We start from the raw sequence: 72,089 nt of genomic DNA, 5'->3' as shown, positions 1-72,089 counted from the left end.
TACACTGCTGCAGGTAAGTACCCCACTTGGCCAGTGTGACTGGCCTTTTGCATCCAGTCTCATACCCACTCCAAGATGGGATAGGTGGTTATTACCTTTATCAAGGCCATTGCAGTGATAGATTCTGAAGCCAGCAAGCCGTGATACAAGGCAGCCAATTATTTTTTTCTTTTTTAATTTTTAATAAGGTATTATTGATATACACTCTTATGAAAGTTTCACATGAAAAAACCATGTGGTTACTACACTCCGCCATATTATCAAGTTCCCACCCATACCCCAATGTAGTCACTGCCCATCAGTGTAGTAAGATGCTACAGATTCACTATTTGCCTTCCCTGTGCTACACTGTTTTCCCCATGATCCCTCATACCATGTGTACTAAACATAATACCCCTCAATCCCCTTCTCCCTCCCTCCCCACCCACCCTCCCACACCCCTCCACTTTGATAACCACCATTTCCTTCATGGAGTCTCTGAGGCTGCTGCTATTTTGTGCCTTCAGTTTTGCTTTATTGTTATAATCCACCAATGAGTGAAATCATTTTGCACTTGTCTTTCTCCGCCTGGCTTATTTCACTGAGCATAATACCCCCTAGCTCCATCCATGTTGTTGCAAATGGTGGGATTTGTTTCTTTCTTATGGCTGAATAGTATTCCATTGTGTATATGTACCACCTCTTCTTTATCCATTCATCTACTGATGGACACTTAGGTTGCTTCCATTTCTTGGCTATTGTAAAAAGTGCTGCGATGAACACAGGGGTGCATGTGTCTTTTTGAATCTGAGAAGTTGTATTCTTTGGGTAAATTCCAGTGAGTGGGATTCCCGGTAAAATGGTATTTCTATTTTTAGTTTTTTGAGGAATCTCCATATTGCTTTCCACAATGGTTGAACTAGCTTACATTCCCACCAGCAGTGTAGGAGGGATCCCCTTTCTCCACATCCTCGCCAGCATCTGTTGTTCTTAGTCCTTTCGATGCTGGCCATCCTTACTGGTGTGAGGTGATACCTCATTGTAGTTTTAATTTGCATTTCCCTGATGATTAGGGATGTGGAGCATCTCTTCATGTGTCTGTTGGCCATCTGAATTTCTTCTTTGGAGAACTGTCTCTTCATATCCTCTGCCCATTTGTTAATCAGGTTATTTGCTTTTTGGGTGTTGAGGCGTGTAAGTTCTTTATATATTTTGGATGTTAACCCCTTGTCTGATATGTCATTTACAAATATATTCTCCCATACTGTAGAATGCCTTTTTGTTCTATTGATGGTGTCCTTTCCTGTACAGAAACTCTTTAGTTTGATGTAGTCCCATGAGTTCATTTTTGCTTTTGTTTCTCTTCCTCTAGGAGATGCATTCAGGAAGTTGCTAATGCTTATATTCAGGAGACTATTGCCTATGTTGTCTTATAAGAGTTTTATGATTTCATGACTTACATTCAGGTCTTTGATTCAAGTTTACTTTCATGTATGGGGTTGAACAATAATCCAGTTTCATTCTCTTGCATGTAGCTGTCCAGTTTTGCCAACACCAGCTGTTGAAGAGGGCAGCCAGTTGTTTTTCTATCAAAGTGTATCATATCTCTGCCCCTTTTCAGAGTTGTGACCAGAATCCAACAGGTTGGCAAGTTCGTTCAAGCTGCTGCCAGAGACCCCAGCAATAACCGTCTTCAGCCACATGAACATCCAGCTCACAGGGCCTTGATGGGTCTATCACACTCAAGGCCTGCACGACCATGACTGCCCATTTTGCTGTAGTAAAGGTAGATGCACATGTCTTATCCCAATGCCAACTGACACCCTTTCATAAAAATCGGTATAAGGGCTTCAGAATTTGTGCCAAGTGTGGGATAAACACTCTCCAGTAGCCTAGAAGACCCAAACACTCCTGTAGCAATGCTACAGTTGTAGGGGTAGGAAAGGCCTGGTCTTTATCTATAACTGCTTCTGGTATAACTCTGTTCTTACCCGACCAGACAACCCCAAAGAATTTGACAGACAAACCAGGTCCCTGAATCTTGGTACTGTTCATAGCCCATCCTTTCTCCTGTAGATGTTGCAGCAGTCTAGGTGTTGCACCTTCTAGATCTGAAAGAGAATCAGATGTGAGCATGATATCATCAATATAATGGTGTGGCCGCACCGTTGGTGGTTTCTCCCATGTAACCAAGTCCTGGGCTGCAAGTCCATAACAGGTGGTGGGGCTGTGGAGGTATCCCTGTGGAAGGACAGTGAAAGTCCATTGTCATCCTTCCCACGTGAAGGCAAACTGTTCCTGACTTTCCTGCTCAATGTCAGTGGAAAAGAAGGCATTAGCAAGATCTACCATGTAATGGTATATTCTAGTTCATGGCTGAGGGTATCCATCAGGCCTGCAAGAGGGGACAGCAGCATGCATAGGGGTATGACTTTATTCAGTTCTCTGTAATCCAGTCATACGCCAGGAGCCATCTGGCTTTTCTAATGGCTACACCGGGGAATTGAAAGGACTATGCATGGGCTTTATAATACCCACCTTTTCCAGCTCCTGGAGAGTTTCTCCAATCTCTTTATGCCCTCCAGGCAGTTTGTATTGTTTGGTATTAGTCACCCACTGAGGAACAGGCAAAGCTATGGGCGGGTGCCTAGCATGTCCCCTCAGAACTGCCTTCACCACACGTACTCTCAGTCTGAACTCACCTGCAATGGTCTGCAACCATAGACCCTGCAGGATATCAATCTGCCAAATATACTGAGGGATGGGAGATATATACACAGTATACTCTTTTGAGGGGTAGACGCCCTATTCCCAAAGGGATTTGGGCATGTTTCACTCTGTTAGCCTTACCCCGGGACCCATCTATGATAGTGGGGGTCCCGCGGAACCACTCAGGGTTACCATGAATCAGTGAACATTCAGCCTGTGTCCACCAGAGCCAGGACACGTTGTATGTTCACTGGGGACAAATGGATAGCTATTCCAACATGTGGCCTCCAGTGCCCCCCTGGTCCCTCAGGGCAGATACCTCGACCTTCCCCTCAGTCAAACTGTGTTCCCCAATCATCTTCCTGTGTGGGCTTGAGTGAGATTGGCTCACTCTCCAGAAGGAAGTCTTGCAAACACACAGGTCGGACTTGTGGCTCTGTCTCTGACCTCTGCCTCTTTGGTCTTAAGGCTGGAACTCCTGCTCTAATTTCAGTTGTTGCCATAGCTCTAGTAAGATCCTATTTGAGTTCCCATCTAATTTCCTTCCATCTGCTCCTGCCCGTATTAAATCAGCCCACGTCGGGATGCCAGGAAAGCTGGCAATATTAGAAATGAAATGAAATCAAGTGAAAGCAAAGCAGGCATCTGAAAATTTTTGCTTTTTCCCTTGTGCATTTGAAGACCTCAAGTATTATTCCACTGACTTATTGAACATTCCATAATGACATAACCCGGCAGCTCTCTTAACCCACACCTCAGATCCCTGCTCAAATTTAAGCAAAGAGAAAGAGTGGATGTGGTGCTTTTGTTTGTTAGTTTCCTGTGTAGAGCCTTCTGTTATGGGGCTGGGATGTATTGAAGCAGGGCCCAAGCAGAGCAGTAAGAAGGGCATGTCCAGAAGGGAACCTGTTTGCAGTGGGCTGTGGTGTGGTTCATCTGTGATGGTAGCAAGAGCATAAACTGCACTGAAGAGGTGGAGAGAGGAAGCTGCACACTTCCTTTGCATCTAAAGCAGGAGAGGATGGGGTATGTGAACGTGAGGAGTCGCAGTCAGATCTGCAGAAAATCTAGCTGAGGCTGGGGAATATTTGTCTTCTAGCCTTGGCTTTTCTTGTGCTGGACACTTGGCCCTTGGGGACCAATAGAATAGTCCTGCACGTAGTACTGTATTTTGCAATATGGAGTGTTCCTAGCAGGAAGTCACTTTTTGAAAAGACCTCTTCCTCTCCTTTTGTTGGTGCCAATCATAGGTTTAAGTTTGGGTTTATTTTTCTCTTCAATGGCACTCAAGTGTTTGCTAATTCCTAATTGACTGGTATATATGGCTGCAGACTGACAAAAAGCTGTCTCATCAGTCTTTCACTATCAAAAGCAGTCTCTTCTTTGCCGTAAATGATGAAACACCTATAGGGGATACAGAAGAGTCATTAATGAAGGTATTACAATCCCGGAAGAAGGGCATCAGCACTGGGCTATGGAGCCAGAGGAGGGAGGCAGCCTCAGACAAAAATGCCATCAGTTTGTCAGCCTTCAAAAACAAGCAAGGAGACTTTAGCAAGGAAAGTGCACTTAGCTACATAACATCTTATTTCTCTGGATATCTGGAAGGTGCAAAATCAGCATGATTACAATTCATTAAACAACTTCTTTCAAACTTACAAGGAGGAGATGAGCCTGTGGGGCATTTGCAAAACAACACAGAGAACACTTCTCTTCCACTTGGATCCAGCATTTCAACTGATAAAAATAAATGGGGAAAACTCTGTTCCAGAAGATTTCTTAGATGAGGTAATTCAAGAAAAAATTGATAAGGTTAAAAAGAAGGCAAAAACTGTCATGCTTCTACATTCCAAACTTCAGGGTCACAAATTAAAATACCAAACCTTTGCAACAAAACTGGACACTGCCCAATTACAGGAAAACAACCCACCAGAGACTCACAGTGTAGTGAAGAGGCTGCAGAGTATGAAGGTGGTCATCAAGGGCCCAAAGGGCACACAGAAAAGGCAACTCAAGAGAAGTGAGAAAGAAAAGCATCACGAGGGAACAGAGAGCCCAAACATCCAGAGGCCCCTGAGGAAGTTGAAGCTTCCTTTCTCCCCAGAAAAGCATCCCCATTCATCGTGGACAGAAAGTTGAGGAGGCTGAATCTTTTTCTCCCTAGGTGGATTCCCAGCATCAGCATCCCGAGTCCCCTGAAGAGCTAGAACCACTCCCATTTCAGCAGGAGGCTTCCTCTCAGCCTCAAGAGCCCCCATGTGACACATGAAATTCTGGGTGGCTCACATCAACCTCCAGAGGCCCCTGAGGAAGTTGAAGCTTTCTCCCAGAAAAGTGGCCCCATTCATCAGGGACATAAAGTTGAGGAGGCTGAATCTTTTTCTCCCCAGGTGGATTCCCAGGATCAGCCTCCAGAGCCCCCAGAGATGGATGAGAACTACAAAGACCTGCAGGCGGCCCTGGCTGAGCCTTCCTTCACTCCTGAAGAGGCTGAGCCTCCAGTCCAGGAGGAAGTCCCAGCTCCATCTTCAGCGCACCCTCAGGGGACACTTCCACATCCCGGGCAGGTTCCCAGTCAGCGTCCAAACCTGACTCAGGTCACAGCTGCACCTGGGGACCTGGACGTTTCCGGACCTCAGCAGCCAGAGCCGTCTGAGACAGGTTTTCCATCACTGACTCAGAATTCAGTGGTGAACACCACCACAAACAACATATGTGAGCTCTGTAGCTGCACAGATGAGACGCTGGCGTGCGTTGGTCTCAGCCCAGAGCAGAAGCTCCAGAGTGTGCCCGTGCCAGAGCCCAACGCTCACAATGGCACCTTCACGATCTTGTAAGAACCGCCTCTCTTCATTTGTTCTCTGCATCCTGCCTGACCTGGCAGCATTTTCCTCAAGGTCTTCCTGGCCCCTCATTTCCATACCCTGTGTTGACTGATTTTCTGTTTTTATCTTTTGTTAACTATTCCTTGTCTTCCTTTTCCTTCTTAATATTGTTCTCCCTTCTCCAGTCTTTTACTTATAATTGCTTTTAATCTTTCTTATTCACTTTTTTAGCTCCGTTATTTAATTCTTTAACCTTTGTGCTTCCATTTTCACTCTATGTCAGCAGAGTGCTCAGTATCCAACATCGTACAATATCACATTCCAACCTTTGGAGCTGGTACTTACTTTTAACTGCAGAACCTGCCGAGGAGGTTGGCTGAGGCCACAGTTGCCTCTGGTTGCCCGCCTACAGTTGCCTCTGGTTGCCCGCCTAGGCTTCGCTGAGTGCAGGCAATGTGGAGACGGTCAAGAGACGATGGCGGCTCCAGCACCTGCCAATTGCAGGGAGATGCAGATGTCGCTCTTTCAAGATGGTGGCGCATCCACTGCGAGCAGCCAGGCCAGGAGGAAGCCAGCGAAGATGAGTAAAGCCGCCGCCCAGGAGAGGGCTGCAGGAGCTGTTCTGGCCTTCGGCGGCGGCTCAGGCAGTTTTGGCTGCTCCTACAGCTGTTGCCATGCGGCGAGGTTGGGAGGAGCTCACTTCCCCAGGAGTAATAATGTTAACAGAGCCCAGTCTATCCATATGGGGGTGAGGAAGTTTTGGCATTGTCCTTTCTCTTATAACCTTTGGACCCTTTGTAATAGTTTATTTGGCATTTTATATCCTCTGCTTTGTGGGTGGGGGTTTTGTGGTTACTCTCCTATTTGGGAAAACAAACTCAGAGAAGTACCTAGTGCAGTGTGAACACTTCTTCCTCCAACATCAACTGGGATTCCTAAGTGCTTAGAAGAAATGAAACAGGAAGCCAGGACTATAAACACTGATAGAAGATGGATGGGTGCCAGTACAATTGTTGAGCCTCTTCAGCAAGTTATCCAGTTTTCCTTGAGGGATTATGTCCAGTACTGGTATTATACACCAAGTGATGATGAATCTTTTCTTCTTGAAATTAGACTCTTCAAAATGCACTCGTTTAATTTGCTACCAGAACTTTAAGGAGTAAAGAAGCAACTGTTTGTACACGCCTCATGTGGCCATCTCCAAGCACCTGTTAACAAGGCTCTGACCCTGCAAGAGGAATCAATAAATCAATAGGTCAAAAGAAACAGACTGGCAGCCTTATTTTACCAGACGCATTGCAGATGATTTTGGCACATTCCTACAAGTATTCAGACAGGCTCAACAGAAAATAAGAGAAGGATGATCAAGTAAAAGGCACAGCAGGAGATCTCGTAGATACCTTCTTTGAAGTTGATGTTGAAATGGAGAAGGGCATTTGCCATGATCTAGTGTGCACCTCTCCCGAAAATGAAGGATTCCTAAGGGATTTGTGTGAGGTCTTAACTATATTTATTGCTACCTCCTGGAGATTTCCAGAACAAGATCATGTGATACTTTGTCAGGGAAATCCTTGCACAAGGAACTCTTCTTCCATTAATAAATCAACTTAGTGATCCTGATTATATTAATCAATATATCATATGGATGATACATGATTCTAATTGCAAGTATGAGGCCTTTATGCACATTACTAAATTGAGTGAGAATACTGGAGAACTAGAAGCAGTTAGATAAGGCAGCAGAAGAATTAAAGTATCTTTGATCTCTAGACACAGCTGGTGAAAATAACACTATCAAAAATGAAATAAATAGCTTATTATTTGTAAAGTAAGTATGTGATTCAAGAATACGGTAGTTGCAGTCAGTGAAGGAAATAAATACTGTGAAACTGGAAGCGAACTTTGGGAAACCTTGCACAGTCCCCCTGGACAACATTCTTATAGACAATGTTGCACTACAATTTTTTATGGATTACATACAGCAGACTGGAGTTCAAGCACATCTCTTCTTCTGGATGACAGTGGAAGGTTACCGAGTTACAGCCCAACAGCAACTACAGGTTTTATTAAGTCATCAGAAAAATGGAAAACATCAAAGTAACCAAACCAAAGGTCTTTTAAGAACAGCTGTTGTTGGAATTTATGATCAGTATCTGTCAGAAAAGGTGAAGAAACTGATATTCAGAAAAATGAATGTACTTTGCCATGGTCATACACTAAATGACAAAGTCAAGATTCAAGATCATACACACTTTAGATTCAGGGACACAGAAAGAGGAAAGTAAAATGATGAAAAAAGATAAACCATGCAAACAGTAACCAAGACAGAACTGGGGAGTGGCTATATTAATATTAGGTATTTGATTTGAAGACAAAAATTGTTATTAGAGAAAAGGGGAGCATTTTATAATAATAAAAGGGTTAGTTGACCAGGATGATAAAACAATTATAAACATAACAAAAACTCCATATACATGCAATAAAAACTGACAGAATGGAAGAGAGAAATAGACAATTCAGTGATAATAGTTGGACTTCAACCTACTCTCAACAGAACAGCTAGAAAATGAACAAGTATATACAGGAACTGAAAAACCATAAACCAGTGAGACCTAACACATCTATACAACACTTCCCCTGACAATAGCAGAATCCACATTATTTTCAGGCACATCTGGAACATTTTCCAGGACAGACCTCATGCTAGATTATATAAAATAATTCTCAATTTAAATAAAAATACTGAAATCATACAAAGTATGTCCTTTTCTTGTAATACAATCAATAGAAATCAACAACAAAGGATTTTGGTAAATCTGTAAATATTTGAAAATTAAACTACAAACTTCTAAATAGTCTCTAGATCAAAAAGAAATCAGAAGGAAATTAGGAAGTATTTTGAACTGAGCGAAAAAGAAAACAATGTATCAAAATTTATGGGATGTAACTAAAGCCAGAGGGAACTATGGAGCTTTAAATGCCTAATTAGAAAAGAAGAAAGATCTCCAACAGTATGTTTTCACCTTAAAAATCTAGGAAAAGAAAAGCAAAATAAAGTCAAGGCACACTGAAGGAAGGAAACAGTAAAGGTAAGAATGGAAATGAGTTAAAGAGAAAACAAAAATAACAGTGAAAGTAAAAGTTGGTTCTTTGAAAAGGAAAATAGAATAGAAAAACTTTTAGCTAGATTGGCCAACAAAGGAAGGCAGAAAATCATGAATGAAAGGACTCATCACCAGCCCCTATGGGAATTAAAAAGACTATAAGCAAATATTTTAAAGAACTTTATGACAAGAAATTAGACAATTTAGATGAAATGGATAGACTGATGGAAAGACACAAATTGCCAAATTGACTCAAGAAGGAATAGAAAATATAACAAATTTAATTAGTAATTAAATATCTCAGACAAGGCCAGACCTAGATGGTTTCACTGGTGAATTCTGTCAAACATTTCAAGAAGAAATAATACCAATATTTCAGACTATTCCCAAAAACAGAGAAAAAAAGAAATATTTCAAGTCATTTTGAGGTCACTATCATTCTGATAAAAGCTAGACAAAGATACTTAGAAAACTACAGGCCAATATTCCTCATGAATGTGGACACAAAATCCTCAGATTCAGAAGTATTCATACTCCATTACTTTTAATGGGTATGCTTTAAAACATTTAATTTATACTTGGCACAAAAATTGTATTTGAAATATAAATATTAATTATATTTGAACACTGCTAAAAAAAAGAAAAAAGAAAAAGAAATAAACAAGTTTCTCCCATTTTAATTCTCCCTTTGACTGATTTTGGTTTCAACAGTATTTTCCCCCAAGATTTCCCCCACACCCACCCCCGAGTTACAGTGTGTTTGTACACAATTCTCTGGGCTTTGACTCTCCTTCTCTGCGAATGGATATAGGAAGGACATCTTTCAAACACAAATGTTATCTCCTGATTTCGGGAAGAAGAGGGGAGGTCTGTTTTTTAAGTGTGTTTAAAATGATTCTGGGAGGTCAGGATATGTCTTTTTATACCTGCTGTTTCTGTGTGTGTGTGTGTGTGTGTGTGTTTTAATTTTGGTATCATTAATCTACAATTACATGAGGAACATTATTTTTACTAGACTGCCCCCTTCACCAAGTCCCCTCCACATACCCCATTAGTCACTGTCCATCAGTGTAGTAAGATGTTGTAAAATCACTACTTGTCTTCTGTGTTGCACAGCCCTCCCCGGGCCCCCCCCATTATACATGCTAATCATAAGGCCCCCTTTCTTCTTCCCCCTACTTATCTTGCCCTTCCCACCCAGCCTCCCCAGTCCCTTTCCCTTTGGTAACTGTTAGTCCTTTCTTGGGTTCTGTGATTCTGCTGCTGTTTTGTTCCTTCAGTTTTTCCTTTGTTCTTATATTCCACATATGAGTGAAATCATTTGGTACTTGTCTTTCTCCACATGGCTTTTTTCACTGAGCATAATGTCCTCCAGCTCCATCCATGTTGTTGCAAATGGTAGGATTTGTTTTCTCTTAATGGCTGAATAATATTCCATTGTGTATATGTACCACCTCTTCTTTATCCATTCATCTACTGATGGACACTTAGGTTGCTTCCATTTCTTGGCTATTGTAAATAGTGCTGCAATAAACATAGGGGTGCATCTGTCATTTTCAAATTGGGCTACTGCGCTCTTAGGGTAAATTCCTAGGAGTGGGATTCCTGGGTCAAATGATATGTCTATTTTGAGCTTTTTGAGGAACCTGCATACTGCTTTCCACAATGGTTGAACTAATTTAATTCCCCTCTCTTCACTTATCAAAGTATATGTGGCATGGGAAGCACCCTTCCTGCTCTAATAGATTATCCCGGAAATCATCATGAAAGATTTCTCCAAGATCTGCCATCTGATTTTGACAACAACTTGAAACTTTCAGATCCCACCTCTGTTGCAGTTGCAGCTGTATTCATCCTGCCAGTACCTGGACTTGTCGGTGGAATGCAAAAAGAGATACCTAAGCTGACCTGTGCGTAGAGTAAGACAACAAATTTGACTGCTTCTATGTTATCTGAACTCAATCAAGAGCTAGAAGTGCAAGTTGCGGTGCCTCAAAATCAGGCTACTATAGACTATCTGCTGTTAAAAGAACATAATGGGATGTGAACAGTTTCCAAGAATGTGTTGTTTTGTCTGATTTTTCTCAAACTTTTCAAAATCAATTAGACAATATTCAATATATTATTAATTAATTAATTTTCACAAATGCCTGGGTTACCTAACTGCTTTTCTTGGTTTCACTGGATATGGCCTGTAATTGTAGGTCTGCTTTTGTTATGTATCTGTATTCCTGTTCTGTTAACATGTGTACGTAATTTAATTCGGAGTTTGTTTAAACCTATACATGCTTACGTTACTCTACAAGAAATTATGTCAAAGAAATAATGAGTCTTCTCATATTTTCTTCCTTTGCTACTTCTACAGCTTTTCTTTTTCCTTCCTTAATACAGCCCTTTACTAGAATTTGTGCCTCATACTTGAAATTACCATGTATCATAATCCTTCTGGCTGGTAAAGATACCTCAAGACAAGTGCTGGGCATACTTGAAATTACCATGTATCATAATCCTTCCGGCTGGTAAAGATACCTCAAGACAAGTGCTGGGCATAGAAGCCATGGGGCATAAATCTGCAAAGTAAAAAGCTAACCTTTTCAAACAATATTGCTTTTCTCTCACTTACCAACTTTACATCTCCCTGTATAGCTCTGGAAGATGGCTGGTTAGCCAGAGATGGGAAAGATTACTCAAGGAAGGAACAACCTAAGACAAGCACAGTCACAGGGGGGCCCTCAGATGAGAAATTGGGGGTCAACAGAGGTGAGGCTTAGAACCTCAGCCCCCAGCTTCGAGAGAAATCTACTGCACCCATGGCTGTTTTGTCACTCTTGTCTAGCTCGGATCAATACCAAGTCTATAGGCACAGACCTGAGCGCCTACACCTGCCTTCCTATTGCACTAAATTCTACTTTCCATCTTTATTTTACATCACAAGATTTAAAAAAATAGATAATCTTTTATGAAAACGTAAACTGTGTTAAAAAGCTTTCTATTGGAAACTGTAATCTTACTATGTCTACCTACTACTTAAACATTTTATTAAAAAAAAATAAGGGGGACCTGAGTAGCCAAGATGGAGGCGTGAGTAGGGCAGTGGAAATCTCCTCCCAAAATCATATATATTTTTGAAAATACAACAAATACAACTATGCCTAAAAGAGAGACCAGAGGATACAGTACAACAGTCAGGCTACATCTACATCTGCGAGAACTCAGTATCTCATGAAGGGGGTAAGATACAAGTCATGACCCGGCGGGACACAAGCAGTGCCCCAACCCCAGCTCACCAGGAGGAGGAAAGGACTCAGAGTGGGGAGGGAGTGGGAGCACAGGACTGCTAAATAACCAGCCCTAGTACTCCACACCGGGAGTGCAGACACACATTGTATGGTGTGCTGGATATTAGGGAAACGGAAAACTAAAATCTGTTATTGGGTACCCACAGCTGGATCCCCTGGGACAAAAGAAAAGCGAGTGCTTTTTGAAAGTCTTAAAGAGACAGGGGCCTCAAAGCTGGACATAAGCGTCCCGGCACACTCAGCCCAGCAGTCTGGGAATTCTGAGGTGCTTCAAGCCTCCCAGCAACCTTGGGAGGCAGCACACCTCTGAAACACCCTCATGGCGATAAATACCCTGCCCTTCATTCCCCCATGGCGCAGGCCTACCACAGTGGCCCAGCAGCCTGAGAGCGGCCACGGCCACAGCAGCGACCCAGTGTCTCCTCCCAATGCGCAGGCCAGACCAAGAGGCCGCGACTGGCACACAGCTGCATGGCGCAGGCAGAGGAAGCCAGGGCAGGGCATGAAAGAGCGCCATTCTTGCAGGAGAACACATGGTGCACCTGCCACTCCCTGCAGGCATCTGGGGTACCCGGAGACTGCTCCTGGTGTGCGGGCCAACAACACAAGCAGCGGAGAGGAGCAGGACAACCATAGAGAAGGAAGGGTCTTTGTTCTTCCAGCTGACACAAGCGCCACCAGCCTGCAACTACCTCTATCGCCATGAAAAGGCAGAAGAATATGGTCCAGTCAAAAATTAAACACAAAACATCTGAGACAGGACCTGGGGAGACAGATATAACCAATCTCCCTGAAAAAGAATTCAAAACAAAGCTCATAACCATGCTGATTGACCTGCACAGAAATATGCAAGAGCTAAAGGATCAAGTTAGGAGGGAGAAATACAGAAATAAAAAAAAATCTCTGGAAGGACTTAAGAGCAGACTGGATGAGATGCAAGAGGACATTAATGGAATACAGAAGCTGATGCAGAGAGAGATAAAAGGATCTCCAGGAATGAAAGAATATTAAGAGAACTGTGTGACTAATCCAAAAGGAACAATATCCACATTATAGGGGTACCAGAAAAAGAAGAGAAAAAGGGATAGAAAATGTCTTTGAAGAAATAATTACTGAAAACTTCCCCAAACAGGGGGAGGAAATAGTTGCTCAGACTATGGAAGCCCGCAAATCTCACAACACAAGGGACCCAAGGAGGACAACACCAACACACACAATAATTACAATGGCAAAGATCAAAGACAAGGACAGAGTATTAAATGCAGAAAGAGAGAGAAAAAAGGTCACCTACAAAGGAAAACCCATCAGGCTATCATCAGACTTCTCAACAGAAACCGTACAGGCCAGAAGAGAATGGCATGATATATTTAATGCAATGAAAGAGAAGGGCCTTGAACCAAGGATACTGTATTCAGCACAATTATTTAAATATGAAGGAGGGATTAAACAATTCCCAGACAAGCAAAACTTGAGGGAATTTGCCTCCCACAAACCACCCCTACAGGGTATTTTAGAGGGACTGCTCTAGGTGGGAGCACTCCTAAGACTAAATAGATATCACCAGAGAAAATAAAATCACAGCAAAGAAAGCAGACCAGCCAAATATTAACTAAAGGCAAAAAATAAAATCAACTATCCACAAACGCAGGTAAAGGAAACACAAAAGAGCACAGAATAAAACAACCAACATATAAAGAATGGAGGAGGAGGAATAATAAGGGAGAGAAATAAAGAATCACCAGACAGTGTTTATAAAAGCTCAATAAGTGAGTTAAGTTAGACAGTAAGGTAGTAAAGAAGCTAACCTTGAAACTTTGGTAACCACGAATCTAAAGCCTGCAATGGCAATAAGTATATATCTTTCAATAATCACCTAAATGTAAATGGACTGAATGCAACAATCAAAAGACACAGAGTAATAGAATGGATAAAAAAGCAAGACCCAACTATATGCTGCTTACAAGAGACTCACCTCAAACCCAAAGACATGCACAGATTAAAAGTCAAGGGAGGGAAAAAGATATTTCATGCAAACAACAGCGAGAAAAAAGCAGGTGTTGCAATACTGCTATCAGACAAAATAGACTTCAAAACAAACAAAGTAACAAGAGATAAAGAAGGACATTACATAATGATAAAGGGCTCAGTCCAACAAGAGAATATAACCATTATAAACATATATGCACCCAATACAGGAGCACCAACATATGTGAAACAAATACTAACAGAAATAAAGGAGGAAATAGAATACAATGCATTCATTTTGGGAGACTTCAACACACCACTCACTCCAAAGGACAGATCCACCAGATAGAAAATAAGTAATGACACAGAGGCACTGAACAACACACTAGAACAGATGGACCTAATAGACATCTATAGAACTCTACATCCAAAAGCAACAGGATACACATTCTTCTCAAGTGCACATGGAACATTCTCCAGAATAGACCACATACTCGGCCATGAAAAGAGCCTCCGTAAATTCCAAAAGATTAAAATCCTAACAACCAACTTTTCAGACCACAAAGGTATAAAACTGGAAATAAATTGTACAAAGAAAGCAAAAAGGCTCACAAACACATGGAGGCTTAACAACATGCTCCTAAATAATCAATGGATCAATGACCAAATTAAAATACAGATCAAGCAATATATGGAAACAAATGACGACAACAACACAAAGCCCCAACTTCTGTGGGACGCAGCAAAAGCAGTCTTAAGAGGAAAGTATATACCAATCCAGGCATATTTAAAGAAGGAAGAACAATCCCAAATGAATAGTCTAATGTTACAATTACCGAAATTGGAAAAAGAAGAACAAATGAGGCCTAAGGTCAGCAGAAGGAGGGACATAATAAAGATCAGAGAAAAAATAAATAAAATTGAGAAGAATAAAACAATAGAAAAAAATCAATGAAAACAAGAGCTGGTTCTTTGAGAAAATAAACAAAATAGATAAGCCTCTAGCCAGACTTATTAAGAGAAAAAGAGAATCAACACACATCAATAGAATCAGAAACGAGAAAGGAAAAATCACGACGGACCCCACAGAAATACAAAGAATTATTAGAGAATACTATGAAAACCTATATGCTAACAAGCTGGAAAACGTAGGAGAAATGGGCAACTTCCTAGAAAAATACAACCTTCCAAGATTGACCCAGAAAGAAACAGAAAATCTAAACAGACCAATTACCAGCAACGAAATTGAAGTGGTAATCAAAAAACTATCCAGGAACAAAACTCCCGGGCCAAATGGATTCACCTTGGAACTTTATCAGACATACAGAGAAGACGTAACAACCATTCTCCTTAAAGTTTTCCAAAAATAGAAGAGGAGGGAATACTCCCAAACTCACTCTATGAAGCTAATATCACCCTAATACCAAAACCAGGCAAAGACCCCACCAAAAAAGAAAACTACAGACCAATATCCCTGATGAACATAGATGCAAAAATACTCAACAAAATATTAGCAAACCGAATTCAAAAATACATCAAAAGGATCATACACCATGACCAAGTGGGATTCATCCCAGGGATGCAAGGATGGTACAACATTAAAAAATCCATCAACATCATCCACCACATCAATAAAAAGAAGGACAAAAACCACATGATCATCTTCATAGATGCTGAAAAAGCATGACAAAATTCAACATCCATTCATGATAAAAGCTCTCAACACAATGGGCATAGAGGGCAAGTACCTCAACATAATAAAGGCCATCTATGATAAACCCACAGCTAACATCATACTGAACAGCGAGGGGCTGAAAGCTTTTCCTCTGAGATAGGGAACAAGACAGGGATGCCCACTCTCCCCACTGTTATTCAACATAGTACTGGAGGTCCTAGCCACGGCAATTAGACAAAACAAAGAAATACAAGGAATTCAGATCGGTAAAGAAGAAGTCAAACTGTCACTATTTGCAGATGACATGATATTGTACATAAAAAACCCTAAAGACTCCACTCCAAAACTACTAGAACTAAAATCGGAATTCAGCAAAGTTGCAGGATAAAAAATTAACACACAGAAATCTGTGGCTTTCCTATACACTAACAATGAACTAATAGAAAGAGAAATCAGGAAAACAATTCCATTCACAATAGCATCAAAAAGAGTAAAATACCTAGGAATAAACCTAACCAAGGAAGTGAAAGACCTATACCCTGAAAACTACAAGACACTCTTAAGAGAAATTAAAGAGGACACTAACAAATGGAAACTCACCCCATGCTCCTGGCTAGGAAGAATTAGTATCGTCAAAATGACCATCCTGCCCAAAGCAATATACAGATTCGATGCAATCCCTATCAAACTACCAACAGCATTCTTCAATGAACTGGAACAAATAGTTCAAAAATTCATACGGAACCACCAAAGACCCCGAATAGCCAAAGCAATCCTGAGAAGGAAGAATAAAGTTGGGGGGATCTTGCCCCCCAACTTCAAGCTCTACTACAAAGCCACAGTAATCAAGACAATTCACAAGAACAGAGCCACAGACCAATGGAACAGAATAGACTCCAAACATCAACGCAAACATAATTGCCAATTAATATATGATAAAGGAGCCATGGACATACAATGGGGAAATGACAGTCTCTTCAACAGATGGTGCTGGCAAAACTGGACAGTTACATGTAAGAGAATGAAACTGGATCACTGTCTAACCCAACACACAAAAGTAAACTCGAAATGGATCAAAGACCTGAATGTAAGTCATGAAACCATAAAACTCTTAGAAAAAAACATAGGCAAAAATCTCATGGACATAAACATGAGTGACTTCTTCATGAACATATCTCCCCGGGCAAGGGAAACAAAGGCAAAAATGAACAAGTGGGACTATACCAAGCTGAAAACCTGAACAGCAAAGGACACCATCAGTAGAACAAAAAGTTATCCTACAGTATGGGAGAATATATTCATAAATGACAGATCCGATAAAGGGTTGACATCCAAAATATATAAAGAGCTCACACACCTCAACAAACAAAAAGCAAATAATCCAATTAAAAATGGGCAGAGGAGCTGAATAGACAGTTCTCTAAAGAAGAAATTCAGATGGCCAACAGACACATGAAAAGATGCTCCACATCGCTTGTCATCAGAGAAATGCAAATTAAAAGCACAATGAGGTATCACCTCACACCAGTAAGGATCACCATCATCGAAAAGACAAACAACAACAAATGTTGGTGAGGTTGTGGAGAAAGGGGAACCCTCCTACACTGCTGGTGGGAATGTAAATTAGTTCAACCATTGTGGAAAGCAGTATGGAGGTTCCTCAAAATGCTCAAAATAGAAATACCATTTGACCCAGGAATTCCACTTCTAGGAATTTACCCTAAGAATGCAGCACTCCAGTTTGAAAAAGACAGATGCACCCCTATGTTTATCACAGAACTATTTACAATAGTCAAGATATGGAAGCAACCTAAGAGTCCATCAGTAGATGAATGGATAAAGAAGATGTGGTATATATACACAATGGAATATTACTCAGCTGTAAGAAAAAAACAGATCCTACCATTTGCAACAACATGGATGGAGCTAGAGGGTATTATGCTCAGTGAAATAAGCCAGGCAGAGAAAGACAGGTACCAAATGATTTCACTCATATGTGGAGTATCAGAAAAAAGGAAAACTGAAGGAACAAAAACAGCAGCTGAATCACAGAACCCACGAATGGACTAACAGTTACCAAAGGGAAAGGGACTGGGGAGGCTGGGTGGGAAGGGAGGGACAAGGGCGGGGAAAAAGAAAGGGGGCATTACGATTAGCATGTATAGTGTGGGGTGGGCATAGGGAGGGCTGTGCAACACAGAGAAGACAAGTAGTTATTTTACAGCATCTTACTACGCTGATGGACAGTGACTGTGAAGGGGCATGTGGGGGGGGACTTGGTGAAGGGTGGACCCTAGTAAACATAATGTTCTTCATGCAATTGTAGATTAATGATAACAAAATAAACAAACAAAAAAACAAACAAACCCTAGACAATGCACCACCACGGACTCTCTTGTCCCCTCCTGGCATGAGCTGGGTGTTCTGTCCTTTCACTTTATATCTAAATAAGAGCCTGTACCTTGCTCTCCTACCTTGACTGTTTGTGAAGCTCATTCTTCTGCTTCGTGAACAAGAACCCCGGCATCACTGTGACAAACATAGGGGTGCATCTGTCTTTTTGAAACTGGGATCCTGCATTCTTAGGGTAAATTCCTAGGAGTCAAATGGTATTTCTATTTTTAGTTTTTTGAGGAACCTCCATACTGCTTTCCACAATGGCTGAACTAGTTTACATTTCCAACAACAGTGTAGGAGGGTTCCCCTTTCTCCACATTCTGGAAAGCATTTGTCGTTCCTAGTCTTTTCTATGTTGGCCATCCTAACTGGTGTGAGATGGTATCTCATTGTGGTTTTAATTTGCATTCCCTGATAATTAGGGATGTGGAGCATCTTTCCATGTGCCTGTTAAGTCATTTCAATCTTAAAGGGAAGTTGCAAGATTCCCCAATTGTTAACACTGGCGCCACATTCGCTTTACCATACTTTAGATTTGCATATTTACTCCCTGAATCCTTTAACAGTATGCTGCAGCCATCCTGTCTCTTTCGCTCTAAATACATCAGTGAATAATTCCCAAGAACAATTATCTTGCATAACCAAAATATAATGATCAAAATCAGGAAGTTTAAAATTGATACATCACCATCATCTATCTTTACTTTATTCAAAGGTCTTGATAATGTCCTTTATAGCAATTTTACCCCTACCCTGCTGTGCCCAGGATCATACAATACATTTACTGTCATATCTCTTTAGTCTTCTTTAATGGGCAACAGTTCCTCAGCCTTTGTGTTTCATGACAGTATTTTTTTTTTAAGTACAGGCCAGTCATTTTATAGAACGCCCTCAGTTTGGGTTTGTCACAGGTATTCCCTCATGATTACACTGAGGTTAAGCATCTTGGCAGCATAATTCTTAAGTGATGGTGTGTTCTCAGTGCACGACATCAAGAGACAAATGATGTTAATTTATCTACTGGTGATGATACCATGCAATACTTGCTTAAGGTGGTAAATGCCGAGTTTGATGCTGTAAAGTTACTATTTTTTCCTTTGTAATTAGTAAATAATCTGTGAAAAGGTAACTTGGAGACTATTTAAATGTCCTATTCCTCAAAAACTTTCACCTGCTAGTTGGTTTAGCATTCATCAGGAACTCCTGCCTGAATTAGTTATGATGATGATTTATGTGTATACGTACGTATTATTCAATGAGTTATAATCCACCGTGACCACTTTTTTAAATGATCAAACCATCTCAAATTTAGCCACTGGGAGCCCCTTCAAAGAGCATTGCTCCTTGACATGTCCCATCGTTTTTTCGGCACTTCCCTCCTTCTGGTACAAGATGTTATGTTCACCTAGTACTTTGCCTTGACCCTGCCCTGGAATCAGTCCTTTCTCCAAAGAATCCTGACTCCTTTCAGTGGGAAATGATATTTACAAAACAAGATCTAGTCATCAGGTGTCCTTCGCATCTACTCTAACTTAAAAGAAGTTAGAGTATTTAATAGTAACTCTATATATTTTACAGTGCTGAGAAAATCTGACTCACATAGAAGGCACTCAACAAACATTTACTGAATAAATGAACGGAATTAATAAATCAATGTAGAAAGACTCTGCAAAGTGTTCAAGGCCAAAGACCAAACTTCGTTATATCTTGCAACAGTCAGGAGGCTGAGGCCAGTACACATTACATGGGAAACAACAAAGATAAATTCTGGGGCAGAAAAGCAGTCATATTTTGGCCCCCAAGGGGAGAGGAGGAAAGATATATCTGAGAAGACAAGCTGTTGGGAGAATAAGAGGAATCCTAGCTGGTATCAGGCCCAGAATACTTCAGTAACTATAAGGAGGACTGAATACAAAAACACAGAATTCTGATCCTGAGGAGTAAGTAAGCTCAGCTGAGGCGCACAACAGCCTGAGAAGGGCTAAACCGGCCTGCTTTTGATGGGAGGGCCATGTATATAGCACTAGAAATGAACTTTGTTATTTAGGAACAATTTTACAAAAGATGAGGAATTTGGACTTTTCCTAAGAACCCTTAGTTTCTTAGGAAAGTCATATGTAAAAACAAATGTGTTATTTCTGACTACAAAGATGAATGAACTAATACATTTAAATTTATTAATCCATAGCCTGACTTAAAAATCATGGAATTGACTCCAACGCTTCCCTACTTTAACTACAAAGAATATATTAAACAAAGCCCAAAAATGAGGTACATCTACATGGAAAGATGTAAAAATATCACGTTTCTATGTAGGTTTGCATGACCCCTTTTTCGTTAAAGATAGAAAAATGTTTAAATCATAAGTATTAATATATGCATTTATATACACAGAAAAAGATTTGAGTATACATAACTAGTTCCTCTCAGGTACAAGGAGGGGAAAAAGAACTTCCATTTTTATTTTTTATATATTTATACTGCTTCAATCATATTTGTTATAAAATGTTTATGTCCAAGTAAAAAATAAAAAGAGACATGCTTCTTACTCTTCTCAGATTTACCAATTTTCAATGGATCCATGTTGGAGCCCTTCCTTTCACTAAAACAGGACCTTTGCTTTGAGTCAAAATGATGTACAGCACAGTCTTATCTTTAGAAACCTATACTTCAGGAATTTGCTCAAATACACTTTTCTGTAGAAGCAGAAGGTCCTCAATGAGACTGTGGATGTCTACTTATTTGAAGACGTTAAGAACTTTCCACTCGTGGCAATCTTATACCACAACTTTTGAAGAATCTCAAGAGAACTCAAAAGTTCTTTGATCAGGTTCGTATACTTACCTTTCTTATTTGTTGTGAAGCACTTGGAATCTGTCATGGTTTTGGATCTTTAATGTGCACCTACAGCAAGAAAAAAGAATTCCTTTATCCAAGTTATTTATGTCCAGCAAGGCATTTGATTAATTTTACGGACATTTGTAAGAACTTAGGTATTCAAAACTGAGTATCTTCTTATCACCATTACTGGTGAGTCAAGGAATGCAAAGATAAAAAGAATTTAACTCATTACCATTACTGGTGATTCAACGGATGCAAAGATAAAAAGAATTTAACTCTTGCCTTGAGGAGCTAATTGGGGCAAAGGCCAAATAGAATGGAGTGATAATCTGAACCTATTATGGCTTTGTGATTTTATCCACAGTTTTCTCCCCAAAGCCTAAAGATCTAAAAACTAGACCTTTTTGTAAATACACCTTCAGTTAGTGACTCAAATATTTAAGATAGGGAAAAGTTGTTTTGAAAGATCTCCCCATTGCTTTACATTCAGGAAAATATGACTTACTTTCTGCCTCAAAACGGAGTCATTCCAAAACATGTATTCTGAAGCAGTATAAGGTCAAAAGAGGAAACAGTTCTGCTACCCTACTCATCATTACAGGCAACTTTCAATGAAAGGAAACTCTTTCAGAAATAAAGCCTAAATTAATAAAACAGTATTCTTTCCCAAAAAGCATTTAGAGAGGTAAACATGCTTTACACATGAATTCTTTTTTTTAACTATTGTTTTCTTATTTGCAACAACCTACACTTAGCCTAACACTATTCTCAAAGAATAAATAATTTCAGTTTACACTTAAAAACAGGGCAAAAAAAAAATGAGACTATTTTTCTGTCATATTTATGACAAAAGAGAATCACAACTGGGACTAAAACTTAAAAGAACATGAGTCCCAGCCTCAAGTTTAATTCCTCAGTTCCAGTTCCCAGGAGAATTAATCCAGGCGACACATGGCTCTACCATTAAAACAAAAACAGTAGCAATTGGTCACATTTCTTCCTAAACAATGACACAATGTTTTCTCATTTGAAAAGCTCCAAGACTTTGTCCAATGTACTTGACTTCTCTAAATACATTAAAATTTTAATAACATTTCTTTTGCACTCAAAAATGAGTATCGTGATCCTTACCACAATCACTAACAATACTCACTACCAAATTTAGGACAGATACCCTGGCACCTGCTCGGTACAGGCTTGCCTTATGCAATACTTTATCATAATGTCTTTCTAGCAAAACTTCTAAGAATGGTATCATCATTTAATCCATTCACAATGTAAACTAAATGTAAAGTGAGCAAACTGAAGAAAGGTGCCCTTCACATAAGAGACCTCGAATAAATCTGGTTACCATGAAAGAATTTATATATACTAAGAAAAATCAGTATCCAGAAATGATTACTGAGCCCACCTGGACTCTAGGCTGTTACGGTCTGTCCAGGATGTTACTATGCTATTCTAAGGCCCATGGGATTATCAACACTAAGAAGCTGCTTAAGACTTAAAAACAAAACTCTGGAATTTTTCACCCAGTTTCTTTGGAAGGCACAAAAAACTCTTCTGTATTCTAAAGCTCTCATATGCACACATTAAATTCTTAACAGTTTTCACCACAATCTGTTAAACACTAAATTAACCTAGTCTTAAATCCTACCTTTATTAGTGACCCACACATTTCACTACCTCCCCTAACAAATTTCACTGTCAAGGAATGTATTCTGTCCTATTCACACTGTGAGCACAGTGTTCTTAACCAGAGAATAATGTGCCACCCAAAAAATTTCAGCAAGAGTAGGCTATGAAGCAATCTTAGATCCTACATTAAGAATCCCAGCTCTTAAAGGGAGAAACATACTCTGAGCTCACACTGTTGTAACACAGTAATAGTATAGAGCTTACCCATAATGACTTTATCAAGTTAGTTCCTACCTTAAGCCCAAAAGAAACTCCAAGAAAATTAAAGTCTAAACAAAAACAAATGAGAAGAGGTGGCAGTTGCAAATGCCATTCAACTGTTCACTTCAAAACAGTTGATTTTATGTTACATGAATTTCATATAAAAATTATATATCTATATATTTTTGAAAAACTTTCATTGGAATATAGTTGAGAGAAGGCCTCCTCCCTATACAGATTACGTATCTACATTTAACATAACCTACTTTCTACCAAATACAGCTTGTGAAAGTCTCTTCTCTCCTATAATCCCTCCTTCCAGTTCCCCTAAAGAAAATAAGGCCAGAAAAAAATTAATAAGGTCTTAATTTAAAATAGGTCTCTGGGAAATTACAACTACATTAGAGTTGGTGAGGCCACTAAATCCCTTTTTACACACAGATGGAATTTACAGCCTGGTGCTCGTAGTGAAAAACTGGCCAGAGTAAAGTATAAAGCGGAAAGGTCATTCCAGCAAACTTCTATTACAAGGGTGAGAGACGGTAATCAGCTATTTCGATAATGCTGCAAAAACAAAAGTATCTTCAGTTACCGTTTAGCTTATAAGAAATTATAACTGATTTCCATTTAAACATGACAGACTCCAAAGCAATTTAATATTACACAGTAAGGAAAAAAGAGCAAAGCTTAAGTTTTACATCCAATTCTCAACTGAAATACCACTAAACTTTGGAAAACTTAAGCCTGAAGGTTAGCAAAGAAGGAAGGAAAAGGAACATACCCTACTTAATTCATTACATGTTCAGCTTGGTTCAAACCAGTGCCTAAAATAGTATACATTAAAATGTGGATGTTCAAAAAAAAAAAAAAGGAAGAACTGGACTTTCTTCAGTCTCTTAATTCACAGAATGTTAGGTTTCTATTAATTTTCACCATCCAACTTTCAGTGAGGCAGTTGGAACACACTATCCTCTCTGCTTCCTTGGGAGTTTAAACTGTTCAAATACCTGCGAATAGTTCTCACTTTACTGCCACGCTTTGTCATCACTTGAATGTGTTACACGTTTTGCTGTACAGCTGCATCTCCTTCATCCGCTGCTCTCTATTATTACTTTATAAATGTACCCTGAGGTAAGCAATTGAGGTATACCAGGAAAGTAACTAATGATTTAAATTTTTTCTCATTCAGACCACCTTTTTTGTCATTCTGCCTTTTCTAAACTTACTACCTGCGTTTTCTTTTAAACCACAGTGATTATCAGGACAGTGTTTGGCATTTTAAAAACACTGCTTTAAGCAGACAGACTCCACGAAGTGACTAGCTGTTACCAAAGGGGAGGGGTGGGGAGGGAGGGAGAGGGGGATTGAGGGGTATTATGATTAGTGCACCTGGTGTGTGTGGGGTCACGGGGAAGACAGTTTAGCACAGAGAATACAAGTAGGGACTCTGTGGCATCTTACTACACTGATGGACAGTGACTGCAATGGCGTAAGGGGGTGGGGGGACTCGATAATAAGGGTGAATGTAGTAACCACATTGTTTTTTCTTGTGAAACCTTCTTAAGAGTGTATATCAATGTTACCTTAATAAAAACAAACAAACAAACAAACACTGCTTTATAAAATCCAAGTTTAATGAGGCATCAACACTATTTACGCTGGATAATGAAGCAGCCAAGTGAGTTCACTAAAAGCCTGCCCCTCACATAGAAGACAGCTCTGAAAACAGCATGAATAAATTCTTTGGATTCAAAGAATACGAAAGTAACAGGAAGTTCCAGTTTCTTTACCTCTGGCTTAATCTACAGCCTTTCTCAAACTACATCATTCCTGATAAACCCAGAAAAAAAAAATCCAGGTCTAAAATGTAACACCCCTCACTTCCCACTCTCTCACATCAGGTCAGTTTTGGAGGTTTCTCTTCCCTTCCCCCAAGTGTCAGGAATTCATCTTCTTTCCCTGGGTGTTCAAGATTCTACAGATATGTTCCTCCATTACCAGATGGGAAAGAGGAGTCCGTTAACCTTTAACTACGGGAGACGGGCGCAGATTGCCCACCAAGCGACCAACCTCTGGGGAACCCCTTTTCCCTCATGCTGGCTGGGCACGTTCCCAGTCCCTCAGTGAACGACGCCAAGACGTTAACAAGGAAGGTTCTCCCCTTGGCCTCTCGCTTCTACCGGCCACACCCCTAGCCTCTGGCCCTGCTAACCCACCGCGACTCTTCGAACACATCTCCCCCCCGGTGCCCCTCAACTCCCAGCGACCACATCCGGGGAGCCCCTCGTCCCACCACAGCGGCGGAGTCCCTTTTTCTAAACCCCCTCCTCCCATCGGTCACACCCGCCGGCTCACTCCAGCCTCAACGGTCACGCTCCCAGGATCTCCTCTGCCGCGCGTGCCTGCGCCCAACCTGGGGTTCCCCTTTTCCCCCAGTGAGGGACATACCCCAAAGTTAAGCTGTCTTGGACTCACCGAGGGCAAACGCGGGGCGGCAGCTGCCTGAGAGCGCAGCCCGAGAGGTGCTCTAATGGTTTCCGCGCGTCACGATTCCTCCAGGTCTAAGCCAGTGCACAAAACCCACTTGCCAGGGACAAAGATGGTGGACAGTTACGTCTGACGTCAGAGGACCTCGCCTCGCGCGTAACGTCATCCCCGCAGGGGCAGTGCGGGCCGCAGGCTAGCGTGGGAGTGGGCCAGGGCCCCGGGCTTTGGACTGGGAAGGGTAAGGGGTCTGAAGCAGGGCTTTCAAGGCAACCAGGGGCTTGGCGTCACGATGAGGGCTGGTGGCCAACCGCCTGTTCGGGTCTCGGCCCCGCCGCTCTTCCGCTGCCCTCCTCGCCGCCAACCCTAACTCACCAGAGGGAGCGGGGAGGGGTCGAGGGCTACCCGGCGACGGCAGGCTTCAGACCTACGACCCGACGCAGTGGCCTCCCGGCCACTGACAACCGGAAGCTCCGCTCGCGTTGCCTGACGCCAATGACGTCAGTTCGGCTCTCTGGTCCGCCCCCGCCCCATGGAGCCAATCGCAGGGCCAGCGGAGCCGCGGGGCTGGGCCTGTGCTCTTGGAAACCGGACGATTCCCAGTTTAGGAGCCCGCCTGTGGTTCGCGAGCTTCGCGATCCACCAAGCGCAGAGGCGTCCTTACTGCCCGCCTCCAGCAGGGTTTGCGTCATTTAGAGGCTGTTCTGGGTTGCTGACCTTGCCTGGCCTCAACAGTATCTGTGTAACACTGGCGCAGTCGCTTGGCCTCCTTTTCTGAAGTTGGCCCACTTGCAAAGTGGGACCAATAATGCCTACTCTATTTTGGCCTCCCTGAGAGCACCAGAGCAGTCAGGTCGGCAGAGCCTGCGGATTTCAAGAAGAAAAAAAAACATGTTTTAACCATACCTTATACCCAGGGAGCTCCTTGAGAGTCCCTGGGCACGCTTCTGTAACCTGCCCATCAGCCCTGCCGGGCACGAAGCTCAAGCGGTCTGCTGATTCTCACTAGCCATGTTGTTTACTTGCCTTTCGCGATAGAAATGACTTTTTTCTTTCAAATGGACTCAGAAAAGGTCAAAAGTAGCAGGGAGCGTCTTGTCTTGATACAGACACTTCACACATGCAGGCTTCGTTCAAATGGGAGCCTAGGGCCTGAGTGTGGAGGTGAGGAGTTACCACTAGGAGCGAGTCCAGGAGGACTTTGGGGATGGCTACAGGGCTGGCTGGGAAACAGGCCAGTTCTTGGAAGCAAGCTCCACTGGTCTCTGCCAGGGGTCCTGTGCTCACTGGGCCTCTCTGGGAAGGAAGATGTCCTCCTATCTCTGGGAAAGGTCAGGGTCCTTTCTGGTCATAACCGGTGCAGCCAAGCATCAGTGACTTGACACAAGCATCCCCTCCCCAAAAATGGAGCACACAACATCCCTGTTAATACAAAACGTTTTTGCCCAGCTGTCTGCAAAAGCTGTGGGGACCCCCCAGAGTTAATCTCCTGTTTCCCTTTTTAGGAGGCTCTCTCTCAGGTCTTCTTACTTCCCAGGCCTGTCCACATCCCTGCAACGTGTGTGGGCTTGTTCTGGGAGGGGGTAGGGGTAAAACTGCAATACTTCCAAAATATCTTTCCTGGCTTAGTGCATCTCCATATCAACAGGTGTTTCTAAGGGGTGGAGAGAAGTAGTCTTCATATCCATAGAGGGCTTATCTGGACAGGAGAGGCTGGGTGGGGCCCCTTTTGCAACCGGGGTTGTGAGAGGCAGTAGAAAGTAGAAATGGATGACTGACTGCTTGTAGGGTAAAAAATGAGTTTCTCCCAGTTGATTTCTCCCTTCAATTTAGGTTTCAAAGGTATTTTGCCCCGGGATTTTCCCTCCGGAGTTACATCGCCATCTTGCACCCTTTTGTGAAGCTGAGTGAAGCCTTGGATCCTGGGGAGGAGGATGGAATGTGGGATACAGGGATGAAAGAGACGGGAATGCACACACATGATGCACATTTCCACAAAAGATCTCATCCATGGACCGTGAGTCCTCCAGGTAGACTCCAGCCAGAAAACACATCTCACATTTCAGTGTAATTTGAACAATAAGAAAGGTGCTTGCAAAGTGTTATTGAGACAGGGACCATGGGCTTAGACAGACTAGGGTGAGGGCCTCCAGAAAAAGCAAGGCAAGATATTTACAGTCAAAGCAATGTAACAATGTAAAGTACCTATCAAAACTCTGTGTTCAGCATTATGCAAAGTCAAGGTCACACTAATTCTCTAGGTAAAGACACCAGACTAGGAATACAGACATCTTCAGTGAGATCAGTTAAATGTCAAAAGGCCAGGAGCAACTTGGCCTGGAATGTTTGAGCATTCTGCAAGGGTATCTCAGCATAACCTGTGACTTCACTGTAAACACCCCTAGCAAACAGACAACAACCCAGTCCACCTTGAGGGCAGGGCAGGTGGTACAAGTCCACACCCAAAGCCCCCAATTCCCAAAAATACTCAACTGCCTATAAATCCCCTAGACAATGCACCAACCCAGGCTCTCTTGTTCCCTCCTGGCATGAGCCAGGAGCTCTTTCCTCTCACTGTACTTCTAAATAAAAAGTACTGTGTACCTGTACTTTTGCTCTCCTACCTTGAGTGTTTGTGAAGCTCATTGTCTGGCTTCGTGAACAAGAACCCCGGCATCGTCATGGTACCAGAGGAGGGGGGCTGAAGGGTATCCACAGGTGGTGACTTTTGATCTGAGACCTCCAGGTGAGTAGAGGAAAGGGCCATTGCAGAAGGTACTGACAAAAAAGCATCTGATCAGTAGGAGTGGAGGCTGAGCTCGGGGGACGGTGCACCAAGAGGTGGAGAGGAAGCCAGAAAATAAGAAAAGAGTAAGAGGAGGAGGTCAGAATGGGAGGGAGATAAGGAGGAAAGGGAGAATGCACAGACACGGAGGCCAGTGCAGGAGGGGCCCAAAACATTTGCAAAGGCAGCTCTCATCCCGCGGGTCTGTGAGATTTCAAGCACCATCCAGGGTCCTTCAAAGCCAGATGGGAGAACTGCAGGCATCCGGATTCCCCTGGGACGGGTCCAACTTGGAGAATCCTGAACCCCACCCCAGCCCAGAGAGTCACTCTAGGATGGGGTCCAGGAAACTTACGCTTGACACTTCCCCTCTTCTGTCCTGTCCTCATCATCGATGGATCTGAAACACAATAAAATGTGAGAATCTCTGCCCTAACCTTACCTAGGAGACGAGGGGTACGGAATTTAACATCTGTGGGAAATAAGGGCTCTAACTGTTTGCCAGGTAGGAATTGTGATTTGTCCTCACCAACCCCCAGGAAGGTTGGAGACATTGCTGTCCCCACAGTACAGGTAAGCAAACTGGCTTAGGGGAGGTTAAGTAACTTGGGGGCCCACACAACTAATGAATGGTAGAAGCAGAATTCTCCTCCAGCTCTCTCTGATTCTGGTGGGAGCGGTAGCATAGTTCAGTGGTACAGCAAGTGGGCTTTGGAACAAGGAATGCTTAGGGATGAACCCCAGCTCTATCCCACACTGTTTGCTGGTTCTTCCCAGAACAGTGAGGGGACCCGGGCAGCCTGGGGGGTGGGGCTGAAACAGCTGCCACAGTATCAGTACTTTTCACAGGCCCCCTTAGATGGTATTGAAGATAGAAACTTCTAAGTGAACTTTTTTTGATGTTCAGAGAAGGGAAGTCAGTCACACCACCCTATGGCCCCTTAGCCTCAGGCAGAGAGGCCAGTGTGTGACTTCAGGAAGTTACAAAAATTCTGAGCCTCCGTTCCTCATCTGTAAACTGGGAAAAATAGTGTACTTAGGACAGTTTCTGGTCTGCAGTAAGCACTCAAAGATGGCTAGCTATTGTTATTACAGTTCTGGCTAATTCTCATCTTTCCAGTCTAGTCAGGTCCCTGCCTTTAACCTCACTTCTGAGCACCGGAGTGAGATCCTCTCTTTCTTGTTTGAAACCCACTTATATCCTTACTTGGCATCTGATTGAAATCAACAAACTCTTAATAATGCAGCCCTCTCTCTTGACAGAGGAACAGCCATTGTTCTTATGGGTTCTGTTGTAGAAAGCTGGTCCTTCGGGTTCCTTTCAAAAATGGATTTAAAATCTTTTATCAACTGTAACTCAATAAAGCTAGGGAAAAAATAAACATCACAAAATAATAAACTTCAAAATACCTTGCATTATTCAGTTTTCAAATAGTGCTAAGTGAACTGAAATGGTGATGAAATGAGCCCCACGAGCCGTTCCTCAGGACCAGCCCCTGGCCGTGCCCGCTGTTCCTGGGCTTCAGCTGAAACTTCTGGCGCCCATCTCCACATCTCCTGTACTTCTGGGTTTTGCTCTATCCATTGTAGACACTGCCTTTCGACTTCCTAATGACATAGGCAAGGAGTTAGTTCATTCACAGCCCTGGCCCAGTCCATTCTTGAGGTTTACTTATGTCACCCTTTCCAGAGAACGAAGTTTACAGAAGTGTGACTGTAGCAATATTGTGCACCCCAGAGCTTAATGGTGTCCTGCATTTGCCTGCCCAGACGCCAGGGGTTTAATTTCCTCTCCGGCCTTCCTGTGCTGCCTGCCATTACCAACCCCCAGCTCCCCTCCAGTGGTCTGCTGGCAGCAGCTGGTGCCCGGTTCCCTCAGAGCCCCTCCCTGGGCTGTCCTCCAGTGTCCGGTCACCTCCACCACCTGTCACAGAGCTGCCATCCTGGAGCTCCCCTCCCGGCTCCCCTCTCTTGCTTCCTTTACTCTCTCTTTGCAGGAGCACAACCTCAAGTTAAGGATCCCTATTTAACATGAACGTTTTGGGACCACCTCAGGATAGTACTTATACCTTTAGTATGCATTAATTGGAAAAAAATACATTAAGGACCAAAAATTACCATGAAGTCTTGTCAATGAATTTCTTTAACTTACCAGGATAGCATCTACTGACATGTGAAAGCCTGTGAAGACTTTAGGCTTAAGGGCTGGATCAATCTCACTTCATTCACTCTTTGATCCCTCCCGGCGCTTTCCTCACCCCCTGGTCTTCTGGTGAGAGATCCTTTCTCTTGACGTTTCACTGAGCTCCCGCTACTCCCTCCGATCCAGTCGGTCTGAAGCGCGGGTTTAAGGCCCCACCCGGCATGTGCACATGACCATGCCTGGCAAATTGGGGTCTCCTCCTCTGGGACGCGTTGTCCAAGCAGGCCAGTTAGAGGCTTTCAGAGGATGGGCTTTCCTCTGAGAGCTTAGCTCCGCGGCGGTGCAGAGCTGCAATTATCCGGGACCATCTTTGCCACAGTGAGGCACCCCTGAGGCAGAAGGCATCACAGAGGAAAGCAGAGTTGAGAGACGGAAGGGGGAGGAGGTCATTGAGCCCTGGATGCAGCCAACTTTAAGCCCCTAGGCCTCCCTGCTATAAGAGCCACTGTGGGTAAAACGGTTAACATTTCCAGAATATCTTGCCTGGCTTTAGTACATCTGCATATCATTAGGCGTTCAGTGGTGGAAAGAAGTAAGGCTTTAGTGCATTTGCATCATTCCTCAGAGTTGGAGAGAAGTTCATCACCATATCAATGGATAATTACCTGGGCCACGGAGGGCTTATCTGTACCTGGGAGGTGAGGGGGAGGGTCGGTTTTTGGCTTCTGCTGGAGCAGGAAAGGGAGAAGCAGCCCCAGACTGCACTCTGTGAGCAATAAACGGATTTTAAATTTTATTTCTCCCTGTGACTGTTTTCGGTTTTTAAAGAGCTATTTTGCCCCAGGATTTCCTGTCCTCGGACTACAGCCAATATACTGCATGCCATTTTTGGTTTAAACATATTTTAGTTTGATTTCTTTCTCTTGGAACATAAAGAATGGTGACGAATATATTTGTGAACTTGGGCAAGTTATTTGCCCACTCACCTGCAGCCCAAGTCTCAGTTTCCTGATTAATTGGAGAGAAGAAGATCTACCTCACAGGAAGCTGTAAGATTTCAGAGAGACAACATGTATTTAGACTCAATATATTATCACTGTTAGTGATAGAGCAATTTCCTTTGTTGGAGACACAGGATTTGCTTGCTCTCTGAACAGTGCTTTGTGTGCACATGATTGAGAGGCCGCTGCTCTAACTGGCCTTCTAAGTGAGACAGGGACCATGGATGTGGTCAGAGTAGGGTGAGGGCCTCTAGAAAAAGCAAGGCAGGATATTTACAGTCAGAGCAATGTAACTCCCTGCAAGAAACCTCCCCTACCAAAACTCTGTGAAATATTAAGCCCTAGAATCATTCTTCAGTGAGATCAGTGAATATTCCCCAGATAAAGAAGAGTAGCACATGTTTTTATTATGCTAATCATTTGTAATCATGTGTAAGATTCACTTTAGCATGCTAAAATGCCCAGGCCTAAGTGCTGTCTTTCCTCCTTCAGATCTGATGAAGTGATTTGCAAACTGGGCAACTAATTCAGCATGCAGACCCAGCTGTAAACAACACAGTAAAAGGCAAGAAGGATTCCACCTTAAGAAAAGATTGCATTTTAACACCCAGGAAGTTTAAGAAGTAAGATTCTTAACTTACTCTTTAACAATACACAATAACTCAGCCCACTTTGGAAGCTGGGCAGGTGGCCTTGTTTGATATGCTCCCTGACCAAAATGCTGGAATCCCAGGGAGAACTCAAAGCAGGAAATTCCTTATGTTAAGTTAATTCTAAATATTCAGGGCCCACTTAACAAGTCCACACCCTAAGCCTTTTTTCACGTTCCCCCAAATCCTCAACTGCCTATAAAACCCTTATGGGCTCTCTTGTACCCTCCTGGCTCGAGCCAGGAGCTCTGTCCTCTCACTGTATCTCTCAATAAAAGCCTCTCCCTGGCTCTCCTACCTTGGGTGTTTGCTAAGTTCATTCTTCCACTCCTCAAACAAGAAACCAGCATCACAAGGACCTGTGGCCACAGCTTGGAAATCACTGCTCTGGGGGTTGCCTTTTGAGCAGAACAATGTACATTCTTCCATCCCCTTCCGGTCTGTACTTACTCTTTTTCTAAAAGCATGACTGGCTGTTGCACAGCTCCCCCTACCCCTATTCCCACCTTAACCGGCCTGAACGCAGGTTACAGGCAGGATCCCCATCCCCTGTTATCTCTGTACTCCCCATTTTCAAACTTGCGCAGGAGGCAAGGCATTTGAAGTGGTGCATTTCGCAGAACACTTCTTTCGGTTACTGAAGTAGAAACAACCTTCCCAACAGGTACTATGGGCATGTTTATTCATGCAGAATAAAATCACAATCATCACACATTGCTCAGGACAAAAAATGCTACCAACCAGGACTGCAGTCGGTTGAGTTGTCTTTTAAACATTACCTTGCTACTCATTACTTCACCATGTTGCCTGTGAGCTCACAAGGGCAGAGAGATGGTGCCAAGAGTCAAAACTTTCAGCTATGAAAAAATTAAATGTGAAATTGTAATATCTATTAACTTATTTTGTTTCAGGCAGATTGCAAAGTCAGCTCCAGGTGCGTTACTGTCCTGGTAAAGTGACCTTATGTAGGGACTCCTAATTCCCAATTTGTTTTTTAAAATTTATAAAATTCAAAGGTACATAAGGGAACGTGGCACTGCAGCCTCCCCATTGTCTCCGCAGAAAACTACCACCATGACCAGATAAAGATAGTGGCTGACCCTGAGTCGCTGCCCTGAGATCTTTCTCCCGCCCACATGCCCCCGCCTGGAATGCGGTGGTGATGGGAGCAGCCTTCTTCGGGTTCCAACGGCTCCCTGCCAGCGGTTCTCCGTCAGCGGGCATTGTTGGGTGGGAAAGGCAGCAATTAAGGGGAGGCATCTAGGGCCCATTTTGCTTATGTCCTGATGAGAGGGGCCAAGAGACTGAGGAGCCGTGGGGGCTGTGATGGGGACCCTGACTAGGGCAGTGCCTACAGCAGCCTTCCTCTTAGGATATTTCAGGGGATCAGAATCTTCACGGATTCAAATGGCCTCTAGAGAAAGGAATTCCACTGACCTGTTTGATGTTTACCTTGTGTAAGGCCTTTCCTTTGGAGGTCCCTAGGAGTGGCACTGGATATAAGATTTGGTATTGGATCTGCATACAAATCCCGGCTCCAAATGGTACAGTCCCTTTGTAGCTAATGGGGCAAACACACAGCACTATGGGCTGACAGGAGGTCAGTCTGTATTTCATAAGGAATCATATGGGAAGAATGAAGAAATGACTTAAAATTCACTTGGAAATGTGAGTCATTATTTCTTTTTCTCACTGATCAATTAATTTTTTTATTTTGGTATCATTAAGGTACAATTACTTTAACAACATTATGGTCACTAGACTCCCCCTAATATCAAGTCCCCCACACATACCCCATTACAGTCACTGGCCATCAGCACAGCAAGATGCTACAGAATCATTACCTGTCTTCTCTGCATGCACTGACTTTCCTGTGTCCCCCCACCCCCACTACATTAGGTGTGCTAATCACAATGCCCCCTTTTTCCGCTTATCCCTCCCTTCCCGACCATCCTCCTCAATCCCTTTCCCTTTGGTAACTGTTAGTCCATTCTTGGGTTCTGTGAGTATGATGCTGTTTTGTTCCTTCAGTTTATTCTTTGTCCTTATACTCCACAGATGAGTGAAATCATTTGATACCTGTCTTTTCTGCCTGGCTTATTTCACTGAGCATAATACCCTCTAGCTCCATCCATGTTGTTACAAGCGGTAGGATTTGTTTTCTTCTTATGGCTGAATAATATTCCATTGTGTATATGTACCACATCTTCTTTATCCATTCAGCTACTGATGGACACTTAGGTTGCTTCCATTTCTTGGCTATTGTAAATAGTGGTGTGATAAACATAGGGGTGCATATGTCTTTTCCAAACTGGGCTGCTGCATTCTTACAGTAAATTCCTAGGAGTGGAATTCCTGGGTCAAATGGTATTTCTATTTCGGGTTTTTTGAGGAACCTCCATACTCCTTTCCACAGTGGTCGAACTAATTTACATTCCCACCAGCAGTGTAGGAGGGTTCCCCTTTCTCTACAACCTCACCAACATTTGTTTTTGTTTGTCTTTTGGATGGTGGCGATCCTTACTGGTGTGAGGTGATATCTCATTGTGGTTTTAATTTGCATTTCCCTGATGATTAGCGATGTGGAACATCTCTGCACGTGTCTTTTGGCCATCTGAATTTCTTCTTTGGCGAAGTGTCTGTTCAAATCCTGTGCCCATTTTTTAATTGGATTGTTTGCTTTTTATTTGTTGAAGTGCATGAGCGCTTTATATATTTTGGATGTCAACCACTTATGAGATCTGTCATTTATGAATATATTCTCCCAAACTGCAGGATACCTTTTGGTTCCATTGATGTTGCCCTTTGTTGTACAGAAGCTTTTCAGCTTGATATAGTCCCACTTGTTAATTTTTGCTTTTGTTTCCCTTGCCTGGGGAGATATGTTCATGAAGAAGTTGCTCATGTTAATGTCCATGAGATTTTTGCCTACATTTTTTTAAAGAGTTTTATGGATTCATGACTCACATTCAGGTCTTGGATCGATTTTGAGTTTACTTTTGTGTATGTGGTTAGACAGTGATCCAGTTTCTTTCTCTTACATGTAGCTGTCCAGTTTTGCCCACAGTAGCTGTTGAAGAGGCTGTCATTTCCCTGTTGTATGTCCATGACTCCTTTATCATATATTAATTGACCATATATGTTTGGGTTTATGTCTGGACTCTCTATTCTGTTTCACTGATCTGTGGGCCTGTTCTTGTGCCAGTACCAAATTGTCTTAATTACTGTGGCTTTGTAGTAGAGCTTGAAGTTGGGAAGAGAGATCCCCCCAGCTCTATACCTCCTTCTCAGGATTGCTTTGGCTATTTGGGGTCTGTTGTGCTTCCATATGAATTTTAAACCATTTGTCCCAGTTCCTTGAAGAATGCTGTTGGTATTTCGATAGGGATTGCATTATATCTGTAGATTGCTTTAGGCAGGAAGGCCATTTTGACATTATTAATTCTACCTAGCCAAGAGCATGGGATGAGTGTCCATTTGTTAGTGTCTTGTAGTTTTCAGGGTATAGGTATTTCACTTCCTTGGTTAGGATTATTCCTGGGTAGTTTATTCTTTTTGACACAATTGTGAATGGAATTGTTTTCCTGATTTCTCTTTCTGGTAGTTCATCGTTAGTGTACAGGAAAGCAACAGATTTCTGTGTAGTAATTTTATATCCTGCAAGTTTGCTGAATTCAGATATTAGTTCTAGAAGTTTTGGAGTGGAGTCTTTAGGGTTTTTCATGTACAATATCAAGTCATTTGCAAATAGTGACAGTTTGACTTCTTCTTTACCAATCTGGATGCCTTGTATTTCTATGTTTTGTCTGATTGCCATGGCTAGGACCTCCAGTACTATGTCAAATGACAGTGGGGAGAGTGGGCATCCCTGTCTTGTTCCCAATCTCAGAGGAAAAGCTTTCAGCTTCTTGCTATTAAGTATGATATTGGCTGTGGGTTTATCATATATGGCCTTTATTATGTTGAGGTACTTGCCCTCTATACCCATTTTGCTGAGACTTTTTATCATGAATGGATGTTGAATTTTGTCGAATGATTTTTCAGCATCTATGGAGATGATCATGTGGGTTTTGTCCTTTTTGTTTATGTGGTGGATGAAGTTCATGGATTTTCAATGTTGTACCATCTTTGCATCCCTGAGATGAATCCCACTTGATCATGGTGTGTGATCCTCTTGATGTATTTTTGAATTCGGTTTGCTAATATTTTGTTGAGTATTTTTGCGTCTATGTTCATCAGGGATATTGGTCTGTAATTTGCTTTTTTGGTGGGGTCTTTGCCTGGTTTTGGTAGTAGAGTGATGCTGGCTTCATAGAATGAGTTTGGAAGTTCTCCCTCCTCTTCTATGTTTTGAAAAACTTTAAGGAGAATGGGTATTATGTCTTCTCTGTATGTCTGATAAAATTCAGTGGTTAATCCATCTGGCCCGGGGTTTTGTTCTTGGGTAGTGTTTTGAAAACCTTTTCAATTTCATTCCTGGTAATTGGTATGTTTAGATTTTCTGTTTCTTCCTTAGTCAGTCTTGGAAGGTTTTGTTTTTCTAGGAAGTTGTCCATTTCTTCTAGGTTTTCCAGCTTGTTAGCATATAAATTTTCATAGTATTCTCTAATAATTATTTGGATTTCTGTGGGGTCTGTCATGGTTTTTCCTTTCTCATTTCTGATTCTCTGGATTTGTGTTGATTATCTTTTTCTCTTAGTAAGTCTGGTTAGGAGGTTATCTGTTTTTTTATTTTCTCAAAGAACCAGCTCTTGGTTTCATTGATTTTTTTCTATTGTTTTATTCTTCTCAATTTTATTTATTTCTTCTATGATCTTTTTATGTCCCTCCTTCTGCTGACTTTAGGCCTCATTTGTTCTTCTTTCTCCAGTTTCAATAATTGTGACTTAGGTATTCATTTGGGACTGTTCTCCCTTTTTTGAATAGGCCTGGATTGCTTTACACTTTCCTCTTAAAACTGCCTTTGCTGCATCCCACAGAAATTGGGGCTTTATGGTGTCATTGTCATTTGTCTCTGTATATTACTTGATCTCTATTTTAATTTGGTCATTGATCCTTTGATTATTTAGGAGCATGTTGTTAAGTCTCCATGTATTTGTGAGTCTTTTTGTTTTCTTTGTACAATTTATTTCTAGTTTTATGCCTTTGTGGTCTGAGAAGTTGGTTGGTATTATGTCAATCTTTTTGAATTTACTGAGGCTCTTTTTGTGGCCTAGTATGTGGTCTATTCTGGAAAATGTTCCATGTGCACTTGAGAAGAATGTATATCCTGCTGCTTTTGGGTGTAGAGTTCTGTAGATGTCTTTAAGTCTATCTGTCCTAGTGTGTTGTTCAGTGCCTCTGTGTCCTTACTTATTTTCTGTCTGGTGGATCTGTCCTTTGGAGTGAATGGTGTGTTGAAGTCTCCCAGAATGAATGCATTGCATTCTATTTCCTTCTTTAATTCTGTTAGTATTTGTTTCACATATGTTGGTGCTCCTGTATTGGGTGCATATATATTTATAATGGTTATATCGTCTTGTTGGACTGACCCCTTCATCATCATGTAATGTCCTTCTTTATCTCTTGTGACTTTCTTTGTTTTGAAGTCTATTTCATCTGATACAAGTACTGCAACACCCGCTTTTTTCTCCCTATTCTTTGCATGAAATATCTTTTTCCATCCCTTGACTTTAAGTTTGTGTATGTCTTTGGGTTTGAGGTGAGTCTCTTGTAAGCAGCATATAGATGGGTCTTGCTTTTTTATCCATTCTATTACTCTGTGTCTTTTGATTGGTGCATTCAGTCCATTTACATTTAGGGTGATTATTGAGAGATATGTACTTATTGCCATTGCAGGCTTTAGATTCATGGTTACCAAATGTTTTAAGGGTAGCTTCTTTACTATTTAACCATCTAACTTAACTCTCTTATTAAGCTATTATAAACACAGTCTGATGATTCTTATTTTCTCTCTCTTCTTACTCTTCCTTCTCCATTCTTTATATGTTAGGTGTTTTATTCTGTACTGTTTTTTGTTTCCTGTGACTGTTTTTGTGGGTAGTTGATTTTATTTTTTGCCTTTAGTTAGTGTTTGGTTGATCTGTTTTCTTTGGTGTGATTTTACTTTCTCTGATGACATCTATTTAGCCTTAGGAGTGCTTCCATCTAGAGCAGTCCCTTTAAAATATCCTGTACAGGTGGTTTGGGAGGCAAATTCCCTCAACTTTTGTTTGTCTGGGAATTGTTTGATCCCTCGTTCATATTTAAATGATAATTGTACTGGATACAGTACTCTTGGTTCAAGGCCCTTCTGTTTCTTTGCATTAAATATATCATGCCATTCTCTTCTGGCCTGTAAGGTTTCTGTTGAGAAGTGTGATGATAGCCTGATGGGTTTTCCTTTGTAGGCGATCTTTTTTCTCTCTCTGGCTGCCTTTAATACTCTGTCCTTGTCTTTGATCTTTGCCATTTTAATTATTATATGTCTTGGTTTTGTCCTCATTGGGCCCCTTCTGTTGGCAGTTCTGTGCCCCTCCATAGTCTGAGAGACTCTTTCCTTCCCCAGTTTGGGGAAGTTTTCAGCAATTATTTCTTCAAATACACTTTCTATCCCTTTTACTCTCTCTTCTTTTTCTGGTTTTCCTATAATGCGAATATTCTTCCATTTGGATTGTTCACACAGTTCCCTTAATATTCTTTCATTCCTGGAGATCCTTTTATCTCTCTATTCCTCAGCTTCCCTGTGGTCCTATTCTCTGATTTCTATTCCATTAATGGCCTCTTGAACCTCTTGAAGTCTGCCCTTAAGTCCTTCCAGAGATTGTTTTATTTCTGTATTCTCCCTCCCTACTTGCTCCTTTAGCTCTTGCGTATTTCTCTGCAAGTCGATCAGCATGTTTATGACCTTTATTTTGAATTCTTTTTCAGGAAGATAGGTTAAATCTATCTCCCCAGGCCCTCTCTCAGGGGTTGTCTGGGTAATTCTGGACTGGACCAAATTCTTCTGCCTCTTCATGGTGATAGAGGTAGCTATACGCAGGCAGCGTGTGTGTCAGCTTGGAGAACAAAGTCCTTTCCTGTTTTCTGTTCACCTTGCCCTTCTCTGCTGCCTGTATCAGTTACTGGCACTCCTGGAGCAGACTCTGGACAAATCCCCTAAGCTGCCATGGGCATGGTTGCCATTAGGTTAGCACAGAGCCCACCGGGAAGTCACAGGCATGCTGGGGGTTCTTGCCTGTGAGAGTGGTGCCCTTCTGCCTGCACTGGGCAGCTGCACGCTGACTGCGGTCTTTGGGTCTGGTGCAGGTGGCTGTACGCTGGGAGGAGATTCTGGGCAACTGCTGGGGGTGTGGCTGCTCTGCCGCCGCTGTGGGTACGTGCAGTCACTCCTGGGCTACTGGGAAGCCCTTGTTGGGGGCCACACCGGCTGTTGGAACTACTGGCAGGCTGGTTATTGTCATGAGGGGCTTCCCCAGTACTCCCAGCTGCCGGGCTGAGTGTGCTGGGACAACTCCATTCAACTGTGAGGTCCCTGTCCCTTTAAGACTTTCAAAAAGTACTCGCATTTCTTTTGTCCCAGGGGAGCTGGTTGCGGGGACCCCTCGCAGATTTTGCTTTACCATTTCTCTAGTATCCAGCACACCGTGCACTGTGTCTGCGGTCTCAGTGCAGATTACTAGAGTTGGTTGTTTAGCAGTCCTGGGCTTCCACTCCCTCCCCGCTCAGACTCGTTTCCTCCCGCTGGGGAGCTGGGGTGGGGAGAGCATTCGGTCCCGCCCGGCCACGGCTTGAATCTTACCCCCTTCGTGAGATGCTGAGTTCTCACAGATGTACATGTACCAGGCTCTTGTACTGTATCCACTGGTCTCTCTTTTAGGAATAGTTATATTTGCTGTGTTTTCAAATATATATATGGTTTTGGGAGGAGATTTCTGCTGCCCTACTCTCGCCACCATCTTGGCTCCTCCCCCCACATTCCGAAAAAATTTTATTTTTCTCAAGTTCCAAGTGTTTCTCCAGTCACCTCTGGGGATGAGTGCATGTCACCAGCATCCAGCACCCAGTCTGCTTTCCAGCTAGGACACCTTTCCAGGTTTCTGACTCAGCTAGCTCTTTTACAAAGACTTGAACACCTACAAAAATGTAGGATGCGGCCCCACGCCGGCCATCCACAGCAAAGCCAGTGATTCACCTCCACCGCGCCAGCTCCGCCCTCATTCCGCGCACCCACGCGCACACCTGGCCCGAGATGGCGGCGGCGGGGGACTCCGACTCCTGGGACGCGGACACGTTCTCCGTGGAAGACCCGGTGCGGAAGGTGGGGGGCGGCGGCGGTCCTGCTGGTGGGGACTGCTGGGAAGGCGAGGACGAGGACGAGGGCGTCAAGGATAACTGGGATGATGATGATGACGAAAAAAAGAGGAAGTAGAAGTAAAATCAGAAGTAAAAGTTTCAGAAAAGAAAAAAACAGCAGAGAAGATAAAAGAGAAAGAACAGCAGCAGAAGAAAAGGCAAGAAGATAATAAAAAGAGGTTAGAAGAACATGAAGAACCTAAAGTGCTAACACCAGAAGAACAATTAGCAGATAAACTGCGGCTAAAGAAATTACAGGAAGAGTCAGACCTTGAATTAGCCATAGAAACTTTTGGTGTTAATAACACAGTTTGTGGAATAGATGCTATGAACCCATCTTCAAGAGATGACTTCACAGAATTTGGAAAGTTACTAAAAGACAAAATTACACAATATGAAAAGTCATTATATTATGCCAGATTTTTGGAAGCCTTAGTTTGAGATGTATGTATTTCATTGGAAAGTGATGACTTGAAAAAGATTACCAATTCATTGACTGTACTTTGCAGTGAAAAACAGAAGCAAGAAAAGCAAAGCAAAGCCAAAAAGAAGAAGAAAGGTGTGGTTCCTGGAGGGGGATTAAAGGCCACCATGAAGGATGATCTGGCAGATTATGGTGGTTATGATGGAGGATATGTACAAGACTATGAAGACTTCATGTGACATTTTATCTTCTCCTGGTGTCTTCTTTCTGTTGCCCATAATCCCTTCAACATGTAGCACAACTTCCTTTCCTTTCAGTTCTGCCAAATGCTACAATCAGAAGTACAGTATCTTTTATGCTGGTTATTTAACCCCTTGACACTTAGGTGCTAATGTGTGAACAAGGGAACTTGTATCTTGCTGCCAAGGGGTTAAAATTGGGAACCTCAGTTGCTACTAAATCATAGTTAAAAAAAGAAACCTAATAATGTTGTCATTGTTGTTGATTCCACAAGAACAGTCACTAAATTGGGAACTAAAGTTGCAACACGATGAAAAATCCGTGTAGTATTTACCAGCACCATTCAGTAATACAGCCTTAACCATACCTCCTTGAACTACTTCATAACTTGTCAAGAAAAGCAGTTTGCAACAAGGGAATGTGGTGTGCACCTAGTATTAAAATTGCTTTGTCTTAAAATTGAGCATGAGGATATTAGAAATACATTGTGAAGAAGACTGCTCAGAGTGAAGATACCGTGGCTGAAAAGCACTAGTTTGATACTTAAAATCAAATGACCAAACCCTCCAACTTTGAAGCTGAAGAAGGTAAACCTCTCCATTATTGCATTACAAGTTGTGGAATCTCTTGAATGCAGCATAGACTGTCTAGTTATATTTATCAGACTGTTCTACTGATGGAGTACTTCAGGTTGGGGAGGGGATACTACCTGTTTTATTTGCCTCTTTTAAGTGTCTGAGAAACAAATCTCCTTTGTTCTCCTAGGCTGCAATGGAATAACTTTAACAGGGTTTTGGCATTTACTTCCCTTTATAAAACATGCTCAGCAAACTGCACCAGTTACAGTTTGGCAAATTGTTATGTTAACAATTATGACATCGTCAATGTTTTATAAAGCAACTAATTTAATAAAATCACTATTGTGAAGACTTAATTGTGTTATCTCCCAAGAGATATTTTTGGAGAGTAGAGAACACCACTCTTGGGACTAGAGTTCTCAATATGCTTACAAAGCTTAATAAGTGCTTGATAAGTAGTTAATAGCTTTAAAAGAAAAATGAGTTGCCAGGCCCTTAAGTGCTACCCTAGAGCAACAAAGGTATAGGGCTGCCTTCTTATTTATTTGGGGAAATTGTTTAGATACTAAAGCCTAACTAGGTACCTAGAAGAACTATTTATTTGGAGTAATTGTGCTTATAACTCAGGTTATGCCTCTAAGCATAGATTGGGTGATTTTTATTATATATTGTCTTTTAAGCAATTTAACCAAATTGGTGGTTGGAGTCTTTTTTTGAAACCATCACAAAATCAAAAGTAGGGAAAAAACAGAAGATGTTCTTAATTTCTCTTACATAGGAAATTGTGGTCTACGGAGCTTTGATTGAGACTCCTAAGTGGAAGACAGGACCATCTAAATGATTTGAGGAATTAACAAAGCAGTGACTACAGAGCAATAATGACAGCAAATAAAGAATGTTTTAAGACAGACAAGGGCTAAGATTTCCTTAGCAGTAATAATGATATACACTGAATTTAAAATTATTTTATTACAGAGATCAGTTTCTAAGAAATGGAAATGTATCATCTGTTCCTGAAATGTGTAAATAATATTAAATTCCTTTGAAACTGGAAAAAAAAATGTAGGATGCTAGGATCACTGCGAGTACAGGTGGGGTCTTCTCACTGTGTCTGTAATATGGAGGATGCTGAGTGGCACTGGTTGGCTCTTGACACCAATCTCTACCCCCTTCTCCGCAGGTATTGGAACCCCAGGAACATTTCACAGATGCCCTTGACAGCAGAGTTCCACCAATAAAATGTACTTGTGTGAAATCCGGAGGGTAGAAAGGAGGTGGAAGCCGTTCTTTCCTCCTCTGGGGCGGCAGATGTACAGGCTGCATGTTGGCCTCCATGCACCCCACCAGTCACCAGGCAGCAATGACCTCAGCAGTAGTTTCCAGAAGTTTCCTGGGTTCTGAGTGGCAACAGCAACTGTGAGTCTGTGGAAAGCAGCTACAGCAAAGTAAACTGAAAGCTAGTGGGGTGCAGTGCCCCCACCCTCAGCTTTCACCACTAGCCCCTCCAATGAACAGAACCAATTGTTTGTATACAAGCTTTCTGTTTGTTTGTTTGAAATATCTACAGTGGTTTCTGTTTTTCTGTCTATGGTAACTGTAAAATGTCTGCAAATTCTTTGAGTCTTTTTTCTTCAAAAGGTTTGAATGTGAGCTGGATTTAGTGACTGACTTTTAACCATTCATGTTATGTGACAGAAGTGATGCTATATGCTTTCTGAGGCTAGGTCATAAAAAGTGTAATTTCCATCTGTCTCCCTCTCTGGATTGCTCACTCTGGAGGAGGCCAGCCATCACGCTGTGGGGACATTCAATCATGGAGCATGGGGACAGGCCCATATGAGGAGGACTGAGGCTCCCTCCAGCATCCGGCACCACCGTGGGAGCCATGTAAGTGAGCAGCACACCACCTTGGAAGTGGACCTCCAGCCTGTCAAGCCTTCAGATCTGCAGCCCTGGCAGAGATCTTGAGACCCTCATGAAAGACCCAGAGCCAGAACTGCCCAAACTACTCCTGAATTCTTGGCTCACAGAAATTGTGAGGAATTAATGTTTATTGCTATTTTAAGCCACTATTTTGCTGTAATCTGCTGCACAGCACCAGATAATCAATACACTGTTTGATGCAGGGGTTGAGCCGGATAGACGTGAGACTCTCTGAGTGGGTGTAGTAATGAATGATGCCCACGGGTGGTTGGGGACTTTGGCTCTAGACTCTAGCTCTTCTCTACCATAATATTTGCCATGCCAACAACCCATAGACATTCCTGGGCACAACGTTCCTTGACCTCCTATTATGTAAAGAGGACAGTAGTACCAAATGTGCAAATATAAAGTATGGTTTTATTGTTTCTTGGGGAAACTTACAAAGAAAATGGTAACAGAGGATTGGGTCAGACTTAGCTGGCCCAGGTGCCCATTGGCTAGGGGTCCTGTAGGGAGGGAGCCTGCCTGGAATGTATCACGTTTATACGATGGCAAGGCAGGAACATCTACACCACTAACAGTGGAAACTGCAATGATGAAAGAAGCGATCTCATTAGAAAGGTGGAGGCTGTTTTTCCATTGAGCTGGTTGGTTCCTGCTGAACTAGATCTGCTGAGCTACTGAAAGGGGAAAGGGACTATGTCTCCAAGACTATCCAACTGGCTTCACCTCCTAGATTCCTGACACTTCACTGATCCCCATTCCTAGGTGATGCATGAACCTTATCATCATCTAGAATGTTCAATCTTTCACTCTCTGAACATAAGCTCTTGTCCTTCCAGTTCTCACTCAAGTAGATCCACTGTCCCAAGTTCTTCACCTGCATCAAAACTTCCTACCTGGTGGCCCATTTTCTCCTAGGACCTACTTATCTAAACCCCCAAGTGGCCTCTCTACTTCTAGGCCACCATCGAATTACTCCTCCTACAACTCAAGCTGGATCATGTCTCTTCTCTGCCTAAAACATCAGTAGTTCTCGCTATGTTGTTATTTGCTAATTTGCTTGTTATTTGCATGTAAGTATTTAACAATTTGTACTTTAATTCCTTACCAGATGGCTAGAATTGGTTATGAGTCCATACACTTCAGTGAGAGAAAATTATGTATTTTATTGAGAAGCCAATATTAGAAGCGTTGTAGGTGGCCCAGGGCAGGCTGGGGCCCCCTCTGTGGTGGTATCTTGCGCTTCACTCTCCTCCCTCCAGCACCCGACCCTGAAGTCACATCCTTCTCTATTACAACTTCACTGAGCTCCCTGGGACAAGAAGAATAATGCCAAATCTTTTTAACTTTTAAAAGGAATAATAAAACTTATTGTTATTACCTCATTTTAGATAAGAATTTTAAATTGTCCCTAATCTTTTACCCTCCATCCTTCTCAAGTAGCTTCTGCTCCAGGTTTTTCTCACGTGAGGGACTGACGGTTCTGTACATATTCCTGAGCCAAAGCCGCCTTCTCCAGGAAAAGCCCTTCTAAAAAAATAGAAAGGAGGTATTAATTCCATACATCCCCTGCATTCTCCAGCACAGTACTTGATCCTCCTCAAATTTACCTGATTCTTACCCTCTTCTGAGAGTTTATCCAGATGAGCAAGGAAGCCCCTTGGAGGAAAACACACACACAGATAATAATTAGTGATTCATGCTATTTTTCATGTCTCTCACAATGTGTATCTCTGACTTATTAGGACCAAATGGGTACCTCAGTCCATCATCACAAGCAAAATCACTACAGACCTGGGATCCTGAAAATCATTCCATGCATGCTGAGCTTCAGAACTTCTCCGTATCTGTCCCTTATAGCCCCACAGTGTCCCTGGGGAGACCTTTGTATGTGGCTTGGCATGGAGTGTAGGCAGGATTTCAGCCCCACTCACCTTCTTGGCCACTGGCCAAGTGCCCTTGTGCAGTAAGCGAACGGCTCAAGCACACCGGGCAGAAGCGTTTCACTCTCTCCAGAGGCATTTTACACCAGTATCCTTTGGACTCAGTCTCACATGTGTCACTTGCTGGTGGGTGGGGGAGAAGGTGCTTCCGTTTCCCTACTGCTTTCTCCTACAGGTTGAATCACACCAACTTATTGCTGAGTCCAACTAGCTCACTAACTTTCACATGTCAGACTCTCACTGACAAGTGAATGGGTTGTGAAATCAGCTTAAAGGTCATGGCCAGCAGTGAAACACAAAATATTCTTTTAAATACAAATGGAATAGAAAAAAATCAGAGTGCATAATAAGTTTGTTTTAGAAACTACTCATGCCTATATGGTACGTGTAGTGGGTCATGACATAAAATGGAGCTCACAGCCCAAGCACAATGATCAGTGGAAAGTCCCCAGTGGGAAGGAACCGACTTCTATCTGCTATTCGCTCTCAGTATGACCAAGGGGCAAGATCATTTCCTTTTCTCCTTCTCCATTTCTTTATTGTAAGAAGTAGAGATAAACTCCTGACCGAGGTTTCTCCCAGTTAAAATTCTGTGAGGTTTGGTTAAAGGCAACAGACACTGGGGACCCAAAAGCCAGTAGGATGCGAAGGGATGATTGACAGGAAGGGCTCATATATTCGACCTTCCATCAGCTTTGAAGGAGACTAGCATCCAGGACCACGTGGCCTTCTCTGCCCTTTCCCCAGAGCCTCTGAGCAGTCCTCTGGCCAGGCCTCAGGTCCACCCCCAGCAGGAAGAGGTACAACTAAAACCTTTCCCCCTCCAGTCGTTTTCCTTCCAGGCCTTCTGACAGCAGATGCGTCTGTGCCAGTCGCATTCTAACTCAGCTTTGGCTGGGGAGCTGCTTCTGAGAGGCACTAGGGTAAGTACTCTTCCTGCCTTTGATGGTTTCCTCACCGTAAAATGATGTGTTTGAAATAGATGAGTTCTAAGCTTTCCTCTAGTTCTAAAATTCTACTTTGAAATGGCCAGATCAATATTTACCTTGAGCCTCCTTCTTCATCCAGCACTGCCCTTCTATGGGAGCACATCTGTTTTGAAAGAAAACATGATCATGATTATCTAACATGATGACCACTATTTCCAAATCTTTATTCAACTTTTTATTTTAAATCTCATCTACCAGTGGGATGACAACAGTTTTGAGGACAGGAATTTTATTCTATTTAACTCTCCTTGGACTCCTCCACAGTACCTAACTTGAGATCGTGAGATAGCTTGCAATATATTTCACTGATTGTTTAGGTAACATTCAACAGCTAATCCCTAATAAAAACTCTTGGAATAGGAACAGAAGTTATCTGCGAGGATCCTAAACAGCATCACTGTTTTAAGTCAAGAACAAGAGTGGAAAAAAAAAAAAAGAACAAGAGTACAGTGCCTATTATTACTGCGACTATTCATTATTGTTGAGGAGGTCCTAATCAATGTGATAAGAAAAGTGAAGTATTGTAAGGGAAGAGACAAACATATTTGCATTTGAAGTGATGAATAACCTAAAAAGCCCAAGAGGACCAACTAAAATCTTATTGGAAATAATATGAGAATTCACTAAGATACAAAATCAAGAGATCAATATACAAACCTCAAAAGCATTCCTATATACCATGGATAACTAATTTTAAAATGGAAGAAAGATCCTATTTACATCAGCAAAAATGCATAAAGTACCTCAGGGTAAACTTAACAAAAAACGTCTAAAAACTATGTGATGAAAACATTAAAACTCTTCTGGAGGACTTTAAGAAGATATGAATACATGACCCGAGATACCGTATTCCTAAATTGCTGTAAAGATATAAGTTCTCCCCAAATTTACCTACTAATATAAAGCAATCTTATTCAAATCCCATGATAATTTTTAAATTAAAATCTAGCCAGCTAATATTTTTCTGGAAAATATTAGAAAATATGAAGGAAAAGCTATGAAATGTATGAATAAGATCAAAGGGCAGGAGCTCACTCTATCAGATGTCAAAATAAGTTCTTTAGCACCTGGAATTAAATAGTGTCTTAATAGTACAAGAAAAGTAACTGGATCAACAGAACAGAGTCCAGATACAGACAGTATTTTTGATCAGTGAAGAAGAAATGAAGCATTCAATACAGGATTTTAAAACAATTGGATCTTCATGTGGGAGAAAAAGTTAGATTCTCTGCCTCAACCTCACTAAACAGCAAATAAAACAAATTCTAGATGGATTAAAAAATGCAACAACAACACATGTTAACCAGAAGAAAATATCAGGCACTGTTTTTATACCATCAGGTGGCAGAGGCCTTCCTGCAAACCCACGCCCGCCAGGCTCTGTGGAGGGACTGGCGGTGGGGACGGCATGCCTCCTGCTCTTGCCATTGTCCTTCTCTCCCCTGGATCGTTTGTCTTCCTCTAGATTTAGAAAACTTTTACACTAAATATACTAATCCTTTCAGTGGCTTTCATTGAATTTCAATGTTTCAAATATTTCTGAGGGTTTTTATCTTCAATGAGGAAAACAACAGTGGGTGAAGGAGCACAGACTTTGCAGTTCAGCACCACTGGGTTCTACCTTTGTTTGGGGCCTCAAGTTGATCTCCCTCACTTGTGAAAGAGAGATGGTGATATCATCCTCCCAGGAGTGCGGGAGTTAAATCAGAAAACGTATGGTGAATTTGGCCTGAAGTTTGACATAAATCAGTACTAAGTCTACTGATGGTGTCACAGGCAAGGTGATCAAATCTATCAAAGGCATCCACTTGTCATATCAGGCTTAGAAGGCTCTTTCCCACCACCAGATATAAAAATATTGCTTATGGCTTCTATTTTTTCTAATACTTCCATGGATTCTTCTTTTCTTTTTGTTGAAATATGTTTATTTAAGGTGATAAATAGAGATCTGCTGTTATTTCCCCCCCATATAGTTAGGGAGCTGTTCTATAACCATTTATTCATCTTCTTCCACCGATGAGAATATTAAAAGGTGACATTTCAAAAGTCCTAGGAACACACGGGTCAGTCTACTGCTGGACTCCGTATGCTACCGCAGATCATTGTTAGGTTGCATTGTTCCTTACTGTGGAACTGACATTGCCTCCTCTTTCCCCCTTGAACACCATTACTGTCTACCACAGGAAAAACATTGCATGGTCTCTGTCCTCAAAAGGCTTATCATCTAAGTGAGGAGAAGAAACAATGAAACCATATATATACTGACATATATATAAATGCAAGGTGAAACTACATGGACATTAAAAGCACTATGGAAGCTTATATGAATTCCAAAACAGCAAAAGGACTTCTGCCAACTGGGGTACAGTGGTCACTGCCTGGGCAATGGCCAATGACTCCCTTCCCAGAGGCCTTGGCAAGCTGACCCCATGCTACCTACCAGTCTCCTAGGCTCAGACACTCTCCAAGAGAGAACTCACTCGGTGCAATCTCAACTGATTAGTATCACAGCATTGATAAAAAGTCAGAATGCCAGAGTATGACATGACAATGAGAAATATATCTGCTCCACACACAGACTAGCTGTGTCTACACAACCAGGGGGTTTCAGGTCATCACAGGGAGAGGCCTCTGTGGCACACTAAAGCGACCTGCAGGTACAAGTTTCTCTTTAGCAGTTCATCCATCCAGTCAGGTTTTACTCAAGACAGATAGGCCAGGAAGCCATTTGGTCCTTAAATATCTCTACTCTGAAGTTTTGACCTCAAGGCTGTGGTCTTGTTTGCTTTCTATTACCCTAGACTGAATGATTATATTATTGTACAAAAGGCAGAAGTGCACTTTAAAATATTTAGTTCACTTAAATGTTTCCATGTTTATAAAAAAATATTTCAACATTTGTGTTCTGTTCAATAAAGAAAATAAATTGTTATAACCCTATAAAAATAACTATCTCTGCTCTGCTTCACCATGTGTTGACCTTGGTGTTTCTCTCTTGGGGAGCTGCCATTTAAAAAATTGCTTATCATATTAACATCACAGGGGAGAGGAACGCCTCACCATGGCCTCTAAGAACTGTTAACAAGTCTCACAGAAGGACTAGGACCAGGAGGACTGGAGTATTTAGGCAAGGGTTCATGAAGAAACATGAACTTGAGTTGGCTTTCAGAGACTCAAGGGACTTCTACAAGGCGAAACAAGGGAATTTTAAATGGGCAAAGGAACAGACAAAAGTAGGAATGGGCATGTGACTGGGCTTCCTGGGGAGCTGCTCTGGCTGAAAAGTGGGCTGCCATGACAGTAGAAAAGGTACATATAGGAAATGAGGTTGGGTTCGTAAGGTAGAGTCAGGATTACTGGCTAATTAAATCACTCTGTTGTTGTCAGCCCTGCCTGTTGGGAAAAGTAACAAACCATTCTGTTATTGCACAAAAGGCAGGCAGGCAAGCCAGCTCCAGAAGGACCGTCAATACCAAGTGCTTTAGAAACCCTGACACGGGCTTTTGGCTGCAGTGATCTGACTGAACCTATTTCCACAATGCCTTACGTGATGGGGAAGAAAGTTGCTAAGTAAATCTAGTGAATCAACAAGATCACACTTTTATCTTTTAGCCGTGTCCTTTCTTCCAGGGTGACTGATCGCTCATGAGGGTGGAGATTACACATCCCTCATAATTCCAGTCATCAAGGAAAGAAATCAGTGGTAGAAAGGGAATGACTGATGTCAAATCGACTTAGTTTTGAGTTGAAGATATTTTACTGTCATGTCAACTGTGGCCTTCTTAAACCTCTCAAAACAGTCTAATGGCTCATTATCTGGTGTCAGTTCCACAGAGATCTCCTGAAAGGAGGATTTCTTTAAAAGTCTCTGGCATATACTTTGCAGGAAGAGAATAAAGCATATGTCGGTCCTGGTTACTAAGAAGGAATACCAAGTAGTAAGAGGTGGGAGAGAGGCTTTGATTTTCAGTTTGTGGATTCTGAATCTAAAGACAGACTATCCTCTGGAAGCCTGAATTAATTGTCCTTACCTTAATGAGACAGAAAGCTATAATCAACACCAGCACTGCTCCTGTCACTGACAATGCCAAGATGACTTTGTTTCGATACCCATGCACCAGAACTTCTGGGAACTGAAAAAATAATGGAAAAAGACTTTTCAAAAACAAAGAGGTAGAAAAGATAAAAGCTCTTATAACATCTCATTATTTCAGGTAAGCAGCGTAAATGTTTTTCAGGAACATACCAAATCTAATGCTAATGATAAATCAGCATTTTCTTGGTTTCCCTTGGGTGTTAGGTCCCCTCCTCGCCTACCCCAGCAATTGTGGCATCATTCTCTACATGAGTACAGTGGGAGATCACTGTCTTCCCCAAAGGCCCAGGCCAAGACAAGACACAGACTAGGGGCCACGGTCTTCCTGCTGGGGTGCTTCAATGCCATGTCCCAAACTGACTAACAGGCTGGGGGCCATGTTTTGGGAGTTATCCTCACCTCATGGATCTCCTGCTCTTCCTGTTCACTCTGGGCTTCTGGACTCCCATGGATGTAGTTTTCTGTTTCCCTCTGGTCTGTATCCCAGTCTGCCCTGGGCTCCTTTGCTTCTTGCTGCTCGCTGAGAAGCTTCATCAGGAGGCCGGTTTGGGAGATGAGCTTGGCACAGGCTGGATTCAGGTGGGTCTCCGAGCAGCCCATTTTCAAAGTCCAGAAAATACGAGAAATGAGCCTTCTCACATCACTGTTGGTGATGAGGGACCGCAGCTGCTCGTTTAGCTGAGCTTCGGGGTGGTCACCTGGAGATGAGCTCCCTGGGAAAGGGAAGTCTGTAGATGTGGAGGGTAAGTCAGTGCCCACATTGTCGTGTTCCTGTTGTGTTTCTTTGGTGAGTTTCAGGCTTGGATCCAAAAGAGAAAATAAACCTGGAAAAGGATTTTTCTGAGAAGTCAGTTCTGACGAAGAAAAGGCCTCTTGTGAAGGGGAGTTCATAAGGCTCATTTCAGTGAATGGAGGCTTGTTCACAACCATCGGGCTATTGTGTGAACCTTTATTGCTGAACTGTCTATTCATTTTGGCCTTGAGTATTTTGTGACCCGCATGCCGCAAAGATTCAGGAAAGAGGTACTTTTCTCTTAAGTGTGAGGTTGGTTCAGAGGCCTTCATATTTCTAATTCCAGCACTTGCAGCTTCTAAAACAAAAATACTGTCAGCTAGGTCTTTTGATTTTGGTTTAATCTCAGGTAGAGATTTTGGAGTATCGGAAGCAGGAGGCCTGCCCATCAAGTACTGGACAGAAGGGACGGCTGCCTCCTGTTCCCCTCGGAATGAAGACTCTGGGTTGAAGGAGCTTCCTGCAGTTTCCCTGGGGGGCTGCTCCACATGAGGCTGCTCCGGCGCCCTTGGGGATGGGGTCGTGATGCCTTTTTCCTCGGCCGTGCTCTCCGCAAGGAGCTGGGCCCTCTGCTTCCCGTTGATGCCAGCCTTCCTCATTTGTCTGCGTCGCCTCTCCCGAATGCCCTTTGGGCCCTTGATGACCACCTTCAAAGGCCCCGGCCTCCTCCCTACTCTCTGAATTTCTGGTGGGCTGTTTTCTTGTAATTGGGCAGTTTCCAATGTTTTAGTGGAGATTTGGGGGTGAAATCTGGGATTCAGAAGTTTGGAACGTAGAGGCATGGCATCTATGATATCTTCCAGAACAGAGATTATTTTCTGTTTATTTTTGTCAGCTGAAATGCTGGATCCAGGTGGAAGAGAAGTGTTCTCTGCGTTGTTTTGCAAATGCCCCACAGGCTCATCTCCTTGTAAGTTTGAAAGAAGAGGTTTAATGAATTGTAATAATGCTGATTCTGCACCTTCCATATATCCAGAGAAATAAGATGATATGTAGCTAAGTGCACTTTCCTTGCTAAAGTCTCCTTGCTCGCTTTTGAAGGCTGACAAACTGCTGGCATTTTTGTGTGCGGCCGCCTTCTCTGGCTCGATAGTCAGCTCAGGGCTGCTACTCTTCTTCCGGGATTGTAATGCCTTCATGAACGACCCTTCTGGGTTCCCTATAGATGTTTCATCATCTGTCAAAAAGAAGAGATTGCTGTTCATCTTACTATGCTGATGAACAGTGACTGCAATGGGGTTGGGGGTGGGCAGAGGGGACTTGATAGTATGGGTGAATGTCAAAACCACAATGTTGCTCATGTGAAACCTTCATAAGATTGTATATCAATGATACCTCAATTTTAAAAAAAGGAGAGACTGCTTTGATAATGAAAGACTGATGAGACAGCTTTTTGTCAGTCCATAGCCATATATCTCAGTAAAACAGATCGGGAATCAGCAAACATTTGAGGTTCAATTAGGAGAAAAATAAACACAAACTTAAACCTATGGTCGGCAACAACAAAAGGAGAGGAATATGTCTTTCGAAAGAGCCACTTCCTGCTAGCAACACTCCATAGTGCAAAATACAGTACTACGTGCAGGATTATTCCATTGGTCCCCAATGGCCAATTGTCCTGTGCTCAAGAAAAGCCAAGGCTAGAAGACAAATACTCGCCCTCGGCTAGATTCTCTGCAGATCTAACAGTGACTCCTCACGTTCACATACCCCATCCTGTAGTGCTTCAGACGTAAAGGGAGTGTGCAGCTTTCTCTCTCCACCTCTGCAGTGTGTTCCTGTTCTTGCTACCATCACAGATGACCACACCACCACCACACACTGCGAACAAGTTCTCTTCTACATATGCCCATCTCCACCTACCCACCTATTCCTTTGCTTGGTCCCTGCTTCCATATATCTCAGCCCCCATGAGAGAAGGCTCTATATAGGGGGAAAAAACAAAAACAAAAAACCACCATGTCTACCCTGGCTCTTTGCTTAAATTTGAGCAGGGATCAGGGGTGTGGGTTAAGAGAGCTGTCAGGTTGTTATGTCAATGTGGAATATTCAATAAATCTATGGAACAATACTTGAGGTCCTAAAATGCAAAAGGGAAAAAACAAAATCTTTTCAGATGCCTGCTTTGCTTTCATTTAATTTCATTTCTAGTATTTCCAGCTTTACTTGGGGAACCATCCAAAGCTTCTGACTACGTGAAGGTCAAGGGCAGTGGCACAAGTTCACTGGCCAGCTGGGTTTATTTTCCAGAAGAATTACAAGCATTTTTGGTGGTGGTGGTGAGGGTCAGAGGAGGAGGTATGGGCCGTGAGGAAGGAGGAGCATGGGCTTGCAGAGAGCCCCAAAACGAGGCTAGCAGACCTGAGCACTAGGCTACAATATATAACATTTGGATCTCATATTTCCTCACCTATAAAAGTAGAATGAAAATGCCTGTTTTGCCCACCTTTAGTGGGAAAAGGGAATGATATAACTGGCAAGAAAAAAATGTTTTAATAAGCAACCTTGTATTTATAGAAGAAGCAAAGTATTATTTGTGATGTGCCCCAGATCATTTTATGATCCGCCCCAGAGACCTGTATTCAAGCGACCTGGGCATGAAAGCACATTTTGGAAGTCATCAGGTTAGTGCCAATAAAACCTACTATATAGAAAAATACTTAAAAGCACCTGAGTGTTTTTGGGGATAGAAAGGCTTGAGTTCAGAGCAAATTTAGAGTTGGACAGTCTAAGAACAGAAGAGCCTTCCCATCCATTAGAAGGGCTGAGCAGCAGCTTCTGGTTATAGAACCAGAAACTCAGGTTCCAAAGAAAAATTTTATAAAATAGCACTACTTGTACTCCTCTATAAAAATTGCAGAAACAAAATAAACAAAAACATATCTATACTTGTCCTACAAGACACAGGGCACATGAGACCTAGTGCATATAAAATCAGATTGTGAACTGTAATACTTGTGTGAGTAAGTTCTCATTCAGGGGTTAAGCACCAGGCAGAGAGCACAGTACACATCATGTGGCCACTAATGTTTATTCTTTCCCGTTCTGTTCCTTTCTCTTGTTCCTTTAAGTATGCGGGTCGCTGTCACTGTTAGCTTAATAATGTAACTGAGAATCTGACTTTTAGCAAAGGAGTAGTTCTAAGAAATGTAGGGAGTTGAACTCTTAATGCATTGATAAAAATAATGCAATTAGAGGATGGAGCCAAGATGGTGGTGTGAGTAGTTCAGTAGAAATCTCCTCCCAAAAACATGTATATTTATGAAAATACGATACAACTATTCCTAAAAGAGACACCAGTGGATACAGTACAACAGCCAGGATACATCTACATCTGCTGGAACTCAACATCACACGAAGTGGGTAAAATACAAGCCACGGCCAGGTGGAACCCGAATGCTCCCCCATCCCAAAACCCAACAGGAAGAAAGGAGTCGAAACGGGGAGGGAGTGAAAGCCCAGGACTGCTAAACAACCAGCTCTAGAAATCTGCACCCGGGACGCAGACACAAGGTGCATGGGGTGCTGGATATTACAGAAATGGAAAAGCAAAACCTGTGGACAGGTCCCCGCAACCAGCACCCCTGATACAAAAAGAAAAGCGAGTGCTTTCTGCAAGTCTTAAAGAGATAGGGACCCCACAGCTAGACAAAGTCGTCCTGGCACACTTAGCCAGCAGCTGGGAATCCCGGGGAACTTTAAGCGCTCTAACCCCCTGGGCGGCAGCGCAGCTCTGAAGCCCCTCATAGCAATAAGCAGCCTGCCAGTCATTCCCCCAACTGGCATGGACACCGACACATAAGCCCAGAAGTGGGACAGAGGCAGCACGCACTGGGGGCAGCAGCGCCAGAGGGGCCCGGGAGAGGACCGTGCAAGCCCACGGTGGCAGCGACTAAACGGCTGGGGAGAGGCCCAAGTGAGCCTGCAGTGGCAGCAACTGAATGGCCCAGGAGCAGCCCACGTGTGCCGGGAGCGCCAGGGGGGACTGGGAGTGGCCCGCGGGAGCCGGTGGCAGTGGCAGAGGAGCAGCCCAGGAGCGGCTGTGACCCCAGGAGCTGCATGGAATCCCAGCCCAATGCACAGCCGCCCAGGCCAGCCAGAAAGGCTGCTGCCAGCACACAGCTGCACAGCAGGGCCGGCACTTTCATGGGGGAGCGCACTTGACGCACCTGCCACTCCCTGCAGGGCTCTGTACTGCTCTGACAGAGACCCCACGCACAGCAGCTTAGGGGATTAAACCGGTGGCTGCTCCAGGGGTGCGGGTAACCAACACAGGCGGTGGAGAAGGGCAAGGTGTCCAGCAAGCAGGAAAGGACTTTCTTCTCCCAGCTGACACACCTGCTACCTGCCTACAGCCACTGCTATCACCATGAAAAGGCAGAAGAATTTAGTCCAGTCCAAAACAGTCCAGACAACCACTGAGAGAGGACCTGCGGAGATAGACTTAACCAGTCTCCCGGAAAAAGAATTCAAAATAAAAATCATAAACATGCTGATGGATCTGCAGAGAAATATGCAAGACCTAAAGGAGCAAGTACAGAGGGAGACTACAGAAATAAAACAATCTCTGGAAGGACTTAAAAGCAGAATGGATGGGATGCGAGAGGCCATCAATGCATTAGAAACCAAAGAACAGGAACGCATAGAAGCTGATGCAGAGAGAGACAAAAGGATCTCCAGAAATGAAACGATATTAAGAGAACAGGGTGACCAATCCAAAAGGAACAATATCTGCATTATAGGGGTGCCAGAAGAAGAAGAGGGAGAAAAAGGGATAGAAAGTGTCTTTGAAGAAATAATTGCTGAAAACTTCCCCAAAACTGGGGGAGGAAATAGTTGCTCAGACTACAGAAGCACACAGAACTCCCAACAGAAGGAACCCAAAGAGGACAATACCAAGATACATAATAATTAAAATGGCAAAGATCAAAGACAAGGAAAGAGTATTAAAGGCAGCCAGAGAGAGAAAACAGGTCACCTACAAAGGACAACCCATCAGGCTATCATCACACTTCTCAACAGAAAACTTACAGGCCAGAAGAGAATAGCATGATATATTTAATGCAATGAAACAGAAGGGCTTCAAGCCAAGGATACTGTACCCAGCACGATTATCATTTAAATATGAAGGAGGGATTAAACAATTCCCACAAAAGCAAAAGTTGAGGGAATTTGCCTCCCACAAACCACCTCTAAAGGGTATTTTAGAGGGACTGCTCTAGATGGGAGCAGGCCTAAAAAGAGCACAGAACAAAACACCCAACATATGAAGAATGGAGGAGAAGGAATAAGAAGCGATAGAAATAAAGAATCATCAGACAGTGTTTATAATAGCTCAATAAGCGAGTTAAGTTGGAGAGTAAGATAGTAAAGAAGCTAACCTTGAACCTTTGGTAACCACAAACTTAAATCCTGCAATGGCAATAAGTACATATCTTTCAATAATCACCCTGAAAGTAAATGGACTGAATGCACCAATCAAAAGACACAGAGAAATAGAATGGATAAAAAAGCAAGACCCATCTATATGCTGCTTACAAGAGACTCACCTCAAACCCAAACACATGCACAAACTAAAAGTCAAGGGATGGAAACAGATATTTCATGCCAACAACAGGGAGAAAAAGGCAGGGGTTGCAGTACTAGTATCAGACAAAATAGACTTCAAAACAAAGAAAGTAACAAGAAATAAAGAAGGACATTACATAATGATAAAGGGGTCAGTCCAACAAGAGGATATAACCATTATAAATATACATGCACCCAATACAGGAGCACCAACATATATGAAACAAAGACTAACAAAATTAAAAGAGAAAAAAGAACACAATGCATTCATTTTGGAAGACTTCAACACACCACTCACTCCAAAGGACAGATCCACCAGATAGAAAATAAGTAATGACACAGAGGCACTGAACAACACACTAGAACAGATGGACCTAATAGACATCTATAGAACTCTACATCCAAAAGCAACAGGATACACATTCTTCTCAAGTGCACCTGGAACATTCTCCAGAAAAGATGACATACTAGCTCACAAAAAGAGCATCAGTAAATTCAAAAAGATTGAAATCCTAACAACCAATTTTTCAGACCACAAAGGTATGAAACTAGAAATAAATTGTACAAAGAAAGCAAAAGGGCTGACAAACACATGGAGGCTTAACAACACACTCCTAAGTAATCAATGGATCAATGACCAAATTAAAATACAGATCAAGCAATATATGGAAACAAATGAAAACAACAACACAAAGCCCCAACTACTGTGGGACGCAGCGAAAGCAGTCTTAAGAGGAAAGTATGTAGCAATTCTGGCATATTTAAAGAAGGAAGAATAATCCCAAATGAATAGTCTAATGTCACAATTATCGAAATTGGAAAAAGAAGAACAAATGAGGCCTAAGGTCAGCAGAAGGAGGGACATAATAAAGATCAGAGAAAAAATAAATAAAATTGAGAAGAATAAAACAATAGAAAAAAATCAATGAAAACAAGAGCTGGTTCTTTGAGAAAATAAACAAAATAGATAAGCCTCTAGCCAGACTTATTAAGAGAAAAAGAGAATCAACACACATCAACAGAATCAGAAATGAGAAAGGAAAAATCACGATGGACCCCACAGAAATACAAAGAATTATTAGAGAATACTATGAAAACCTATATGCTAAGAAGCTGGAAAACGTAGGAGAAATGGGCAACTTCCTAGAAAAATACAACCTTCCAAGACTGACACAGAAAGAAACAGAAAATCTAAACAGACCAATTACCAGCAATGAAATTGAAGCGGTAATCAAAAAACTACCCAAGAACAAAACCCCCGGGCCAGATGGATTTACCTCGGAATTTTATCAGACATACAGAGAAGACATACTACCCATTCTCCTTAAAGTTTTCCAAAAAATAGAAGAGGAGGGAATACACCCAAACTCATTCTATATAGCCAACATCACCATAATATCAAAACCAGGCAAAGACCCCACCAAAAAAGAAAACTGCAGACCAATATCTTGGAAGGAAGTACAAAAACCACACGATCATCTCCTAGATGCTGAAAAAGCATTCAACAAAATTCAACACCCATTCATGATAAAAACTCTCAACAAAATGGGTATAGAGGGCAAGTACCTCAACATAATAAAGGCCATATACGACAAACCCACAGCTAACATCACAGCTAACAGCAAGAGGCTGAAAGCTTTTCCTCTGAGATAGGGAACAAGACAGGGATACCCACTCTCCCCACTGTTATTCAACATAGTACTGGAGGTCCAAGCCACGGCAATTGGACAAAACAAAGAGATACAAGGAATACAGATTGGTAGAGAAGAAGTCAAACTGTCACTATTTGCAGATGACATGATACTGTACATCAAAAACCCTAAAGACTCCACTCCAAAACTACTAGAACTAATATCGAAATTCAGCAAAGTTGCAGGATACAAAATTAACACAGAGAAATCTGTGGCTTTCCTATACACTAACAATGAACTAATAGAAAGAGAAACCAGGAAAACAATTTCATTCACAATAGCATCAAAAAGAATAAAATTCCTAGGAATAAACTTAACCAAGGAAGTGAAAGACCTATACCCTGAAAACTACAAGACACTCTTAAGATAAATTAAAGAGGACACTAACAAATGGAAACTCATCCCATGCTCCTGGCTGGGAAGAATTAATATTGTCAAAATGGCCATCCTGCCCAAAGCAATATACAGATTCGATGCAATCCCTATCAAATTACCAACAGCATTCTTCAATGAACTGGAACAAATAGTTCAACAATTCATATGGAACGACCGAAGACCCCGAATAGCCAAAGCAATCCTGAGAAGGAAGAATAAGGTGGAGGGGGATCTTGCTCCCCAACGTCAAGTTCTACTACAAAGCCACAGTAATCAAGACAATTTGGTACTGCCACAAGCACAGAGACACAGACCAGTGGAACAAAATAGAGACTCCAAACATTAACCCAAACATATATGGTCAATTAATATATGATAAAGGAGCCATGGACATACAGTGGGGAAATGACAGTCTCTTCAACAGATGGTACTGGCAAAACTGGACAGCTACATGTAAGAAAATGAAACTGGATCACTGTTGAACCCCACACACAAAAGTAAATTCGAAATGAATCAAAGACCTGAATGTCAGTCATAAAACCATAACACTCTTAGAAAAAAACATAGGCAAAAATCTCTTGGACATAAATATGAGTGACTTCTTCATGAAACTATCTCTCCAGGCAAGGGAAACAAAAGCAAAAATGAACAAGTGGGACTATATCAAGCTGAAAAGCTTCTGTACAGCAAAGGACACCATCAATAGAACAAAAAGGTATCCTACAGTATCGGAGAATATATTCATAAATGACAGATTTGATAAATCTCACACACCTCAACAAACAAAAAGCAAATAATCTAATTAAAAAATGGGCTGAGGAGCTGAATAGACAGTTCTCTAAAGAAGAAATTCAGATGGCCAACAGACACATGAAAAGATGCTCCACATAGCTTGTCATCAGAGAAATGCAAATTAAAACCACAATGAGATATCACCTCACACCAGTTAGGATTGCCACCATCCAAAAGACAAACAACAAATGTTGGCGAGGTTGTGGAGAAAGGGGAACCCTCCTACACTGCTGGTGGGAATGTAAGTTAGTTCAACCATTGTTGAAAGCAGTATGGAGGTACATCAAAATGCTCAAAACAGACTTACCATTTGACCCAGGAATTGCACTCCTAGGAATTTACCCTAAGAATGCAGCAATCAAGTATGAGAAAGATCAGTGCGCCCCTATGTTTATCGCAGCACTATTTACAATAGCCAAGAATTGGAAGCAACCTAAATGTCCATCGATAGATGAATGGATAAAGAAGATGTGGTACATATACACAATGGAATACTACTCAGCCATAAGAAAAGGGCAAATTCAATCATTTGCAGCAACATGGATGGAGCTGGAGGGTATTATGCTCAGTGAAACAAGCCAAGCGGAGAAAGAGAAATACCAAATGATTTCACTTATCTGTGGAATATAAGAACAAAGGAAAAACTGAAGGAACAAAACAGCACCAGAATCACAGAACTCAAGAATGGACTAACAGGTACCAAAGGGAAAGGGACTGGGGAGGATGGGTGGGTAGGGAGGGATAAGGGGGTGGGAGAAGTAGGGGGGTATTAAGATTAACATGCATGGGGGGGTAGGAGAAAAGGGAGGGCTGTACAACACAGAGAAGGCAAGTAGTGATTCTACAACATTTTGCTATTCTGATGGACAGTGACTGTAAAGGGGTTTATAGGGGAGAGCCTAGTAAACATAATATTCGTCATGTAAGTGTAGATTAGTGATACCAAAAAAAAAAAAAAACAAAACAAAACAAAAAGGGCAGTTCCTGTGTGGTAACCTCCAATGAGTTCTACACAAGGGTATAAAGGGCATATAAAAGTGTAGGCAAAGGGTCTGTTTGCGTTTATACAGAAGATCAAAGCCTAATTGGGCTACCCCGAAAATGAACTAAGATACGATATGAAAGAGAACTTCCAACATCAGCACTCTCTGGAAGACCCATGCCAGAAGATGATCATCAAAAAACCCCAACAAAGATCCACGCACTGCTACAGCTGTAGATGCACTCATCCCACCAGCTCCTGGTCTTGCCATGGGAATGAAGGAGATATCTAAGCTGGCCTGTGCATACAGTAAAACAACAAATTTGACTGGATCTATACTGTTGGAACTCAACCAAGAATTAGGAGAAGTGCAAATTGTAGCGCTCCAAAATCTTACAACTACAGACTATTTACTGTTAAAAGAACATATGGCATGTGAACATTCCCCAGGAATGGGTTGTTTTAATTTGTCTGATTTCTCTCAGACTGTTCAAGTTCAGTTGGACAATATCCACCATATCATAGATAAGTTTTCACAAATGCCTAAGGTGCCTAACTGGTTTTCTTGGTTTCACTGGAGATGGCTGGTAATTACAGATATGCTTTGGTAATGTAACTATACTCCTCTTATGTTAATGTGTGTGCGCAATTTAAGTAGTAGCTTAAAACCTATACATGCTGAAGTTACTCTACAAGAAGATAGGTCAAAGAAATAATCAATCTTCCCACGTTTTCTTCCGCCTGCTACTTCTATAGCTTTTCTTCTTCCTTCCTAATTACAACCCTTAAATAGAATTCGTGCCTCATATCAAATTTACTGAGTATCATAATTCTTCCAAGTGGTAAAGATACCTCAAGACAAATGCTGGGCATAGAAGCTACAGGGCATAAATATGCAAAGAAATAAAAAGCTAACCTTTTCAAACAATAAGGCTTCTCTCTCACTTACCAACTTTACATTTCCCTGTATGGCTCCGGAAGATGACTGGTTAGCCAGAGACGGGTAAGATTCCTCAAGGGAGGAACAACCTAAGACAGGCACAGTCGCAGGGGGGTCATCAGGTGAGAAATTGGGGATCAACAGAGGTGAGGCTTAGAACCTCACCCCCCCGTTCTGAGAGAAATCTTCTGCATATGTGGATGTTTTATTGCCCTTGTCTAGCTTGGATTAACACATAGTCTACAGGCACACACCTGATCATCTACATTTGCTCTCTTACAACACTAAACTATGTTTTCTACCTTTATCTTGCATCTACCTACCACTTCAGCATTTTATTAAAAATAATAATAATAAAGAGAGAAATGTGGTATCCACATATAAATCAAGTATAAAAACCAAATGAGTATTCATATTTGAACTGACTGTTTAGAGTTCATAATGCATGAGCAAAACCGAAAGTTTCTGTGATGACTGCCCTTGTACTGTTCACTATGTAACTTATTCACCCACAGGGCTGTGCAAAAGGAGTTCTTGGAACATATGGCCTGTGAAGTTGGGTAGGGATGAGCTGGCCAACCGCTGTTCTTGAATACTGTAAACAAACAGGAGGACAGAGATGCCTAACAGTAGGGTAAGAATGGAAGTGGGTATCGTAGGCCTAGAATGAAGCTGATAGGGATTAGAACTGGGTGACACTGATCTGTTAGAAATAAATGATATAATGGAGCCAACTGAGGAAATTTGAATATCAACTCTTCATTAGATAACATTATGCATAGGAATTTCTTCAGTGTGCTATTAGTATTTTAAGTATATAGGGAAATTATTTGGATACCCAGAGAGGAAGGCATGTAGCTGACAAGAGACAGACTGACTGGCAGACGCTGTGGGACGTTGAGGAAGACGAGGCTAGAGCAGTGGCCAGTAGATCTGACGGTGAGGGGAAGACAGTCATTTCTCAGCTGACCTGACAAAAATGGTGAGAGCAGACTGCTAAATGCAGGGCCTTTCCCATAGTAATCTTATGTAAGGCCATCAGTTCGCCTTAGCATAATACCAAATTTCTGTTACCTTGCCATACTGGAGGGGGATGGCACAATTTAAGGTGCAGTAAGTTGTGTAATAAATTGTCAAAAGCCCTACAGAAACATTTTTTTAAACTGCAAAGATAAAAAATGAAATTTGACCCTTATCTCACATTATGTGTGAAAATGAACTAATAAAAATGGACCACAGATAGACCTAAATTAATTAACCAACAAGTATTCAACTTATTAAAAGAAAACAGAAGAGAAAAATCTTTGTGACTTTGGACTGGCAATGGGTTCCCAGACAAAGATTTCTTAGATAACACACAAAAAAGGCACAAATCCTATATGAAAAATTACTAAACTAGAGCTAATCAAAATTCAAAAATTAAAGACTTCTGGTCTTCAGAGATACTTTAAATAGAATGAAGACAAGCTATAACCTGAGAGAGGATATTTGCTAAACACGTATCTGAGAGAAAGGACTTTTTCCAGAATATATAAAGCACTCTTAAAAATCAACAGTAAGATAAATCTCCAATTAAAAATAGGTTTGAACAGACATGTCATTAAAGAAGATGTCTGCACATGTATAGACAACATCATCAGAGATTAGAGATCTATTAGAGAAATGCAAATCAAAACCACAATGAGACACAACCACACACCTCCAAGAAAGGCTAACATTTGTAAAATACTGAATATAAGGATCAGGTGAAGATGTGGAGCAACAGCCAACTCTCATGCACTGCTTTCTGGAATGCAAAGTGGTGCAACTACTTTAGAAAACAGCTTAGCAGTTTCTTCAAAAGTTAAATACATACCTAGCACAAAAACCTGCATGTGAATGTTTATCATAGCTTTTTATAGCCAAAACTAGAAACAACTCAAATGTTCATTAATTGATGACTGGTATGGAACTCTACTCAGCAGTAAAAAGGAGGGACAGCTGTGACAACATGGATGACCCGCAAAAAGATTATGCTAAGTAAAAAGAGCCAACACAACAGGTTACATGCGATATGAGTTCATTGAGAAGACCTTCTGGAAATGGCAAAAACTGCAGAGATGAAAATCAGACTGGTGGTGGCCGGGGGGCTGGTGATGGGAGAAGGGGTTTGCCTGCAAACCGCCATGAGGGGCCTTTCTGGAGTCACACGAGTTCTGCATTTCAAATGGTGGTGGTTACATAACTATACAGTTGTTAAAATCCATCAAACTGTACTCTTAGAAAGCAAATTTGATTACATGAAAATCACACTTCAATAAGCCTGACTTAGTAAAATAATGAAACTTTAAAAAATCAACTAAATGAAAATAAATATAAGAAAAACCAACTTACAGTTTTTCTAACTTGGGGCTCATCATGACGATGCTCTCAACTGTTTTAAGTGTCACTTGGGTTTTTCCCATGTCTCTGAAGGAAAAAGCACAAACGTTTATGATACGAACCCAAAGACAAAAGCTCTATACTTAAAAAGATACTTAATGACACATTATTACCTCAGTTTTGGCTTCTCTATCTAGGCAGCTCGAGTTTACTTGCCACAGATGATAATTCCAGAGAGAAATTACTGAAGAAATTTAAATTTATTTGCATCATCAAATTAATGACCTTGGCCCTGAACACTACGATCTTTTTGTCATCGCCCTGCTTCTCATTCTCACCTGCACCCACCACTCTAGATTATTTATTTTTTTTAAATACACCTTATTCCTCTTTGCTTTCTGGGATAAGTTATATTTCTACATGCATCTGCACATTCCATATTTATGTGCATTCGTCAGCACCACTCTCTTTCTCTGATAGTTTGTCTTGCACATATACATTCTTTCTTAATCCTTTCTTTGCCCAAAACTCTTATTTCAATAACCCAGGTAAAATTCAAATTATTCCTTTTTAGCCAAAATGCAAAATACATAATCTTTGATGAAAGTAAAAGAGCAGAAATCATCTGATAAACCACGAGATTGTTGCAATACTTACAAATATTTTAATGCTCTCAATTTGAAAAAGTAAGAATCTTCAACAGTTGTCAGAGGATTATGACTGAGGTTTCTGAAAAAATGCAATGGAATTAAAATTATCTGCATTTCATGAAACATATACATTTTTTTTTGGTATAGGACTTAAAGGTTAAAAGAAAAAATCGTTATCTGTCTTTACCTATAAATCACACTTAGAGTCTGTAAAGCACTCTTGCTTTGGGAACTACATACCTAGGTCTCTAGATGATAAAGGGGAGAAGAGAAAGAGGAAAACACAGAAAAAAGTGGAAAGCAAAGACTTATCAGATCGAGAATCCCACAAAGTGACTATGCTGGGAGGAAATCCCCTTGCTCTGAAGGAAATGGTATTCCTAGGTCCTCCATAATCCAAGGTGCTTTTCTTTCAGTTCTGGAAATTAAAACAGTTCCACAGTTTAAACCACGCAGAGACAGCAGGACCAGTTCCTTGCTTTTGGACCCAAAGAGAAAGGGATAAACCTGAGAGGAGGTGGTAAAACCCCTGCTCCCATCACAGCCTTGGCTACACTGCACGCAATCACCTGTTCACTTAGTCTCTTGGATTGTCAGCTCTTTGAAGGCAGGAACCACACTTTACTGTCAGTGTCACTCCTGTGCCTGACATGGTGCCTGGTGTTTACTAGGTATTTAATAAAATTTTTTTGAATAAATAAATAAAATTTTGCTTACACATCAATAAAATGAACAAATTTTTTTGATGCAAATTTTTATTCCAAAATGCTGAGATTTTCTTCTCCATTCTTTAAAACAAACAACAGACCAAAAAAAAAAAAAAAACAAAAAGGGAATATCTTCCTGTAAATTAACTTTACTCAAGAATCATTAGTGCATTTTGCAGAATATTATTATCACAACTATTATCTATTGGGCTGCCAGGCATCTTGATTAGCTTTTCACATTTAATCCTCACAATAACCTTGTGTGATACATATTATTATTATTATTATTATTATTATCCCATTTTACAAGTGAGGAAACTGAGGTAAAGAGAGGTTATATAACTTGTCCTAAATCATCAAGCTAGTACTAAGAAGCAGAGCTGAAATCTGAACTCAGTTCTGGTTCCAAAGCCTGGGTTTAACTTGTATGGGAAAAAGGGATTTAAGACACCTTTTACTTTAACCTCAATTTTGACAGCACTAAATACAGAAATAGCTTTTCAAACGTGATCTACCCATCTGGGAAACCTCTATGAGAATTATATTTTCTCTTTTTATTCATTTTCCCTAATCATCTCCCATGCTTAAATATCTAATTAGCCTGTGGTCATTGAGACTTTAGAGACTGAAAACCATGTTGCAGGAGAATCAGTGAAAATGATGGAGTAAGGACATCTGAAAATTTATCCTATAAAAGCAAAAAAAAAAAAAAAACTAGCAGAAATGGCCAAACCAGCTTTTTCCGAACTCTGGATATTTAATCAGTGGGCTTACAGCAATGTGGGGAGCATTTATTCAAGAAAAACATTAATTTCTCTACAAACAGTGAGACCTGTGTTGCTTTAACTTCTTCTAGTCCTTTGCTCTCCATCCAGTGGTTCCTTTGAAATACAGCCCGAGTTCCTTCAGAGCCTCCTTCCCAAAGACTTGTCTCCATGTTACTGTCTGGTGGTTCCCTGGAGGACCTTACCTGAAAGGCTTGTCTTTGACCTGACTGGGAGCTGCCTAGTGCTAAAAGCCTCTCCTCAGGGGGGCATTTTTTAAAACAATCACAGGTAAATGGTTTAATGTGGTAGGTGTGTGAGGCAGTGGACAAAAAATAGCCGAACCAAAAAGCGTAAAAGGACAAGCTGAGGGAGGAGATGTTCACAGAGACTTTGAAAGGCTCCAACACATTCCTGGGAAACTGGAAGCCCACGAGACATATTCCTAAGAATCTAGAAGAAAACCATTAGCACTAATCAATGAGGTCAGCAGGGTTGTGGAAGACAAAATGAGTAAGCAAAAATTAGCTGTATTTCTGTACACTAGCAGTGAACAATCCAAAAATGAAATTGAGAAAACAATTCTGAGTATAACAGCACCACAAAGAATAAGTCTTAGGAAAAAATTTAGCCAAAGAAACGCAAGATTGATTCACTGAAAACTATGAAACCCAGTGATTTGCCTGTGTCACAGAGCACTCAAGCAAAAGGGAGGAAAAGCCCCATTCCTTATTGGATAGTCAGGAAAGAAAGTTTATGGAATGAGGCTACAGCAATGTATTTTCTTTATGACTATTTTGCACAGGACAGACAGCTTAACACAAACATCTTTTTCCATTCCTCAAAGGTTCCTGCTGCTCACAGATAATGCACATCAGAGGTGAACACAGTTTGAAAGGTATTTTTCTGGGTGACTGGGGAGAGAATATCCCTGTGGCAAGTTTTCAGAACTCCTTTCATTTAAAAGAAACTGATGGCTGAGGAAGCACCGACACCATTTGCTCCCTGGAGAACTTTGTGCTAAACCTAGTTCTTTCAGCACTGTGTTCCAAGATCAGGAAACAGTTAGGTTCAGAAGTGGATTTGGGAGGCCCACCCACCATGGAGGGCATCACAGTCGTGGATCCCCGTGACAATGCTAGCATGGGTGTTATATGCTGGAGTGCGGTTGTTGCCTGTGCGAAAGATCAGGAAAGCGGAGCCTGCCATGTATGACTCAGACATGTCTCTGGCCCCTCTCTCTGTACCTTCATTTCCTCATTGCAAAAAAATGGATCTTAACACAATTTTTCAGAGCTCATACTGAGCTTACCCACTGCTAACCAGTAACTGTATCATGTTTCTACACATCATTTTTTTTACACATATTCATCTTCTATTTCACTTACAATGTGTGTAAGAACTGCATTCCATGCCAGGCCTGAAATGTTCCAAAGCTCAGTTCTGTAATTAGATTGCAACCAAGATTTCTACAAAAAAGAAGATACAAGAAAAGGAAGAAAAAAATTATTTCAGAACATTTATCCTTTGGCAAGGTTTCTAATCTATATATGATGAAACATAACCTCAATACTTCCTCGCACACTAAAGAAGTCTCACTATGGAAGATATTTGTTTTATTTTTAACATTTGTATGAAAAAAAAGATTGTCTATCAAGTATACTTGTTTTATAAAAAAGAGAAAGATGGATTCCTAATTGATATCTTGGTTTTTTCCTGGTATCAGTGGTATTATTACAGAAAATATGAATAAAATAAATAAAATGTTTGTATGAAAGATTTATACTTTCATGTTTATACATGTATTGCTAGATACAAAGGAATAAGTGCTCAGAACACACTCATCTAAGTGATCCTTAATTCTCTAGAAAAGGGTTCCATGACTGCACTGTAGACATTCTGGGCTGGATAATCCTTGCTGTGGGCACTGTTCTGGGCACTGTAGGCTGTTGAGCAGCATCTCCGGCCTCTGCCCCCCAGATGCCAGCAGCATAGCTACAGTTCTGACAACCAAAATGTGTCCAGACACAGCCTAGTGTCGCCTGGGCACAAAATTACCCTACTTGAGGACCCCTGCTCTAGAATGAGTCACTCTGATCCATATGATAATTCTTACACCAGTGTTTCCTAGACACAAAAAGGATGTGGGCACATAATTTTAGTAGCTCTCCATTTAAAATATTTCAATATTTCAAAATGAATAACAAAGAGGTTTACAATTAAGTTTATAAAAATTCCAAACATAATTGAATTGTATTTGTAACTTACATAAACTGCAGAAAAGGTAGTGATTCAAATGTAAGTCTTTCAATAGCCTGTATTTTATTGCAGGATAAATCTCTAGGAAAAGGAAAAGGAAAAATATTGTCTCAGCTATCAGATATCTAATTAGCAGAGATAACTAGTAGAGGTTAGAATAATCACATTGAATAAGTAGCTCTTATCTAAACTCTAAACCTTAGAAATTATTATGTGAACCTTCCAGAGCTCCTATCCCTGCCCTCACCCAAGTCTCACTTTCATTATCTTCATAAATAAAATATACAACCATAGATCTTGAGAGATTGTTGAGATAATCCTTCCTGAAAGCAGAAGGACTGATTAGATCAACTTTTGTGGTCCTATCAAATTCCATAGTAGGAGCTCAAAAGCTTTTATCTCCATATATAATTTCCAATATTGAAAGGAATATTCTCACATTTACAAACCTTCCTGGTTTTATTCTTTCTAGGTCATTTCAGCACCAGAAAAAATAAAAGATGCTCTTTCACAAAATTTGAAAGGAAGTTACTCCTCTAATTATAATTACTTTGAACTAATTCAGAATTATACTTTCTATTATTTTAACGGAAGCTCCTTTTTGGTTTCCATTGCTTTAATATTCCATGAATTTAACTGCTTCAGTTGTACAGTGGTGGGACAACAAAAAACAAGAACATGCTGTTGGATTTTTATTTTAAATCACTCACTCTTGTCTATTACAGGTGACTCTTATTTCTATTGGTTCAGGCTTAATCCCTCACTTTTCACCTAGATGCGTATTAACTCTTCTGCAGGGTATGTCTGCCTCTGGTTCATTCCTTTCTAATCGGTCCTGCACAAAGTCACCACATTAACTCTCCATGAGTGGTTCTCAAATACCAGCATCGCTTGGGAATTTATCAAAGATGTAAATTCTCAGCCCTACTCGGGACCAACTGAATCAGTAACTGTGGGGTGGGTGCTTGTGCTGTGAGAAGCCCTCCAAGTGATCTTCCAGCAGGCTGAAGTTTGTCCTAGAGTGCTGCCGAGATAATATGACAGCTTGTTACCCTTGGCTTGGCCTTCGAAACCCCAGAAGGTCTGGCCCTAACACCCGATGTACTCTATAGGACAAGGTATTTTTCCCTTGTGCTGCCTTTCTGCCACTCTTCTTTGCAAACTTATTCTTCCCAAGATGTCTGTCTGATGATACCCAAAAGCCCCTCAAGATGCTGCTCTAACAGCGTTGCTCTTGTAGCATCTTTTTTTCTAACTTGAAGTCTTTTTCCCCGCTTTTGTGCTTCGCGAACAATTCATATCTCTCACTGCCCATATCCATTTCCTCTTTTTAATATAGTTATTTTTACACCCCGTTTCCTCTGAGTATAAACTCCCTTAAAGTATGGACAAGGTCTTACTTACCTGCATTGTCTACCATGTTTAAAACTGACACATGGACATAAACTCAAATATTTATAAAATGAATGAAGAGCTGGGGAGTAGAAGAAAAGGAATCATTTAAAAATAAATGGCTTTTCAAATAGCTCCCTCTTCTGTGCCTCTGCAGCACTTTGTCATTCACTCAGTGCTTATACACGGTGGTCTGAGCTGGCAAGTGCATTTCCCCTGTGAGATCATGAGTTTCTAGAAGGATAGGAACCCTATCTTACCCACTTTTGTGCCTATAATACTAGGCACAGTGGTTGTCATATACTTTTTTGCCTTTTTATTGATTGGCATTTTTTTAAGTAATGACAATACTTATGATAATGAAATACTTAGCTTACAAAACATTTTACAATAGAAGCAATGAAGGGCCTAATCCACTGAGCAGTTATCTCACTTGTGTTCGGAAGGTTTGGAGCCCAGATGGCAGAGGTACCTAAGAAGATCAATACAAAAGTGTCCCTTGCGGCTTGAAAGGTTTGAAAACTCAAAGGACTATTTTTATTGTCATGTAAGACCCTTTATATCTGACTCCCTTAGGTTTCTATATTTGCAAGAAGAATCTTTTTGCAAAAGAGCATCATTAATGAGCGTAATAAGGATGACATATATAGTTCTGCAAGCAAAAGACAAAGATCAAAAATTGACCTTTTATAGCAACATAGTATCTCCTTACTTCTAAACAAAAAGAAGTACTATGTAGGCATTACTTCCTTGACAATGAGACTGGAGAGATTTTTAGTTGGAATTAGAGAAGTTAGGGCCATTTCTGATATGCTTATTTAGTGTAGATGTAGACATTTCCAACTATATCAGTTAATCACCACTTCAAATATCTGTTTTTTAATATTGGTATAACAATCCCTGCATTGAAATCCTAAACACCAGTCTCTTCTCTAGGTAACTATATTCTTGATAATGTTGTTTACATAAATCATCTACTTAAGTACTTAATGTTTCAATGTTAATTTAGATTAAATTATAAAAATATTCTGGGTTAATGGCATTCACATTAATATAAGTATTCTATATTTTCTTGTCTTTTAGGTGACAATATGGTTACCTTTAATTCCTCTCATCTCACTAAACCAACTTTTACAAATCTTTTCTGTAAAGGCTCGAAAGTAAGTATTTTAGGCTTTTCAGGCTACATAGAGTCTCTGTTGCATGTTTTTCTTTCTTTCTTTTCTTTTTTCCTTTTATGGGCTGTATAAAAATGGACCATGGGCTGGATTTGATCCATAGGCCATAAACTAAATGTTAATATAAACAGAGGGCATAGGAACACTTACATACCAAGGCTCCTATGGGTGTCTGTAATTGCTCAGACCTCATTACCACTTTTCCTCTGTAACTGAAGGGTTTTTCTATCTATAGCTTGTCCATATAATTAAAAAATTGAAAACACATAGGAGGTATTTAATGCTAGAGAGTGGCTAGTGCCCTCCCTACACAGACTTACAGAATTATAAATTTTTATTGTTGGGAGAAATTATAGAAATTGTCTAATTTGAACCCCTTATTTATGTTATAGATAATATAACTAAAAGCTCATAAATAAGTGTGAGTAACTAACTTACAAATACTGGAGGGATAGCAGGCCTTCAAATGAGTCCTTATGTAATTCACTCAACTCATTGTCACTGAGAATTCTGAAAAACGGAAAGGTTACTTCTGAATCAAATGCAAAATAATTACAACTATTTACGTATAGGACCAATTTCTACATGTGGGGGAGACCTGAATAACGATAATGGTATCACCTAAACACCTATTAATTTAGGGACGGTGATCTCTGCTGTTTCCATTCAGATCTTTCCTGTCATGTCCTCCTCTGTGTCCCTCTCTCTCCCTCACACACACACACACACACACAACTATCCATCCACTCTTCACACCAAAATGTGTATTTAATACCTACTCTCTTGATCCCCAAGTCTCTTTCAGAACCCAACTGTGGGTGGCACCATCGTCAGCAGAACTGCCATCTCCTGAACCTTAGTATGGGAGCCCCACACAGAACTACGTCAAGGCTGCAAGTGAAGCTGTTCAATTTTCCTCCCATTGAAAATATTGTTTCAGGGAACTAAAAAGTGCATTAAGATGTGCATCCAGTTTAATACAGCAGCAGACTCACAGACTCTGAGAAGGGACTAGCGGTTACTAAAGGGGAGGGGTGGGGAAGGCTGGGTGGGGAGGGGCGGAGAAGGGGATTGAGGGGTACTATGGTATACATGGTGTGTGGGGGTCACAGGGAAGACAGTGTAGCACACAGAAGACAAGTAGTGACTCTCTGGCATCTTACTACGCTGATGGACAGTGACTTCAATGGGGTATGAGGGGACTTGATAATATGGGTGAATATAGTAAACAATGTTTTTCCTGTGAAATCTTCATAAAAGAGTATATCAATGATACCTTAATTTTAAAAAGTTAAAATGTCCACATTAATAATTATAAAGCAAATACCCATATAACACCATCCATGTCAAGAAC

At 41.5% G+C, this 72,089-nt stretch overlaps 1 protein-coding gene, 2 long non-coding RNA genes and 2 pseudogenes across 3 annotated transcripts; 2 read left to right on the top strand and 3 right to left on the bottom strand.

The window, feature by feature from the left end:
* The first annotated feature begins 5,988 nt into the window (after positions 1-5,988).
* On the top strand, positions 5,989-8,279 carry LOC130683246 (sorting nexin-13-like; annotated as a pseudogene).
* A 1,500-nt stretch (positions 8,280-9,779) lies between these two features.
* LOC130683486 (uncharacterized) lies at positions 9,780-25,668 on the bottom strand. Its single transcript, XR_008997253.1, has 3 exons — positions 25,166-25,668; positions 20,798-20,857; positions 9,780-10,141 (listed from the first exon to the last, which is right to left on the bottom strand). It is a non-coding gene; the product is annotated as an uncharacterized LOC130683486 (long non-coding RNA).
* Positions 25,669-39,983: 14,315 nt separating this feature from the next.
* Positions 39,984-41,680, top strand: LOC130683245 (eukaryotic translation initiation factor 3 subunit J-like; annotated as a pseudogene).
* Positions 41,681-44,437: 2,757 nt separating this feature from the next.
* LOC130683244 (leucine-rich repeat-containing protein 37A2-like) lies at positions 44,438-52,459 on the bottom strand. The gene is made up of 4 exons (XM_057499503.1): positions 50,683-52,459; positions 50,219-50,320; positions 44,679-44,785; positions 44,438-44,567 (listed from the first exon to the last, which is right to left on the bottom strand). The coding sequence occupies exons 1-4, from the start codon at positions 52,375-52,377 to the stop codon at positions 44,438-44,440; spliced, it is 2,034 nt and encodes a 677-aa protein (XP_057355486.1). The 5' UTR covers positions 52,378-52,459.
* A 10,875-nt stretch (positions 52,460-63,334) lies between these two features.
* LOC130683485 (uncharacterized) lies at positions 63,335-68,752 on the bottom strand. Its single transcript, XR_008997252.1, has 4 exons — positions 68,175-68,752; positions 67,295-67,375; positions 64,443-64,514; positions 63,335-63,872 (listed from the first exon to the last, which is right to left on the bottom strand). It is a non-coding gene; the product is annotated as an uncharacterized LOC130683485 (long non-coding RNA).
* Between the last annotated feature and the right edge of the window lie 3,337 nt (positions 68,753-72,089).

Source organism: Manis pentadactyla, chromosome 4 (genome assembly GCF_030020395.1).
Source record: "Manis pentadactyla isolate mManPen7 chromosome 4, mManPen7.hap1, whole genome shotgun sequence".
NCBI lineage: Eukaryota > Metazoa > Chordata > Mammalia > Pholidota > Manidae > Manis > Manis pentadactyla.
Note: the sequence above shows the minus strand (reverse complement) of the source record. Positions and strands in the feature narration are given on the sequence as shown.

What these genes read in the sequence shown, in the direction of transcription:
- LOC130683244 (XM_057499503.1), bottom strand. Translation starts at nt 52,377, where the DNA reads ATGAGCAACATTGTGGTTTTGACATTCACCCATACTATCAAGTCCCCT. An exon ending in AAGAGCAGGAGATCCATGAG is followed by an intron (nt 50,321 to 50,682) that starts GTGAGGATAACT and finishes TTATTTTTTCAG; the next exon opens with TTCCCAGAAGTTCTGGTGCA. An exon ending in CTACTTGAGAAGGATGGAGG is followed by an intron (nt 44,568 to 44,678) that starts GTAAAAGATTAG and finishes TTCTTGTCCCAG; the next exon opens with GGAGCTCAGTGAAGTTGTAA.